The sequence below is a fragment of the Hipposideros armiger genome, unplaced genomic scaffold, assembly GCF_001890085.2.
Source record: "Hipposideros armiger isolate ML-2016 unplaced genomic scaffold, ASM189008v1 scaffold_28, whole genome shotgun sequence".
NCBI classification, from domain to species: domain Eukaryota; kingdom Metazoa; phylum Chordata; class Mammalia; order Chiroptera; family Hipposideridae; genus Hipposideros; species Hipposideros armiger.
The window spans coordinates 4,182,798-4,249,172 of NW_017731378.1; the positions used below are offsets into that span (position 1 = coordinate 4,182,798).

At 53.0% G+C, this 66,375-nt stretch overlaps 6 protein-coding genes across 20 annotated transcripts in view; 3 read left to right on the plus strand and 3 right to left on the minus strand.

Moving 5' to 3' along the window:
- Window positions 1-6,670: 6,670 nt before the first annotated feature.
- Window positions 6,671-14,450, plus strand: NFKB2 (nuclear factor kappa B subunit 2). 3 transcript variants are annotated; one of them, XM_019636245.1, is made up of 23 exons: window positions 6,671-6,759; window positions 8,082-8,170; window positions 8,451-8,532; window positions 8,650-8,690; window positions 8,944-9,042; window positions 9,122-9,273; window positions 9,529-9,635; window positions 9,726-9,884; window positions 10,173-10,277; window positions 10,406-10,491; window positions 10,572-10,710; window positions 10,935-11,063; window positions 11,192-11,401; window positions 11,482-11,623; window positions 12,048-12,162; window positions 12,255-12,468; window positions 12,622-12,791; window positions 12,896-12,998; window positions 13,112-13,263; window positions 13,394-13,463; window positions 13,657-13,829; window positions 13,967-14,078; window positions 14,180-14,450. In XM_019636245.1, exons 2-23 carry the CDS (start codon window positions 8,150-8,152, stop codon window positions 14,302-14,304), a joined length of 2,706 nt encoding a protein of 901 aa, XP_019491790.1. In that variant the 5' UTR covers window positions 6,671-6,759; window positions 8,082-8,149; the 3' UTR covers window positions 14,305-14,450. The 3 variants fall into 3 exon arrangements, with proteins under 3 accessions (XP_019491790.1, XP_019491789.1, XP_019491791.1); XM_019636244.1 differs by lacking the exon at window positions 6,671-6,759 and having other exon boundaries at window positions 7,813-8,170; XM_019636246.1 differs by lacking the exon at window positions 6,671-6,759 and having other exon boundaries at window positions 7,813-8,170; window positions 14,183-14,450.
- An 82-nt stretch (window positions 14,451-14,532) lies between these two features.
- PSD (pleckstrin and Sec7 domain containing) lies at window positions 14,533-30,365 on the minus strand. Of its 9 annotated transcripts, none has more exons than XM_019636471.1 (18): window positions 30,277-30,362; window positions 29,296-30,016; window positions 27,332-28,062; window positions 26,948-27,050; window positions 26,097-26,457; window positions 24,930-25,370; window positions 23,581-23,775; window positions 23,336-23,416; window positions 23,023-23,135; window positions 22,353-22,411; window positions 22,153-22,242; window positions 18,521-18,564; window positions 16,957-17,147; window positions 16,800-16,870; window positions 16,538-16,695; window positions 16,247-16,391; window positions 15,834-15,977; window positions 14,533-15,351 (listed from the first exon to the last, which is right to left on the minus strand). In XM_019636471.1, exons 3-18 carry the CDS (start codon window positions 27,977-27,979, stop codon window positions 15,124-15,126), a joined length of 3,072 nt encoding a protein of 1,023 aa, XP_019492016.1. In that variant the 5' UTR covers window positions 27,980-28,062; window positions 29,296-30,016; window positions 30,277-30,362; the 3' UTR covers window positions 14,533-15,123. The 9 variants fall into 9 exon arrangements, with proteins under 9 accessions (XP_019492016.1, XP_019492018.1, XP_019492014.1 ...); XM_019636473.1 differs by having other exon boundaries at window positions 24,930-25,070; window positions 27,332-28,326; XM_019636469.1 differs by having other exon boundaries at window positions 27,332-28,326.
- A 472-nt stretch (window positions 30,366-30,837) lies between these two features.
- FBXL15 (F-box and leucine rich repeat protein 15) lies at window positions 30,838-33,711 on the plus strand. Of its 2 annotated transcripts, none has more exons than XM_019636479.1 (5): window positions 30,838-30,903; window positions 31,576-31,778; window positions 31,949-32,102; window positions 32,401-32,906; window positions 33,376-33,711. In XM_019636479.1, exons 2-5 carry the CDS (start codon window positions 31,726-31,728, stop codon window positions 33,563-33,565), a joined length of 903 nt encoding a protein of 300 aa, XP_019492024.1. In that variant the 5' UTR covers window positions 30,838-30,903; window positions 31,576-31,725; the 3' UTR covers window positions 33,566-33,711. The 2 variants fall into 2 exon arrangements, with proteins under 2 accessions (XP_019492024.1, XP_019492025.1); XM_019636480.1 differs by lacking the exon at window positions 30,838-30,903 and adding an exon at window positions 31,451-31,552 and having other exon boundaries at window positions 31,648-31,778.
- A 107-nt stretch (window positions 33,712-33,818) lies between these two features.
- Window positions 33,819-41,272, minus strand: CUEDC2 (CUE domain containing 2). 3 transcript variants are annotated; one of them, XM_019636236.1, is made up of 9 exons: window positions 41,135-41,272; window positions 35,704-35,790; window positions 35,206-35,349; window positions 35,044-35,105; window positions 34,832-34,956; window positions 34,564-34,746; window positions 34,363-34,424; window positions 34,226-34,286; window positions 33,819-34,143 (listed from the first exon to the last, which is right to left on the minus strand). In XM_019636236.1, the coding sequence occupies exons 2-9, from the start codon at window positions 35,775-35,777 to the stop codon at window positions 33,997-33,999; spliced, it is 858 nt and encodes a 285-aa protein (XP_019491781.1). In that variant the 5' UTR covers window positions 35,778-35,790; window positions 41,135-41,272; the 3' UTR covers window positions 33,819-33,996. The 3 variants fall into 3 exon arrangements, with proteins under 3 accessions (XP_019491781.1, XP_019491782.1, XP_019491784.1); XM_019636237.1 differs by having other exon boundaries at window positions 35,704-35,787; window positions 41,135-41,260; XM_019636239.1 differs by lacking the exon at window positions 41,135-41,272 and adding an exon at window positions 41,048-41,067.
- An 8,773-nt stretch (window positions 41,273-50,045) lies between these two features.
- On the minus strand, window positions 50,046-61,470 carry LOC109379612 (uncharacterized protein C10orf95). The gene is made up of 6 exons (XM_019636283.1): window positions 61,362-61,470; window positions 55,445-55,466; window positions 54,851-54,920; window positions 54,659-54,783; window positions 51,486-51,593; window positions 50,046-50,934 (listed from the first exon to the last, which is right to left on the minus strand). Exons 1-6 carry the CDS (start codon window positions 61,468-61,470, stop codon window positions 50,046-50,048), a joined length of 1,323 nt encoding a protein of 440 aa, XP_019491828.1.
- The window catches only part of SLC68A1 (solute carrier family 68 member 1), a 12,541-nt gene continuing 960 nt past the window's right edge, over window positions 54,795-66,375 (plus strand). Inside the window, exons 1-8 of one of the 2 annotated variants that reach the window (XM_019636402.1) lie at window positions 54,795-54,895; window positions 61,426-61,667; window positions 62,101-62,183; window positions 62,763-63,215; window positions 63,353-63,476; window positions 64,087-64,183; window positions 64,820-64,991; window positions 65,069-65,262. In XM_019636402.1, coding sequence (XP_019491947.1) covers window positions 61,500-61,667; window positions 62,101-62,183; window positions 62,763-63,215; window positions 63,353-63,476; window positions 64,087-64,183; window positions 64,820-64,991; window positions 65,069-65,262 — 1,291 coding nt within the window. In that variant the 5' untranslated portion in view covers window positions 54,795-54,895; window positions 61,426-61,499. Of the gene's footprint in view, window positions 54,896-61,425; window positions 61,668-62,100; window positions 62,184-62,762; window positions 63,216-63,352; window positions 63,477-64,086; window positions 64,184-64,761; window positions 64,992-65,068; window positions 65,263-66,375 lie in introns of both variants that reach the window. The other variant, XM_019636403.1, reaches the window with a different exon arrangement.

The window sequence follows — 66,375 nt, forward strand, 5'->3', positions numbered from 1 at the left end:
AGAGCCAGAAGTCGCACGGTGTCAGATCCGGTGAATAAGATGGATGAGGACACACCATAATGTTTTTATTTGACAGAAATTGCCATATACCAGAAATGATGTGTGACACTGAGCGTTGTCATAATGGAGGATGATTTATGGCACACTTTTTTTTTTTAAGATTTTATTGGGGAATTGGGGGAGGGGAACAGACAAGTTGCTGTCATTTTGTTCTTCAGTCTAGTTGTGGAGGATGTTGCTTCACTAGCCCATGTTGGTATTATCATTGCACTCTTCCCGGGTGAGGCAGATCGTCGCGGGCCATTGGATGGCCGCTCACGGCGGCTGCCAGCCACTCACACTGGCTGCCAGCCACACACGGTAGCTTATGGCAGCCCACTGCAGCAGGGGCAGCAACCTACACCGTCGCCAGCGACTCACGGCAGTACGGCACACTTTAAAGCACACCTCCTCTCAACCGTAGCTCACACCTGACTGACTGCACCAAACAAGTTGAAACTTGTTACACACTGTTACTAAAGTTTGACATGCCGCTTCCCGTATCCCTGCCTTTTCATTGGATGACACTCGGCAGCAGCATTCACCATATTTTCTGATCACAATGGAAAGGCTCCATGTCACACATCGCTTCAAGTATGGCAATTTCTGTCAAATAAAAACATTACGGTGTGTCCTCATCTACCTTATTCACCGGATCTGGCACTGTGCAACTTCTGGCTCTTCCCCAAAGTCAAAATGATTCAGGACATTGAGATAGCCATGATGGTGCAACTAAAAACACTCATGAAAGACGGCTTCCAGAACTGCTTCAGAAAGTGGCAAGAATGATAGGATAAGTGAATTGGAAGGGAGGGGGAGTATTTTGAGGGGAATTAATGGCAATGTGTCTTTTACTATAATACATTTTTTTAAAATTTAAACATACACCATATTTATTGATCACACCTTGAACATGACTTGTGTTGACAATGTTGTCTCTAAGCAGGTAAAGGAAACTACAAGAGAAACTAATATTCAGGCCTTTAATTCTGACCAACAAGGAAGAATGTCTTGGTGATGTTGAAGTGACATAATTGTGGGAAAGTAATAGAGTAATCCAGAGGGAAATGCTGGCCTTAATGATGTCTCCTATAAGAATGCCAGGATAGCAGATTTCAACAAGTTCAGAGGAAAGCTACAGACCTAAGACCCTACCTTGGAGAAGTGACTTTATTGGAGCACCTACACCTATATGTGTCAGTATTAAGTGTGTTGCTCATGTAACCTTGTAGATGTATTTACTATTATGGATGAGGCAATAACTTCAGAGAGGCCAAGTCCCTGGGAAGTTAGGGAGTTGGGACTCAACCCCAGGTCTGTCTCACTGTAAACCTCAGGGTCTTTCCTGTGACAATTTCTCAGTTTGAAAGTAATGGTGATGTAGAAACCCTCCAAAGCTACAGATGCTCCTTGGCTTACAATGGGGATATGTCCCAATAAACCCATCATAAGTGGAAAATATCGTAAATTGAAAATGCATCTAGCCTACCAAATATCATAGTTTAGCCTAGCCTACCTTAAATATGCTCAGAATACTTACATTAGCCTACAGTTGGACAAAATCATCTAACAATGAATACAATGTAGAGTGTTGGTTGTTTACCCTTATGATTGCGTGGCTGACAGAGCTACAGCTCGCTGCTGCTGTCCAGAATCACAAGAGACATACAGCAAGCATATTGCTAGCCTGGGAAAAGATCAACATTCAAAGCACAATTTCTACTGAATGTGTATTGCTTTCACATCATCGTAAAGTTGAAAAATCTTAAGTCAAACTATTATAAATCAGAGACTGTACATATTTTCTGTAGCTTCTCATGAGAAATAAAAGGTTAAACATCTGAAGAAACAGGCTATTACCTAGTAAGCTTAGAATTCACTAGAAAACTGGAAAGAGATACACACAACCAAGAATAAATGTGAATTTTCTAAGCACATAACAATGATATTGGGAAGAATTAATTACTAGTTAAGTTTTGGGGAAGTTGAAAGTTATACGTGGATTTTCAACTGTGGGGGCAACAGTGCCTCTAATCAATCCCTGCATTGTTCAAAGGTCAACTGTATAAAATTAGCTACAATGGACAGAATTGCTAAGAACAACAAAAAACTGTGGCTATTACAGCTCTCAGTATTTACCTTTGCTTACGGCTCACTGCTTAGAAGACAAATGGTCTTGAGGAAGCAGAACCCCTCAGCTCCTGGGCTTCAGTTGAGAAGGAACTTTTTAGTTGAGGTAAAACAGTTTATCAGCCCCTCTTTGAAATATTCTTCACTGCGTTTCTGAGCTACTGGTTTTTCTTGGTTCTCCCCTACCTGACTGGCCATGCCTTTTCAATTTCCTTTGTTTGCTCTTCCTCCTCTCCACAGCCTCTGGACATTAGAATGCCCCAGGGCTCAGCTCCTGTCCTCAAGTCCTTTCTCTACTCAGTTGCTGGGTAATGTTGTCCACTGTCAAGACTTTAAATACCATCCATTGCACTGACTTTATGTCCAACTACCCACATCTCCACTTGCATGTCTCCTAGAGTCTCAAACATAACAAACTTCAAAGGAAAAATTCTTGATAACACCCCTTACAAATCTGCTCTTCCCCCAGTCTGCCCCATATCACTAAAGGACAACTCAGCCCCCTGTTTTCTCATATCCTACTTCCAATTCCTCAGCAAGTCCTTTTGCTTCTCTTTTTCAAATCTATCTAGAATGTGACTACTTCTCACCATCCTCACCTACTACTACCCAAGTCTAAGCCACTACTGGTCTACTGGTCTTCCTCCTACATTCTAGTCCCATGATCTCTATACTCTCCACATGGCAGCCAAAATGGATCTTTTTAAAACATGTCATGTCATTTTCACCTCATTGCTCAAGTGGCTTTCCATCTCATTCAGAATAAAATCCAAAGTTCCTACTTTATCCCACCTATCTAACCTTCTTGCTGTTCTTCAAATATGCCAAACACATTCGTATCAGACCTTTACACTGTTAGTCCCTCCACGGGGAATGCTCTTCCTCCAGATATCCATACAACTCACTCCCTCACTTTTTTCAAGTCGCTGTTCAAATGTTATCAGAGAAGTCTCCCCTGTCTGCTACATATAAAACCCTTATCACTCTTTACTCCCTCCCCTTGCCTACTTTTTCTCCATTGTACTGATCACCAACTGACATATTATACATCCATTGGATTTTTATCTGCAAACAATGACATTGATTTCTAGAGTAGGCCCTCACTATTCGTTGGTGAATGAATAGGGTGATTTTATGGTGTCTCTGCTTTGAGCCAGGAGCAGTGCTAGCACAAGGTAGAGAAACAGAGAAAATCATTAGGTTGAAAATTAGTGAACAAGCAATGAAAAGGTTTTCTAAGCCCAGATAGATGAGGCTATAGCAACTGACTATAAACTTTGAGTCAGTTAAAATTTCCAGGTCAACAGTGAGAATTGTTGGAGCTGATTGATGAGTACATGGGGGTTCATTATACTGTTCCCTCCACTCTTTATATGTTTGAAATTTTCTATAATAAAGGTTTTTCTGTTTTAAAATCTTCAGATAAATCAATTACAGTTCAGAATCGTATAACTAAAGTAGCTCAACCCTAGGGGTGCTTTTAGAGACATGTGGAGACTGGAAAAATTCATGCCAATTTCAGCTGGCAGTTTATGAGCACTTTAAAAGGACAGTCGTGATCAATGGTGACCAGCACAGGTTTACTAAGAATATACCAAACTAACCTCCTTCCGTTTTATTATTTTTTTCAATTACACTTTACATTCAACATTATATTAGTTTCATATGTACAGCATAGTGGTTAGACATTTATATAATTTACAAAGTGATCCCCCTGATTAGTCTAGTACCCACCTGACACCATATGTAGTTATTACAATATTATTGACTATATTGCCTATGCTGTACTTTACATCCCCATGACTATTTTGTAACTACCAATTTGTACTTCTTAATCCCTTCACCTTTTTCACCCACACCCCAACCCCTCTCCCATCTGACAGCCATCAGTTTGTTCTCTGTATCTATGAATCTGTCTCTGTTTTGTTTTATCATTTATTTTGTTCTTTAGATTCCACATATGTATAAGTGAGATCATATGGTATTTGTCTTTCTCTGTCTGACTTATTTCACTAAGCATAATACCCTCTAGATCCATCCATGTTATCACAAATGGTAATATTTCATTTTTTATGGTGAGTAATATTCCATTATACAAATATTTACCACATCTTTATCCAATCATCTATTGATGGGCACTTAGGTTGCTTCCATATCTTGGCTATTGTAAGTAGCACTGCAGTGAACATAGGAGATGCATATATCTTTTCAAATTAGTGTTTTGGATTTCTTCAGATAAATGAAATTGCTGGATCATAAGGTAATTTTATTTTTAATTTTTTGAGGAACATCCACACTGTTTCCCATAATGGCTGCACTAATTTGCAATCCCACCAGCAGTGTACAAGGGTTCCCTTTTCTCCGCATCCTCACCAACACTTGTTTGCTGATTCATTAATGATGGCCATTCTGACAGGTGTGAGGTGATAGCTCATTGTGGTTTTAAATTGCATTCCTCTGATGATTAGTGACATTGAGGATCTTTTCATATGTCTATTGGCCACCTGTACTCATATGTCCCTTTTGGAGAAATGTCTGTTCAGGTCCTCTGCCACTTTAATATTTAACCTCCAGGGCCGGCCGAGTGGCTCAGTTGGTTAAGCCCTGGCTTGGGACGCCAGAGGGCCCCGGTTCGGATCCCACATATCAGAGCCAGTGACACTGCCCTCTACAGCTAAGATGCTGAACAACAGCTCAACCTGGAGCTGGGCTGAAGTGAGTCGCCGGGGGTGGTGTAGGCTGCAGCCCCTGTGGCAGTGGGTTGCCATGGGCTACCGTGTGTAGCCTGCAGCCAGCGTGAGTGGCCAGCATCTGCCTTGCCCGGAAAGAGCGCGATGATGGTGCCAACTTGGGCCAGTGAAGCAACATCCTCCACAACTAGACTGAAGAACAAAAGGACAGCACTTGTCTGTTCCCCTTCCCCCAATTCCCCAGCACTGTTCCCATCCCCCAATTCCCCAATAAAAATCTTTAATAAATAAATAAATAAATAAAATAAAATTTAACCTCCTTCCATTTTAATTTAAGGGTTAAGAAACTGATTTACCAGGGGAATGTAGTAGACAATCTCCTTGGATTTTAGCAAATTGTTTGATGGTATGATATTCACTTGAGAGGCCCACAGTTGGGTCAAAAGGCCTACTTTATTTTATACGAATTTCTGGGGAAAGCTTCATCCTAGAGCCAACAGACTGGGTTTGAATTCTCGCTCCGTCCCTCTCTAGCTGTGTTACTTCACCTCTCTGAGGTTTAATTGCTTTATCAGTAAAGAAAGGTAATATTTCTCTTCTAGCCTAGTGGAGGAAGAACAAGAACTTATACCGAAGTACCTTAACATAGTACCTGGTACATTCATTTGTGGGCAAGATGAAGAGGAAGGGGAAGTAACAGGAAATAGAGAGCCCAAATCAAGGGCCATAATAGTCTCCCTTTACGCAAAGCTGGAGCAGGTCTATAATCCCATTATTTAGAAGGCCAGGGGCAAGTTGCAGAAAAGAGCTGAAACAGCAAACAGCCTGTGTTCCACTGTGAGCCCTATGTAGGACGACTCCAGGAATGGAGGTTACTCATGGCACCTCCTAAAGAGAAATTCTACCAGAATTGTCCATCTCTACCAGAGATGTCCAGCCTCAGAGGCAGTGCTTCGTGAAACTGACCTTGCTGCCACTAGAAGTGTGCCAGCGTACTTTGGGATCTATATAAAAGGCAATTTCCTACATCAGAGGAAATTTGAACTATTAAGATTGTGGATGCCTTTTTAACTCTAATATTCCAAATCTCCGTGATGGATGAGCAAAACCTGAGTCTCCCAGATAAACACCTTATTTCCCTTTCCCGGCAGAGCTCCTGAGCTCAGGTCTTGAAATCTGGCCTGCTGTGAACCTGCCGTTTATAGAGTAAGTTTAGGTCCAGATGGTCTTTTCCAGGGAGAATAAATTAGAGACTGAGAAAGAGAGGATTACGGGGTCTCCTTGAGGCTCCAGAGTGGGGCCGCCAGATGGCACCCTGGGACCGGCTAAAAGATCAACTTCCTTTCTCTTCCCCTAACTTCCCGGCAACGGGGCCCAGCTCTGGACGGGGAACCGGAGGACTTGGGCCGGTCAGCTTCCCCCTGGGGTTCCCCGGTTCCAGAGGTGGCCAAGCGTTAGGCGCAGCATAAGCCGAGTAGCAATGGGGCCGCCAGCCTTCTGAGGCAGGCCTGAGTGGGTGAGGAGACCGGAGTCGGGGCCCTCGATCCGGGCATGGTGCTCGGTCAGCGGATCCCGCCCCGGGCTGGTCCCCTCGCCAGAGCCCACGCCTGGCTGACCGTCATCCCCACTCCCCATTCCCCATTCCCCGCGCTGCGCGAATATTTGCCCCCTAAGGGGCGCGCCTGAGTCGCTTTGGATTGGTTGTGAGCATCCGGAGTTAAACTTTCAGCCAATGAAAAAGGGCATAGGGCGTGACGCACGGAAACGTCACGGGAATTCCCCCCTCTCGGGGGCGGTAAAGGGGCTTTCCCCACTGGAGCCCTGGTGGCTGGAGAGGTGTCGCGACCCGTCCCAGGTGGGTCGGGCCGGGAGAGAAGCCGGAACCGGAGCCGCCGCCGCGGTGAGTGGCTGGGTTCAGACCCCTGGGTGACCAGGACACGGGGCAGGGCGGGAGGAGTGTGTCCTTAACTGATGGAGACTCAGGGCTGGAGAAGGGCATATGCACACACGGAGAGAGTAAGCACACCAACAAGACACCCGGATACACATCGACATCCTTGTACAAAGACACGCGGATCTGTACGTAAGCCGGCGAGTGAACAGCATCGTCCATGCACTCAAACTGGCACACACATGCACACTCAAACAGGCTCACCCGTGCACAGGTGAGCCTGGACGCATACCCGTCACGCACAAACTCAAATATATGTTCACCTGTGCCTTTTCATAGCAAGACATGTTTAGACGTGTGTCCACACTGAGACGTTTAAGGACGCTCACCTGTACACAGACATGCTCAGTTGCACACGCATGTTGACGCCATGCACACACAACACGCACGCAAGCACATGAGCTGAAACACACTTGTATACCTGTGATGGAGACACACAAGTAATACAAACGGCTGTGGGACTGGGGCAGGGGCGTGGGCACCAAAAACTGATGTGTGGGAATCAACGGCTGTCGCGGTGTTTCGAGGAGAGGTAATAGAGGAGCCCATCCCAAGGAGAAGACACCTGTCCTCCCCTAGCTCCCCGGCCCCACAGACCAGACCGGTTCTCGGGGCAGAACCCCGGGGCCCCCCACTGGGAACAACCCCCGCCTACAGGCCTTCGGGGAGGAAGCTTTCCTACAGCAGGAATGTCCCCCCAAAAGCCCCTGGGGTGAATCAGCCGTGGCCTCCCTCAGGGTAGAAAATCCCAAGGCTGTTCCAGGATGGGGGAGGGGAAGGGGGCAGGAGGCAGGACTGGCCCGGGGCTTGGAGCCTATCCCAGCCGTGAAAGACCCTCTGGTCGCCGGCCCCTGCTCTGGAGGGAGGAGAGGGGCCCAACCCTCACGGGGGCTTCCCTGGGTCTGGTTGCCCCTCTTTCCACATACAAGCGGCGGGCGTCCACAGGCCAGCGCCGCCGACCTGGCGCCCCTCCCGCCGCGGGGGCGTGGCCAGTGGCGTCATTTCCAGGCCCGCCCCCTCCGGCCCCGCCTCCCCCCTGGTATTTTCGGGACTTTCCTAAGCTGTTCTAACTTTCCTGCCCCTTCCCCGGCCGGGCCCAGCCCAGCCGGAGATCTCACCCTCCACCAGATCTCGTCCGCCACACCCGGACGGGTGGCTGGAGGAGATCCGACCCTCCCCCAAACTAAGCCCCCCTCTTCTCTCTACTCCTGTCCTGATCTGTCTCTCCCGCCCCGCTGCCACTTCCCTCCACCCCCCAACCCCGACCCAAGGCGGGCGCCTGAAACTCGAAAAGAGAACCCGGCCGGAGTCACCATACAGCCGGGCCTAGCCCAGAGACATGGAGAGTTGCTACGACCCAGTGAGTCACTCCGCCTGGCCCCAAATCCCACTGGCTGCCCCCCTGTGTTTGTCTGCTTGTCTGCGGGTCTGTCGGAGTCCCCTCTGCTCCCCTACACCTGTAATACCCTCAGTTTTTCTCAGCCTGCCTGTTAGTCTGTCTGCAAACTGCTTCCAATGGGAACTCTCTTATGGGCCTGGGGAGGAGAGGGAGTGATTACTGAGCGCCTAGAGAGCTGGGAGGTGGAAGGCCCTAGGGGTGGCTCAGAATCAGCTGCCGCCCCATTCTGTCTCCAAACCAGGATCTGGATGGCATGATTGAATATGATGATTTCAAATTCAACCCATCCATTGTGGAGCCCAAGGAGCCAGCCCCAGACACAGGTTAATGAGTCCTCTAACCTCCCCTTGTGCTAGAGGGAGTGGGAGCGGGGAGCATGTGCCCTCTGCCTTGGGGATGGGCTCAGAGAACCGGGATCAGCAAGTCCTCTCTATCCCCAGCTGATGGACCATACCTGGTGATTGTGGAACAGCCTAAGCAGGTGAGTGAGTGGAAGGGATGGTGTGGGATGGCTTCAGCTTTGAGGGGAAATGGGGTAGTCGTAGCTGGGTGGCCATGGGGAGGGTCACTGACCACAGAGGCCACTTTGGGTTGGAGAGGCTGCCGCTGATCAGTGGTGTGGTTGTGGTTCAGGACAGACACTACCAGTCATTATGGTCACTGCTGGCAGGGGGTGTGGCTGGCTGGGGGTGGTCTCTCCTTGTCACAATGTCACTCTGACCTGGGACCTTCAGCGAGGCTTCCGATTTCGATATGGCTGTGAAGGCCCCTCCCATGGAGGACTGCCAGGTGCCTCTAGCGAGAAGGGCCGGAAGACTTATCCCACTGTCAAGGTGAGCAAGGATGGTGCTTAAGGGTGGGCTAGTGGACAGTGTGTCCAGGGGCATTACTGACAACGCTCGTCCCTCCCAGATCTGTAACTACGAGGGACCAGCCAAGATCGAGGTGGATCTGGTAACGCACAGTGACCCACCTCGTGCTCACGCCCACAGCCTGGTGGGCAAGCAATGCTCGGAACTGGGGGTCTGCGCCGTGTCTGTGGGGCCCAAGGACATGACTGCCCAGTAGGTGTCCCCTACCCCTGCCCCCAGTGGCATGCCCCCTCATTGCCTGCCAGTCCTAGGCTCTAGCCCACCTCTATGAACTTAGCATCTGACCAAGGGGAAAGACTTAGGTTGGCCCCAGAACCCAAGGCCCCAAGTAAAAACCAGAAAAGCTTCCTAGAGGAAGTAGGGCTGTGCTGAGCCCTGGCAGTGGGGTGGGTGTCTCAGGAAGAAAGAGCTGCCTGCAAGATCTCTGACTACCCATCTCCCACCCAGATTTAACAACCTGGGCGTCCTGCATGTGACCAAGAAGAACATGATGGAGATTATGATTCAAAAACTTCAGAGGCAGCGACTCCGCTCCAGGCCTCAGGGCCTTACAGGTATGGGGGGAAGGGAGGGAGTCATGGGAGGTGGTCACAGAAGGAATAGAGGAGGAGGTGTCCAAGGGTCACGTTGTGTCCACCACCCAGAGGCTGAACGTCGGGAGCTGGAGCAGGAGGCCAAGGAGCTGAAGAAGGTGATGGATCTGAGCATTGTGCGACTGCGCTTTTCTGCCTTCCTTCGAGCCAGCGATGGCTCCTTCTCCCTGCCCCTGAAGCCTGTTATCTCCCAGCCCATCCACGACAGCAGTGAGTATCCTGACTACCTGGGATGCAAGGCCTGGGTGTCAGAAAGAGCATGGGAGGCAACCTCAAGCTGTGGAGTCAGATAGGCCTGAGTTTGAACTTGGCCCTGCCATGTATGAGCATAATGATCTTGAGCAAGTCATTTCCCCTCTCTGAATATGGCTTCCGTCTTGGGTAAATGAAGATAACAATCCCTTGGTACTGTTCAGATAATGACACAAAGCACCTGGTTCCACAAATAGGGCCTTCACTCTTACATCCTCTCAAGTAATTGATATCCCACCCCCATAGAGTCTCCTGGGGCCTCAAACTTGAAGATTTCCCGAATGGACAAGACAGCCGGCTCTGTGCGGGGTGGAGACGAGGTTTATCTACTTTGTGACAAAGTGCAGAAAGGTGAGGCTGAAGCCCATGGTGGGAGCTAGGGACACTTGAGTGTGAAGACTGGGGGCCAGGGAAACTTCGGACAAATGGTCCTGGAGATTCCATTAGGAGCTGTGGCCAAGTTTCAATTTTCCCTGTAGATGACATTGAGGTCCGGTTCTATGAGGATGATGAGAATGGATGGCAGGCCTTTGGGGACTTCTCTCCCACAGATGTTCATAAACAGGTACCCTAGGGCTGGGGCCAGGCCTGGGGGTCCATCTAGGCCAAGGCCTCAGTGACACTTTACATCTTCCTTCCACCCAGTATGCCATTGTATTCCGGACACCTCCCTATCACAAGATGAAGATTGAGCGTCCTGTAACCGTTTTTCTGCAACTGAAACGCAAGCGTGGAGGGGATGTCTCTGATTCCAAACAGTTCACCTATTACCCTCTGGTGGAAGGTGGAGCTGGGCTGAAGATCCCAGGGTGGCTGGAGGGTGGGGATTGGGCTCGAGGGTCCCAAGAATTAGATCAGGGGACCTATTAGTCAAGTTAGGAGTGGGGAAGGTCTCAGGAACCAGCCTGAGGGCTTTGGGAGAAAGGGCCATTACCAACCTTGGGACAGGGCTCTTAAGGAGTGGCCCATGAGTTGGGGTTCTAACATCTCATTTCCCTCTGCCCCCAGACAAGGAGGAGGTGCAGCGGAAGCGGAGGAAAGCCTTGCCCACCTTCTCCCAGCCTTTCGGGGGTGGCTCCCACATGGGTGGAGGCTCTGGGGGCTCCGCTGGGGGTTATGCAGGAGCTGGAGGAGGAGGTGAGGGGGTGCTTGTGGAGTGAAGGGCAGTGGAGGAGTGGTGGGGAGTGGGAAGAGAAGTTGTGGGGGAAGAAATCTGGGCGAGTCCTGGCTGTTGTCCCTCCCCACAGCCCAGTCTGTCTCCACAGGTGGCAGCCTTGGCTTTTTCCCCTCCTCCTTGGCCTACAGCCCCTACCCGTCCGGCGCGGCCCCAATGGGCTGTTACCCAGGAGGCGGGGGCGGGGCGCAGATGGCTGCTGGGGCGCCTGGCAGGGATGCTGGGGAAGCAGCAGCAGAACGGAGCCCGTCCCCCGAGGCCCCCCAGCCTGAACCTCAAGACCCGGAGCTGCTGCAGCGAGGTATGGCCCCCGGAATCCGGGCGATCGAGACGCTGGGGGTGGGAGACCTAGCCCGCGCCCACGCTCCCTGTCACCCCCAGCCCGGGAGTACAACGCGCGCCTGTTCGGCCTGGCGCAGCGCAGCGCCCGAGCCCTGCTGGACTACGGCGTCACGGCGGACGCGCGCGCGCTGCTGGCAGGACAGCGCCACCTGCTGACTGCGCAGGACGAGAACGGAGACACGTAGGTGGGCAGGTGGGCGGGAGTGGTGGGAGCCTGGGGCACGCAGTCTGGGGGTCCGGGACTCGGCGCCCGGTGGAAGGTCGTGGGGTGCGGGTCGGGAAACAGACCTGCAAAGAGCCAGGGCTCTGGAGTTGGACAGACCTGCTTTCAAGTCTGACCTCGTTATGTACTAGTTCTGTTCAAGGTACTTAGTCTCTCCAGACCAGTTTTGTGGACCGTTAGAGGGGCACGATAATATAGTACTTGTCTACCTCAAACAGTGCTCAGAAAGGATTAAGTTCAGGTGCTGTGTTGCCCTTGGAGACATCTGGGTTCAACAAGGCCTTAGGGAGGGACACTATGGAGGCAGTGAGGGTTTTTAAGGGTAAAGGATGCTCTGAGTGGCTGGGCCTGCTAAGCCACAGTCTCACTCCCCAACCCCCAGACCCCTGCACCTAGCCATCATTCACGGGCAGACGAGTGTCATCGAGCAGATAGCCCATGTCATCTTTCATGCCCGGCACCTGGGTGTTGTCAACCTCACCAACCACCTGCACCAGGTGAGGGGCACCTATTGGTGAGAGGGCAGGGGTTGGAAGGCAGATGGGTCTAGGCCAGGGGCAGGCCTGGCTCACTCTGCCTGTGTACCCAGACACCCCTGCACCTGGCGGTGATCACTGGGCAGACCAGCGTGGTGAGCTTCCTGCTGCAGGTAGGCGCAGACCCAGCACTACTGGATCGGCATGGAGACTCAGTGGTGCACCTGGCACTGCGGGCAGGTGCCAGTGCCCCCGACCTGCTTCGTGCACTGCTGCAGAGTGGGGTTCCCACCATGCCCCAACTGTTGCACATGCCAGACTTCGAAGGTGAGTTCTTCTCATCTGGACCAGGGGCAAGGGTGGGGACTAGGGAGGGAGGGTAACTGGTGAGTGCCTAGAGTGAACATGAGATGTAGAGGTCTGCTCGTTAGGGGGCCACATTGGAGTCACAGCTGCAGGCTAAGTATCCTGTGTCCCTAGGGCTGTACCCAGTACACCTGGCGGTCCGTGCCCGAAGCCCTGAGTGCCTGGATCTGCTGGTGGACAACGGTGCTGAAGTGGAGGCTGCAGAGCGGCAAGGGGGCCGAACAGCTCTGCATCTAGCCACAGAGATGGAGGAGCTGGGGTTGGTTACCCATCTGGTCACCAAGGTGGGAATGAGAACTATGGAGGGACCAAGGATGGTGAAGATATGGGAGGGGCAGGGCAGCCTGTCGGCCGGGGCTGTGATTAACCACTCCCTTGCACCCCACAGCTCCGTGCCAATGTGAATGCTCGAACCTTTGCGGGAAACACACCCTTACACCTGGCAGCTGGACTGGGATCCCCAACACTCACCCGCCTCCTTTTAAAGGCTGGTCAGTCTCACCACGGGCATATGAACAGGGCTGGGAAGAGGAAAAGGGATGGCTCCCATTCCCCCTCCCCTGCAGTCCTTAATATGGACGCCCACTGTACCTCCCTCCCCCAGGTGCTGACATCCACGCAGAGAACGAGGAGCCCCTGTGCCCACTGCCTTCGCCCCCCACCTCTGGTAGTGACTCAGATTCTGAGGAGCCCGAGAGGGACACCCAAAGCAACTTCCGGGGCCACACACCTGTTGACCTCACTCGCAGCACCAAGGTGAGGCCAGCCTAGGACCAGAAGTACCAGGGAACAGGGTGTCTGGGATTAGGGATAGGGGTCCAGAGTATCGGGTACCTGGGCTTTAGGACTGGGGTGGGAGTAGTCAAGACTGAGGCTGTCTCCCCAGGTGAAGACCTTGCTGCTAAATGCTGCTCAGGACACCATGGCGCTCCCCCTGACTCCTCCCAGCCCTGCAGGTGAGAGCTCTTGACCCATCACCAGCCGCCAGCCCCCAACCCCCTTGCTCACAGAGGTCTTGTCTCCTTCAGGACCTCTGAAGAGGTCTGCCTCATCTGTCAGATTGCCATGAAAGAAAGGTGGTTTCCAGGTGTCTGTGCCTGTACCCATCTCTGGAGGTAATTAACACGTCTATGTGTGTGTCCCCCTCAGGGCCAGAGCTGCCACTTGAGGATACAGTCCTACAGAACCTGGAGCATCTGCTAGATGGGCCAGGAGCTCAGGGCAGCTGGGCAGAACTGGCAGAACGGCTGGGGCTGCGCAGCCTGGTGGACACTTACCGAAAGACAGCCTCACCCAGCGGCAGCCTCCTGCGCAGTTACAAGGTCAGTCAGCCCGATATACTGCTCTGTGACTGGCATCCTTTCCCCAGTCTCAGATCCCAAGTGCTGCCTTGGTCCCAGGGCTCCTGACGACACACCCTAACTGTAACTTACGTTCTCATACCTCTTCCTCTCTCCAGCTGGCTGGTGGGGACTTGGCAGGCCTGCTGGAAGCTCTGTCTGACATGGGCCTAGAGGAGGGAGTGAGGCTGCTGAGGGGTCCCGAGGCCCGCGACAAGCTGCCCAGTACAGGTAAAAAAGGGTCCTACCTGGAAGATGGATCTGGGTCTGGAGGGTGGGAGGCCTAAGGCCTTGACTATTCCCTATCCCCTCCCCTGTGTCAACTCCCCCAGCAGACGTGAAGGAAGACAGTGCATACGGGAGCCAGTCGGTGGAACAGGAGACCGAGAACCTGGGCCTGCCCCCTGAGCCACCAGGAGGGCTCTGCCACGGGCACCCCCAACCTCAAGTGCACTGAGCTGCCATCCACACACCAGCCCGCTTTCTGGGCCCCTCTGTACAGCATCCCCACCTACTCCAGTTCTTATTTAATACCCCATGCCCACCCCTCAGTTGGGGTAAATAAAGGATTATCATGGGAAAGGGAGTGGGCCTGGCCCCCTCTCCAACTTATGGCAGCCCCTGAGTGACTCTTGTCCTACCCTGGCCCCAAGCTAGGCACTAGAGAGAGAAGGAGGTCCAGCCAGCAAGTCCAGAGCAGTTTTAATGGGGGTGGAGGCTGTACAAAGGGCAGGGCCCACTGAAGGAGGGAAAGCAAGGCCATGCAGCCCCAGCCTGTGTATGGGGGCCTGGGCATGGACACCCTTCCTCCACCTCTGGAAAGAGAGAAGGTGAGCCCTCAGGGAGGAAGGAGGAAAAACCAGCTCAGCTCCAACTCCTGGCCTCTGTCTGAGCCAGGCCCCAGAATGGAGAGGGATTGCTGGTGTTGGGTGGGAGTGGTCTCAGCAGAAAGCAGAAACGTTGTCAGGCCTCCCCCACAAAAAAAAAGCATCAAAAGTCCAGGGGCCCTGGCCCCACCCCCCAACCCCCCCGTACGAAAAAGTGCAAAACATTATCACAAAAAGGGGGTCTCAGAGGGGCCCTTAGCCTAGGCTCCCAAGGCCAGTACCCTAGCCCTGCCCTGCCCTGCCCTGCCCCGGACACCGCGTCCGGCGCGGTTGGGCCCTGGGCCAAGGAGCCCTCAGGGGTGGCCCGAGGCCAGCCCGGGCTTAGGCAGGGCCATGTCATGCAGGTGCCCAACGGGCACCCCCCCCCCACTCACACTCCCACCCCCAACTCAGGGCTTCCGCCGCCCACTGCCTGCCCCTGCCCTTGGCTCTGAGCCATGACACTGAGCCCGGGGCTGGCCGGAGGTGTTGGGCTGCAGGGAGGGACTGGAGTGAAGTGGGGGGACTCCATCCTCTGTCCTGGCCTGGGCCAGTGCTGCCTCTACCACATCCAGCTCTTCACTGCCTGCCTTCAGCTTGACCCGAAGCAGCGTCACATATGTGCCATAGCGGGATTTCTGAGGCAGAGGGGCAGGGGCTGTGAGCACACTCTCCACCCCCTGCCCATCCCACCCCGTCTCTATCCCATCTGGACCAGGGAGGGATGCTGAAGAAGGCTAGGAGATGGCAAGTTCTTGCTCCTCTCTAAAGCCCCCAAGGACTGACATAACCCCCTGGTAGGTTGGTGACTCTCTCTCTGGGCTTTCTCAAGACTGCTGATTGTAATAGTCAATGTTTCTTGAGCCTTTACCAGAGTTCGGAAAACTGAGCACATGACAGCCATCTCACTTCATTATCCTAGTGGAATAGAATGTTCTTCCGTTTCCACAGTAGAGGAAATTGAAGCTGAGAGGGATTAAACAACCTGCCCAAGGTCACCCAACTGGTCCTACTCTTTAAGAGTCCATTCCCTTAACCATTAGTCTGAGCCTGTACTTGGGGACAGAGGTCCTGCTAATAGACAAAGGTGTCACAGAGGTGCCCAGGCTGGGAGGCTCACTTCAAACTCCAGGTAGGCCTCCTTCTGCCGCTGCTCCTCGGCCTCCTTGCTCCGGGTCTTCTTGCCCAGTTGGGCAGCTCGGTGCTCCCGCAATTCATTTGCCATGGCCTTCAGCTTGGCCTCATGGGTCCGCACCTGCTCCTCCTAGAGGCCAAAGGGAACACAATCAGGGTCACTCTAGCATGTGCAGTACCTTTGTGCAAGTTTATTTGAAAGGTGCCCCTTTAGCTGAACAAAGTACTATGTCTGGGTTCACAGCATGACAACTGGAGTGGAGGCTGAAACCCAGTTCCCCATGGCCAGTGTCTTGGTACATTGGACATCTACATAATCATACACGGTAGCCCTGAGTGTAGTCGGCTTGGGCCTGCCCCGCTCCATCCCACTGGCCAGGTGGACAGAGCTGGGAGTACCTGAGAGAGGCGGGTGGCAGCGCTGGGCAGCAGAGGGCGGCTGAACTTCTTCTGGGAACTAACAGCAGCTGGGAAGGGGGGTGCAGAGAACATGGCGGCCACCACATTGATGCGAGTGATCCAGGACTGCATCTGCTCCAAGCTCCTGAGGAGATAGCACAGCCACTTGTGACCTGAGCCCTGGGTTCCTGTCTAGGGATGCCGGTCCTGGTTCAGAATGTGGCCCGAGAAGGAAAGAGACAACCCAGGGACAAGGAAGGGGTCTGGGATGGACAGGAGGAAGGCACTCACGGGGCCTGGAAGAGGAAGACCCGCCAATCAGCTGTGCGCAGATAGAAGACATGCGGCCTCTTGCTGTAGTCACTGGCACGCGTAGCCAGTGCATGATGGATGCTGATGGCATTCTTAAGCTCTGCCTCCGACAGGGCCTTCCCAGGCTGGTACTCCTCCTGCAGGGGCGTACATCTTGTCCTGGCCACAGTCCCAGCCTAGCCCAGCCCAGCCAAACATCCCTAAGCCAGCTCAGCCCCCACCCCTTGGGCTGGCCCCGTACCTTCTGCAGGTAGAGGATCATGCCCTTGAGAATCCCATGGAAACTCTTCCAGCCCCGCTTGCCCCGAGGTGCTAGGCGAAAGGAAGACAGGTCACGGGGGTCCTGGGACAGACCCACTCCCATCCATCCCCCCAGACCCTCCCACCAGGCCACGTACTCTTCCTGCAGTCAGGGTCTGCATGCACCTTTCGCACCAGGGCCCCGTGCTTGTAGACAGCAGCCCCAGGCTCGGGAGTCAGGTCCAGGAAAGGGCTGGAGCCGCTGCCACTGCCCCCGCTGACCCTCTTGATGACCTTGGGGTTGGGGTCGGCCAACTCAGACAGAGAGCGTCTCAGCTCCTCCTCGTCTCTGCAGGTGTGATTACCTCAGAAGGGGCTGGCCATAGAACCACCACTCACCCCCCTTCAATCCTGGCCTCTGCCCACCCAGGAAAGCTCCTCCAGTGTTTGTGGAGATGGGCGTAGGGGAACTGCTGCTCTCAGACCAGGTCTTCTCCGCTGAGTCTCCCCACTCAGATCAGGGCTTCTCAAGGCAGCATGGCTCCTCTCAGATTAAAGCTCCCAAGGGTAGGGCTATGTCTGTCCCTTCCTCCCCTCACATGTAATAGCCCCGTCCTCTCCATTTCTATACACACACCACCAAACCTCACACCCTTCTCCAACAGGACAGACACATGTCTGACTCAGCTGTCTCAACCACACCCAGCACCAACTCAGCTTGTTGGCTAAATGGCGGCAGAAGTAGCTACTTCCTAGTGGTCCCCTAGTACATCCTGGTCTGTCAGATATAAAATGTCTGACTCTGTCTGGCCACTCCCTTGCTCAAGAACCTGCAAGCTCCCTATTTCCTCCCACTTGGAGCCTATAATACATCCCCGCCAACAATGTCTTTCTCCTTCCACTCTCCATTCCAACCAGGCCTGCCTTTTGGTCTCCCCATGCCACACTCATTTCAGCCACCACATTATTTGCCTCCTAAATATCAACTTCCCCCTTTCACCCCCCAAACAAATGCTTCCAAGTCCCAATCCTCCAAGAAGCTTTCCCTGATCTTCCCCTCTACCCCAGTCCTGAGCTCTGCCTTCTCTGAAGTCTTCTCTCCTGCCTACTGGGAGCTCCCAGCTAAACTGAGCAGTGACTGAACTCTCAGCAGGTACCAGCAATTATCAGTGATCTGTTGACTGTTTAGATGAGGGCTCTACCCTCAGACTGGGGTACGCAAGGCTAAAACTGGACCTCATCTCTCAGACTGCACTCTTCTAAGACTTAACTCTGAGTCTCTCTGTTTCCACTGGGGCTGCCAAGAGTCACCAATGTGGTCCCTTGTTCTGTGACATTCTGGGCTCCCTAGGACCTGAGAGGGAGCTCATGCTATTGGTCAAGGCCCTACCTCCAGAGACTTCTGCTTTCCCACTAGGGTTGCCAAGGGACCTCCCCTTTTTGTTTCAGCACCCCTCTTCCTAGGCCAGCTGACAGTGGCCACCCCCCTCCCCCACGCAGCTTGTCATAACAACCCAGCTAGAGACAAGACACAGAACCCCAAGTCCAGACAGGCATCTCCAAAGAAGGAAGTGAGGCCACCTCACTGCCTCTCATGGCCTCACCCGCCTCCCCTGCCCCACAGCCCTAGGACTCATAGGGCCCACCTCAGCTCTTGGCCTCTCTAGGCCAACCCTCCCCCATGCCTCATCCCCACCCCCAACACACAGCCCCAGGACTCACATGGCCCACTGCAATTTTTCATTCTTGATGGAGCTGTACAAGGCCTGAGAAGGGAAGAACAAATCAGGGTGGTGGGGGGGGGGTGCACCATGTACCCCAATGTCAGAGCTCAGAGTACTACCTCCCAACCTGAGGGAGGAGACAGAATTGGGCAAGGGGGCAGCCGGGCGTAATGACCAAGAATACGAGCACTGGGACAGTGTACAGAGAACCCAGGCCCACCTCTGCCACTTTAGCTTTGAGCTAGTAGTATTCACTGGGAAGAACAAACGTAGTAACACATGTTTAATGAAGGACAAGCAATTAGCACAGGGCATCCTGGCGTATGGTTAATGCACAATAAATGGCAGCTGCTATTATTATCTTTACTGTTGTTATTGTTAAGGGGTCATCCTGCTCAGATCCTGGGAGGGAATGGAAAAATGCAGCCAAAGAAGTTCTCCTTTTCCCAACATTGTGCTTTGAACCTGTTTCCACAGGATAAACCTATACAGAGCACACGAGGAAACTGAGGCCCAGGAAAAGGGACTCACCTTTTTCTTTGGCTAACAGAGAACACTCTCATGGCTCCCAATCCCATGACAAGCTGAGACCTTCCCCCAACCCAGACTGACCCGCCAAGCCAAATGCCAGGGTGGTCCAGCCCCCTGCTACTCGCACACTTCATTTTTTGTTACTGGGGAGTGAACACTAGTCTAAAAGGCAATAGTTCTGGCTTCTAAACATTGTACACCCCAAACTCCCTGTGAGCTCCTGAATCAGTCACGTCCCCTCTGTACAGTTGGTCTGGGGGACCTGTGGGGGCCTTGGGATAGTCAGAGGAGAGACTGGGGTCCAGGAGTAGCATAGGGGACCCTTCTTCTTGGGAGTAGCCTGAAACATGGGTTCACACTAGTGCCTCCCACTGTGGGGGCGCTTCCAACAGCCTGTCTGTGAGTGGGTGTGTCCCCAGCATGTGCGTGTTGGGCTAAGCGTGTGGCGTGTGATGCTGTCTGCGTGTGAGCTGGGTGCAGTGGTGACGTCGGTACCTTCTCCGTGAGGGGACACAGCCCCCACCCCAACACACCAGTCTCTGACTCTCACTGCCCACTGCCATGCCACGCAGCCTACATGTGCATATCCTGTCAAGGGCTGAGTACATCCCACAGCCTCCACCCTACACACAGCACAACCCAAGATTATGTACACATATCCTCCCAGCACACACCCAGCCCAAACCCAGCATAGCTCTGACCCAAAACCTTTACTCCAACTCTCTAGCCAGGAAGCTGAAGTGGACACTGACAACCAACCTGCAATCCTTGTCTCCAGCCTTCCAGTTCATCCCCTGCCCCTTTGGCCCCCAACCATATCTCCCTTCCAAAGTCCTAAACCCCATCCACAAGACCCACGTCATGCTCCCATCTAGAAGACCCAAAGACCCTTTAGTTTGAGATGCTCAGCTTGATCCAAGGGTCGGTGCCCTTCCCCCTCTAGCCCATGCCCACCCCCTGGCTACCCATGGGCTTCGTCCCCGCTGTGCTTCCCCCTAGCCCCACCGATGCCCGCCTCGGTTCCTGCCACCTTCGCTGCCTCCCTCCAGCCGCCCCCCTCAGCCTCACCTCCCTCGGCAACCCCCCTCGGTCGCCCCCTAGCCTGGCGTGGGCCGCCGCCCCAACGCCCTCACCGCCTTTTTCTTCTTGCGGCTCTGCAGGCGGCTGACCACCAGGTCAGTGTAGAGCACCGGCTTGAGACTACGCGAGCGCTGCGGCCAGCCGTAGCACAGGGTCTCGGCGCCACGGTGGGTGCGCCCGTAGCGCACGGAGCACAGCGAGCGCGAGCGCAGCCGCCCAGCGCTGCTGTGGATGCTGTTGACGCCGATCATGCTGGCCAGGCCGGCGCGCCGCGGACCCCGGCCATGCCCCCGCCCGCCCTCGGCCCCTGACAGCCCAGACGGCCGGCGGACGGCTCCCTCGACAGCGGGCGCGAGCAGCCCGGCCCGGCCCGAGCCCGGCCGGCTTCCACCGACACAGGAGCGCGCAGTGTCGGCGGCGGCGCTGTCGGCTCTGCAGTTTGGCAGCGGGAGGGGGGCGCCGACAGGGAGGGGAGGGCGAGGGTTGGGGCGGGGACGGCGCAAAATGGAGGCTTTAGACTAAGAGGGGGGCCCCCCGCGGTGCGCAGCCACAAGGGAGGGGCCTGGCAAGGCCATGCGGGGAGCACCTGCGTGGTGGCAGGCTGCTCTGGGGATGCTGGGGGCTGGCGCTGGGAGCCCCTAGGCCCGAGGCTGTGAAGGTGGGCGGACCCTGTAGGGTCTAGAGCTCTCTCCTGGCACGTCAGAGTTGGGGGTGGGGAGTGAGTGAAGAGGTCGGAACGCCTCCCTGTGGCCCTTTTCCCCAGCCTGGAGGGGCCACAGCGGCGCAGGATGGAGGCAGCCTTGGAATCCCATGGTCCTCATCGAAATCACCAAGACGCATATCCCAACTCATGCACACACACCCCAGTTTACAGGCATACACCCCAACTGACCAGATGCACCAGTTCACATTTACCCCAACTCACGGACACTACAAATTCAGATGCACACGTCAAAATTTAGTCTTTAACCCACGAACACACCTTCTACACACAGGCACATGTCATAAATCAGACAGCCAATTCAGATGTACACCCCAACAAAACTAAACACCCAACCTACACCCCAATTCAAACACACACTCTAAATCATAAGCCCTAAAGCACAAAACACCCCAAGTCAGACAAACCCCCTTGTTTCACCAGTACCCTAAATCATATAGATACAACTCAACTCAAGCATACCCCAGCTCTAAATGGACATCCCCACTTACATTCTCAAACTCAGAAACCCTACACAGCCTAAGCTCACAGACAATCCCAAGGACACTCCTATGCAGTTACACTTATGTGGTGGCCCAGAGACCCTTTTGCCAACCCTGGTGGTTTCAAGTGAGTCCAGGTCTCCCAGGATGAAACACCACGCATCAGGGAGAGGAGTGAACCCACCGGACCAGGATGCCCCCTCCTCCTCCTGTCCATACCAGCTCCTGGGTAACCAACCCCCAAGTGGCGCCAGGGCATGGGAGCCAGAAACGAAGTATCTAGTCCCAGTTTGGCACTAACTAGTTAACCAGACCTTGGAAAAGCCTTTGTCCCTCTCAGGCCCCTCTCAGGCCCCTCTACCTCCCGGTGCCTCCAGCGCAGTGATATCAGGATGGTCTTTGTGACTGTATGCCCTGGGGCAGGGGGATGTAGGGGTAGAAGGGAAGCGATATCTGTGTGACACCCCCACCCCCACCCCATGCCGGGACCGGCCCCTCCCATCTTCAGTGAACACTGGAGGAGGAGCAAGGGTGAAGGCAAATACGGGGTCCAGGGCCGCCTGGTCACGTGTTTTCGAGAGCCGCCTCCCCCCACCACCACCACCACAGCGAGCTGCCACGATTGCACGCTAGTGCGCATGTACGGGAGAGCCCGAGTGTGGGGCTGGAGGGAGGGGGCGGTCCCCAGGCTGAGTCACGAGAGTCCAGGCTCCCGTGGCGGAGGCCGGTAGGCCCCTCACCTCCCGTCCCTCTGAAGCTGCTAACAGGTCCCCTATCCCTCCCTTCCAGCAACCTGTACCTGCCCCGCCCCCCCACCTTGAGCAGCTCCCTGGGGAAGTCGCCGCCTTCGTTGAGGCCCTCCAAGTTCCCGATGAAGTCTCCGCAGGTCATGCGCTTCCCAATGTTCTAAGGGAGGGTCCAGAGGCCGGTGAACTTGGGCGTCCTGTAGTCTCCCAGGGCTTAAAATCTCTGGATAGGGTCTGTCTCCGGGTCCCCTCCCACCAGACCCCACTCACGTGGCCATGGAGATCGGTGTTGAGTAGCATGAGGGCGCAGGTCAGCGTGTGCGCACCATCTAGGGGAGAGTTGATATTCAGCCTCAGCCACCTCCCAGGTACTCTTCCTACAGCTATCTTCCTCAGCCTTCCAGCTCATCCCCTGCCCACTTTCAGGACCCTCTTTGGGCCCACAACCACTCTTTTGTAAGTCCGGAACCTCATTAGCGGAAACCCCCCCTCAGGAAAAACTCTCTCTTCCAGCGGATCCCTCAGAACGGACCACACCCTCTTCTCAGCTCACCCTCCCCAGCTCTCTAAGGTGACAGAGGCTGCTTGCTCCCCTGTGTCTCCTCTGTGTCTCTGCACTAAACACAAGTGGACCTTACACAACTATGCAGATCAGTGCAGCCACTCAAGCCAAGCACTGTCTTGTACTTATATGTGAACAATGGCATGCAAATACACCTGCCTCTTCACAACACACACTAGACTAACAATATGCCTGCCCATATGCACAGTTCCACATCCATGCAGCCATATGAATACTGCCTGCACACATGCATGCTGACATGCCTACAAGCTTGTGCATTGGTTCACTCCTGCACACACACTCATGCTCCTATGCACACTCTCAGTGCCCATCTGCCTTAGTGACCAGCCAGGAAAGCCCTGTTCCTGGACTCCTCACCCTCTGAGGACAGGGCTCCGGGATTGCACTGGAAGTATCTCTGGGAGAAGTGGGCCAGCACACGCTCCCGTTCCTGGGTCTCACCCATTAAAGCCAGCTCTTTCAGAAACACCCTGGCGAGGAGGAAAGAGGGAACATGTCACCCTTACCCAAGTTTCCCTGCCAGGCAGCCCTGGTTCTTGGCCATGCCCAGCCAGCTTGAGAAGGGTGATGTCAGGGCAGCTTAGGGGAGGCACAGACTGAAGGGGCATAGCTGATGCCCTGCACACTAGGCCTGGAGAATGGGGCTGCCCTCAGAGGGCTTAACACCCACCTGAGAGCTTGGTCCAGAGTCATGCCCGTGAAGACAAAGAACTTGAGGTACTCGCCAGCCACGAGTTTGCTGAAGTCATTGCTGTGGGCAGGGCAGAGAGACAGGTGGAGTCTCAAGGGGAAGTGTCAAGGGGCCAGGTGGGGGTTACCTAGAGACCTGGGGGCATTAGATAGAGGGGATGTAGTAGTGTTGCCCACAGGATGTATTCCCCTACCCCCTTCTCAATCCCAGCCCAGTGGCTTTACTTCTTGCCCAGGTGCCGGGCCACATCAGCCTTCCTGAAGCCGTCTAGCCGGTACAGCCTCTTAGCTAGGCGCTGCGCAGCTTCCAGGTCTGCTTTCTGCCCATTGGACAAGGTGTCCGTGCTTCCCAGAGCCAGCCGCTCTGTGCTGTCCAGCTCTGAGTCTGAATCGGACACCAGCTGGCTCAGGGGTGGTTCACTGCCAGGAGAGAACACCAGCTCAGAGGTGGGGCAGGCTCTCAGGGGCCATCCAGTTCCTTCCTCTGCCTCCAGACACGGAAGGCAGAAAAGGGGTGACTGGCACATGGGGAAGGCATTTTCTTTTCTCCAGAGATTGTACAGGTTCCCTCCATCACCCTACTCTGTGGAAGTCCTGCCTCAAGTCTAACCCACATCCATCTTACTGCTGTGGGAGTTCTGGCTGCTTCCCCAAAGCTCCCTAACTTCACTATTAGACATAGATTCCCCATCCCCACCTGGCCCTACTCAGAACATAGTCTTCTATCTCTGAGAATATGGGCAAATGTGGCACAGATAGGCTGTTAGGGAGGAACAGTAGATGGTCAAAGAATTGAGGGCAGCAAGGAAACCTTCTTGCTTCTATGTCTTTCCTCCTCACCACATCTTTTAGAGAGAGGAGCCTCCTCCTTGATCTTTCTCTTTCACCCACAAAGAAGCAGGCTCTAGGGTAGAGGGGACTGGGGTCAGAGTGCAACCCCATTATCCCCTATCTCCTCCTCTCCTTCCCTTCCCACCCCAGCTGCTCTACTCGCAAAGCCACCTGTCACCCAGAGACAGAGGCCGGAAACTCCTGGTTGCTAGGCAACCATCTCCCTGGCCACCCCCTCATGTTGCCATGGCTTCCATGACTGAGAGGGTAGCTGGCAGAGGGGAGAGCAGAAAGGTTAGACTGGTGAATGGACTTCCTGGAGAAGGGTGAGAGACTCCTGATTGGAGAGGGGAGGCAATGGAGGGAGGCGATGGGAGAGGCTGGTGGCTGCATCTTTGGGAATAGCCTTCAGGCTGGGTGGGGGTAAGGTCACAAGAATTCTAAGCAGTTTAGAGGCTCTGTCCGGGGAGGGAAAGGCCCTCCTGGAGAGAGGGGAGCGTGTTCTCCGGGCACCCTTCAATCCTGAGTCATGGTTTTTCAAGTCACTGGATCTAAGACCAAGGAGGTTGGCTGTGAAGGGGAGTAGTCCTCCAAATGGGAAAATAGGCATCTGTATTCCCTAACCACCCCTATCAGGGGTCAGGAATATAAACTACATCTTCACACTCAGGCTCTGTCCCTTGGAACAGGTGTCCCTAGGACCCTGGGGAGCTTGGATCTGAGAAACCAAAGGAATTACTCACCTGCCCAGGGGTGCTGCCCCCAGCCCAAAGCTGTCCTCTGAGCGGCAGGGACTAGGGGGCTCCCTCCCTGGGGCTTGCTTGGCTGCAGTCTCTGCCTCCTCTTCCTCCCTTCTCTGTGTCCAAGGCCCATCAGCAGCAGAGCTGGTACCAGAATCAGGTTCAAGAGGGGCAAGTGGGGCAGGATCAGGTGGGTCAGGTCGGGGGGCGGGGGGTTGGGGAGGCAGTTCAAAGGTGAAGAAGGGGCTCTGGGTTGGGCCTGGTGAGGCCAGGGCCTCCAGTGAGGCAAGGCTGGTGTAAGAGGTGCCCTTGGCCCGGTGTGACTCCAAGATGGCTTCAAACACACAACTGAAAGAGTCAGGCCCATCAGCTGATGGGCTGGTCCCAGGTAGAAAGGGCACAGGTGACTTGAGAGGCCCAGAGTGAGGCATCCGGGTGCCTGGCCTGCAGGGGCAGGGAGAATCTCTGATCAGGGGCCCAGAGGACAGCTCTCAGGTTGCATTTTACTGAGCTTTCATACAGAGTCTGCAAAGGGGATTATCATGTCCTTTTCACAGGCTCCTAACCCCCTTAAAAAAGCCATCTGGGTAGGGGGTCCCTACCATAGGTTCTCTATGCTACTTAGTGCCCCTGGGGCACCCCATCCCTACCGGTCCCCAGCACCAATGCCCTTCCTCTCTCCCTCCCTGCTAATCTCCCTTTCTCCCCCTCCTCCCTGATCCTCTCCCCTCCTGCCATCCCATTTCTATTTCTGGCAACATCTTAGGAGAAGAAGATGAGGCTCCAAGCTGCAGTGGGGTGTGAGACAGAAAGTCCCCACACTCCTCACTTCCCGCCAAGAGCCAGGATCCGGATTGATGCTCCCACACCCCCAGGCTTGATTCCAGTCTCTGGCCTCTCACTCTGACCTGTTCTTCAATAGAACCCCTTTCCTCCTCTATTCTGGCTGCTCCCTACCTTCCTGGCTTCTTGCTGATATCCCCCACATCCCCAGTTTTCTGCCAGGCCTCTGTCCAGAATCTCCTGCCAAACTGCCCTGTTGATACCACCAGCTTGGTTCTGACCCTCCCAGCCCCACCCTCATCTCTGTTCCAGTCCCTTTGATCCCAGCTCTGCCTCTGGGCCAGTGGGAAGAAGCAAGCCACTTTTCTCTCCCACTACCCCACTCACCGGGCCCCCTCTGAGGCCTCAAACACCTCGTCGTCCACATCTTCTTCCCCACCTGCCTCATCCTCATCCTCATCGCCACTGCCCAGGCTGGAAGGAGGGCCAAGGCATGGGCTGGGACGTGGGGCAGGTGGGCGGGCATTGCCAGGCAGGCCCTCAGAGCTGGGCTGACTCTCGATGGCCGAGTCAGCCTCTTCCCGCTCAGCCAGCACTTCATCGATGTCAGTTTCGCGGTAGCACCTCAGGGGCACTGTGTCCAGGTCTGTCTCGGAGTACTTGGCTGCTGGCCCCACAGCTACCCCAGAGCCCTGCCCTGACCCCACCCCGGGTGGAGATGGGCGGGCCTGCTCTGGGGGTTTAGCACCTGCAGTGTGCATAGGCATCCCAGTCAGGAGGTAATCCAGGCCAGCTTCCTGTCCTGACTCTGTTCTAGGAAGGAACTCCCCCACTGCCTCATATTGTCAGGGAAGTTCTTTCACTGTCTAACCACCCTTCTTCCTGCTACAAACTCAGCTTGTTCCTGGTGCCAGTGGAGCTCATTTCAAATCAAGTTTTTGTCAAATAATTTTGAGGGGCCTGACGGAATCAGCCTCTTTTCTATTCCAAGGACTGACCCTTGATATCCTACCATCCCCTCCCTCTACTACCCAGGTTCCTGCAGGTACCCAACCCCGCCACCATCTCCCAAGCCCCCATTCTAACACAGGTGGAAAGACTGAGGCCTGGAGAGGCATTTGCTGACTTAGGAGTCCAGGAAAGGATTGGGGGAGGTTTAAAGGAAGGCTCCCTACCATATCTCAGCTACGGTGGAGAAGGACCTGTCCTGTTCTCCTGGCCGCAGCCCCAGGCCTTACCTGAGCTGGGGGGGTCCAAGGAGCCATAGAAGAATTCCCATTTGGCTCGAGCGATTCTCTGGGCATGAGAGGAGACTTCCCGGGGCGAGGACCAGGTGTTCCCCTAAGCCAAGGAGGGAGAGATAGACACAGGCACCGAGAGATAAAGCCAGACGTACAAAGGCACAAGAATATGGGACAGAAACACAGAAAGAAAAACACACAGGGACAGAGATGGAGGTGCAGAGACACAGAGACAAGCACAGAGGGCAAGAAAGAGACAGGTTTAGGATAGACTGAAGGATTCATAGTGAATAGTTCACAGGCCCAAACCGCCAAGAGGCCAAGTCTTGCCCCTTTACTGGGACTCTGGGGTTCCAGGGAGCCCAAGGAGAGGTCGCATACCTGGTTTAGGAGTCCAGGGTCAGTAGGTCCTCGGAATAGTGTGGCCAGGTGCTCAGAGGTACCCCCCAGCCCATTGGGGAGAGAGGAGTAAAGGCCATCTGCCCCAACCTGAGGTTGGGCTGGTGGCCCATGTAAAAGGCCTTGGCTGCCAGGCAGAGCTGAGCCTCCTCCTGCTGGGAGTGGGTCTGAAGTAGATGCCTCCAGCCGCAACTTTCTGTTGGACCCAGTCCCAAGGGCTGGGGTGGGCCTGGGAGAAGAGACCCGACCCAGGTCCCAGCTCCGACTCAAGCCTCCGGGAGCAGGTAGCCCATTCAGTGGCCTTACTCTGGCCTTCTCCACAAAGCGGAATATGACCACGGAGCTCTGGGCTCCTGGAGGGGGCTGCCCAGTGGGTGAAGAGGGTGCCCAGGGTGAGGGAGCAACACGGGGTGAGGGGGGGGCACGCAAGGGTGTACAGGGTGCTGTCACACGTCCCAGTTCCCGGCCTCGGGGACCTGCCACCCGTCGTAGCAGGGAGCCTGTGCTGCCATACATGCTGGCTGGGGGGCTCTGGGGCACGGGGCCTTCGGGGAGCCATCGGCGCGGGCATCGTGGCGGGGAGATGGCACAGTCGCCTTCCGAGCAGAAGCGCATGGCACCCTGGGCCATGCTGGGGCCGGGGGTCAGGCTGGGGGGGCAGGGATGGCGAGGCCAGGCGGGGAGTGAGGGGGCAGCATGCTCTTCAGACAGGTCTGCAAGAGAGGAAGGGGAGCAGGGGGTGAACTGCTGGGGAGTTGGATGGGCAGGAGAGCAGAGACAGAGGGGAAAACTGGCTGGGGCTGTTGAGCACCAGAGGCCTAGCCAACTCTGAGAATATGGCATCATTGATCTCACCCCTGGGGGTGATCAGGCCTCCTGCTTTGGCTACTTCCATCGAGGCCTGAGGAGAAAAGAACTGTCCCCCCCTAACAGGCCCCTGGATGCCCTCCTTCTGCCTGGGGACCCTGAGCATCACCCTGGGAGGAGAGAGGAAGCTATTTCAGAAGTTGAGTGAGCCCAGAGTCCCTGTGGCATTTTGGAGTTACTTTTGGTGGATAAGGGGGAAGGCTAGTATCCCACCCTGTGGGCCAAGAGTGTCAGCCAGCCATCACTATCATACAGCCATGAGTCCCCCACATTCCCTCTTTCGGAGACCCCAATTCAGGCCCCCTGGAAGGGGAGGGAAGAAGAATGGGGAGGGAGGGGAAGGATTATACAGGGGCCATGAGGGGCTGAGAGGCATAGGATGAAGGGGCGGGAAAAGGCCTGAACAGAGGTCACTACCCCTAATACATACATACTGAGTAGGAAAGGGGCATTCTTGTTCCCCACACAAGTACACACAATCATGCACACACACATACTTAAGGACAAATATGTCAGTACACAGTTAAACATATTCATAGGCTACACCTTCCAGCACACACAGACACAGGCACACACACACATTGCTCAAAGACACACCCTCATACACTCTCACAGTCATAACAAATATGCCTGTAATGGAAAGGCACATGCTTGTTTTACACACACACTGTCATCAAACAGGAACACACAAAGAGATACCCAAACATACACACAGGCCTTCATTCTCCAATGCACACAGACACACAGGCATATCAGATACAGAGGCCTACTGGTAACAATCTCAGATGCACATTTACACACATACTTAAGCAGGGACACACACCCTTTCCCCCAACCCCCACCAGTCACTGGTCTCTGGAGGGAGAAGCTGCACCAGGCCCCTCTCCTCCCCTCCCCCCACCCCCCAGGGGTATGACAGATCATGTCCAGCCCAGGAGGGACCATAAAAGGGGTAAAGGGGCTTCTGGTGGCAATGCAGGGTAGGGGCAGAGGTCAGGAGCAGCAACCCTGACAGGTTCCTGAAGCTTAATTGGGGCCCCGCGTATCCCCAGTGCAGCCCGGACTCAAGCCATACTCACCGCTGCTCGCCTGGAGCTGGGGCCGAGGAGAGGCAAAGGAGAGGCTGGGCCCGGCTCAGCTGTGAAGGCAGCGCGGCTCCCGCTTGCTCCCGCTTTCTCCAGGCCCGCCCGCCTCTGAGTCCCTCCTCCTTCCCCCTACGCGCGGCTCCCGCAGAGCTAATCCCACCCCACCCCCCCACCCCCGGCCTCTCCCAGGGCCCTGGGCCCTGGAGGCTGCTCCCCCTTTCGACGTTAGGTCCCCGCTGGGCTCTCGCGCCAACCTGAGACCTGCCCCTGACGAAGGGGAGGACATATGGAGCCCCTGGTTCTGTTCCCCAGATCTTCATGCGCCCCACCCCAATCGTGTCCACATCCCTTTCGCCCAGCGCCCAGTGAGCCACCCGCAGGACCCAGTTGCACACGCGTGTCCCGCTCCAGACCCCACGCGTGTCCCTAGGAGGTTGCCACATGACCTGTTACATGCCACAACGCGCTCCCGCCCCCACGAGCACGCGGCCGCGCCAAGCACACGGTATGGGTGTAGACCGGACCCATCCCCTAAATCCAGGAGACCATCAATTTATGGGAGAGAGATTTAGAGATCACTGCCTCAAACCCTCCAGGGTTCTGAGTCTTGGACCCAGGAAACAACCCTGACCACTTGCCCAGGATGCAGTAGGAGGGATGTTAGCCAGACTTCAGGAAGAACTTCCTTGCTGCCTGAGTTAGGTGTTCTGCCCGTCTGAGGGTAAGAGGTTAGACGGGATGAGACCGGGACTACAGGAAGTGGGGGACAGGCAACCCTTGTGCCCTTGGCCAAGGTAAAAGGGGGCCCAGTTATTTTAAGAAAGCGCCGCTAGAGTTACTATGGCAACTGCTCTCCTTGGGAAAGCTAGGGCAAGCAGATGGTGACCTCGGAAGGAAGAAGGGGTCTGTTCGGGCGGTCAGGGAGTGGGGGGGTGGGCACGAGGTACGTGCGAGGCGGGGGCGCGCGGGGCTCACCGCGGGGAGGGGCGGCGCGGGCTCCGCGTGGTGCTGAAGGGGACAGCGCCAGATTTGTCGCACTGCGCAGGCGCAGAGGAGTTAACAAAGCGGGGAGGGGGAGAAGGCGCGCGGCCCGAGGCGGTGCGCGCCCACGTGGCTCTTAGCAGAGGTCGGTTTTTCCAGCAATCCCTTTCCCAAGCAGGCTGAGAAAGGAGCAAGTCCCTCAACCAAGTTGATCCTCTTTGGTCCTTCCTTGCTGCTGGCTTCTTTCCTCTCGCTGCATTGGGGGATGGGGGAGTGTGGAAAGAATTCTGGGAATACCAGGATGCCTGAGTTCTCTATCCCGACTCGCTTGACCCTGGACAAGGCGCTTCTTCTGCAGGGTTTTGATTTCATCTTTAAAGCGGAGTGAAAACACAGACCTGCCCAACTTGCAGAGGTGCCCGAAGCCCTGATAATGGATGGGAAGCAGTTTTAGTTATGAAGAGGCAGGTGAAGCTGTTGCACCAAAGGAGAGCTCAACCTTGCTGGGGGGCAGCTTTCAGCGACAGCAGTAGCTCTAGGCACTCTTTACACCCTGGCCACCGACGGATAAGGAAAACACTGCTCCAGGGGCGGACCCTGGAACCAAGACGTGGGCACGCGGTGAGAGGGCGGCCCAGAGTCTGTGCTCAGAGCTTTGGGGCGTCACTGTCCCAGGGTGGCCCAGACCCAGACCCAGACCCTACAAATAAACCCCCAGGCCAACCGAGAAGCAGTACTCCCGGTGGGCTGAGCCGAGCATGCATTCTTCTTAGGACTTTAGACCACCTGGGGAAGGAAAGGGACCTGGGTGGAGATATAGTCCTTCTTGGCACTCCCAACGTTTCTCCCCCCAGCTGTAAATTCGTTCCAAATCGTTCGGGAGTGGAAGGGGCTGGATAGCTCTGTACTTCAGCTAACTAGGAATGGGAGGTTTGGGCAAGTTTGCTTGATGAAGAAAAATTCGAGCTTTGCCCATTCAATTCATTCAACTATTATCTAGCACCTACTACGTGCCAGACAGTAAGAGCCTGGATAGTTTCTTCCCATTTCTCAAAGTAAGTAAAAGCAACCAGAGGGCAGAGGGGTAGGCCCAGAACCTTGGAGTCCTGGCTCCGCCCCTTCTGCGTTTGGCCTTGTCTGCTCCTCCCATCACCAGAGGCAACCACTGGACCAAAACGAAAAAAGCCAGTCTCTGCTGCACCATCGCGTTCTCTAGCCTCGGCTCTCAAGCCCTGCAGCGGAGAAGGCGAGGTCTCATGTTACACCATAGGTCTGTTCCGCCCTCAATTTCAGGATCCATCCGGAACGCTTTCAGATAGGATCCTCAGTGAGACGGCACTCGATTAAATCGGTCTGTCACTACAGCCCAAGGAGGCGGGTTCGCGGCGGCTGCTCCTAGGCCGAAGCTAGAAGACCGTACTACGCACGCGCAATAGACAGCCGATGGAGCCACGGATGGAGCCGTCCGGAGGGGAGCAAGAACCCGGAGCCGTCAGGTACCGAGCACCGGAGGGGCCGAAAGAAGGAAAGACCTGGAAGAGGGGAACTGAACCCGGGCGGGGCATGGGGGCCGCTCTTAGCAGCCTGGGCGCAGGAGCATAACAGAGGCAGACTCGCAGGTAACAGCGGCCAGGGGACGTCGCCGCCAACGCCCTTTTACCCGCAGGCTCCTGGACCTGCCCTGGGAAGACGTGCTGCTCCCCCACGTCCTGAGCCGGGTACCGCTGTGCCAGCTGCTCCGGCTGCAGCGCGTCAGCCGGGCTTTCCGGGCCCTAGTGCAGCTGCACCTGGCGGGGCTGCGCCGTTTCGACGCCGCGCAGGTGAGCCAGGGGCCGGAGCCCCACCCCCGTCTGGGTAGCCCCCAGCCACTCTGTCTACTCTTCCGGACCCCTTCGGGTCTCCAGGAATGCCCAGGAAGCGATCCACCCAGCGGGAAGTACTCTCAGAGGGCGAGTACTGGGGATCAACTCGGAGGGCACGTGGGGTCTCTCCTGGGAGGGCAGGTGGAAAGCCCCCGAGGGTAGGCTGCTGCCAGGAACGAACTCCTCAGGGGTAGATAAGCAGCGCCCGCCCCGCCCCCGGGACCAGCTGAGAGTCGAGGTGCCTCCCCGCCCGCAGGTGGGTCCGCAGATCCCGCGGGCCGCATTGGCCTGGCTGCTGCGGGACGCGGAGGGGCTGCAGGAGCTGGCGCTGGCGCCGTGTCATGAATGGCTGTCCGACGAGGATCTGGTGCCGGTGCTGGCGCGGAATCCGCAACTGCGGAGTGTGGCGCTGGCCGGCTGCGGGCAACTGAGCCGCCGCGCGCTGGGGGCGCTGGCGGAGGGCTGCCCCCGCCTGCGGCGCCTGTCGCTCGCGCACTGTGACTGGGTAGACGGGCTGGCGCTGCGCGGTCTCGCCGATCGCTGTCCGGTCCTTGAGGAGCTGGACCTCACCGCCTGCCGTCAGCTCAAGGATGAGGCCATCGTGTACCTGGCGCAGAGGCGCGGCGCAGGCCTCCGCAGCCTCTCGCTGGCAGTCAACGCCAATGTGGGGGACACCGCCGTCCAGGAGTTGGCTCGGAACTGCCCGGAACTCGAGCACCTCGACCTAACTGGCTGCCTCCGCGTTGGAAGCGATGGCGTCAGGTGCCTGGGCCTGGGGTCCTTTGGATGGGAAGAGTGCAAGCACTTAGCCTCTGGGTGTAGGGGCGGGCAGTAGTTAGTCTAAAGGCAGAACTGCGGTTTCTGGATCTTCTTGCTACCAGGCACCCCCATTCTGAACAGGAAAGGCCTCTAGGATTGTCTAGACCAGAGAGCCCATAGTTTAAAAAACTTTTTTGAACCAGTATTTACACATTGGCAGTATTAACGTACAGTCAGATTTCTGGCTTTTCTTCAACCAGGGGAACTGCAGCTCCCCATTTAAGAGACAGTAAGTCTCCATTTCATTGAAGGCACTGAGTGACTGCCTTCTGGTATGACGCCATTCCAGCCCCCTCCCTCGTGTATGGAAGAAAAAAGTATGCCCCGAGATGGAGGGAGACGGGCTTTGCTGGCTTCCTCACCGTGGGTGTATCGGTTTCGTGCCCTTAGCCTTACCCCGCTCCTCCCCCAGGACATTGGCCGAGTACTGCCCAGCGCTGCGCTCGCTGCGGGTGCGGCACTGCCACCATGTGGCTGAGCCCAGCTTGAGCCGCTTGCGGAAGCGCGGTGTGGACATCGACGTGGAGCCGCCGCTGCATCAGGCCCTGGTGCTGCTGCAGGATATGGCGGGCTTTGCACCCTTTGTCAACCTGCAGGTCTGACCCGCCCGTGGATGGGGCACAGCTGGACTGTGTGGCGGGGCCTGACTATGAACTGCAGGGAAACTGGACTGTGGTGGCCTCTGGTGAGAGGCCAATGCCCTGCCTCACCCTGGAGCTTCAAATAAAGAGCTTTTTACCCCCTCCTGCCTGGCGCTGCTGCCCTGTTGGAGATAGAGGATGTGAGGTTGGGAGAGGTCAGACAGACACAGTCCCCCAACATCCCAGCTCTGAGGCAGAAATGACCAGAATGCACTCATCTTCCTGGGGCCACCTTTACTGTGCCCATGGGCAGCTCCAAGAGGAGGTTACACTGGGGCAAGGAGGTAAGAGAAGGAGTCAGGAGTTAGGGCGGGCCCTGTGTGGGGGTGTAGGGCTCCTGCATCCCTCTGGGATCTGAGCCTAGAAGGCTCTAGCAGAGTCCACCGAACGCCTCAGTGGAAGCGGTATTTTCTGGCCGGCTTGAGGTTGATGTATGTGGCCTTCATCTCCTCGGCCTCAGGGTTCCGCACATCTTTGAATCGCTCCCCCTTGGTGCTCACTACCTGGTTGTCAATGTATCGGATTAACTTCTTGGGAGCCTGTCAGGGAATCAGGCAGTGAGTAGCAGAAACCAGGAGATAGTCGCACCCATTCCACACCCCTGGCAACCCCAACTCTCACCTCCTTGGGAGCCATGGGCCGGTGAATCTTCTGATCCTCTGCGCTATCCACCATCATGTACCTGCCAAAAACTGGCTGCGTGAAGCTCCTGCCACCCTGGGAAAACCCTTTAAGTGCCCAGCCCAGCCCAGACTCACTTCTGCAGAATGAAGGACTTCAGCTCATCCTTTTGGGGGCCTCTGAGGCGCCTGGGCAGGTCCTGCAGAGAGGGGAAGCCTGGTCTAGACCCTAGGGCACCAGCAGGAGAGGCATATGGCAATAGGCCAGGGGAAGGGGCTTAACACTAAGGTGGAATGTGGCTGGGGCTACAGGGGTTGCAGGGCTCTAGCAGAGGATACCTGATTGGAGCCATCCCAGGCTGTAGGCCCCTCCTCCTTCCCCTCTACCAGCATCTGCACAGCTTCTTCCAAGTCCCCCCGAGCTTTGGCCAGCACCCACTGGGCCTGCTCCACCGAACAGGTAGGGAACACTTCCAAGAGTACATCCACCCCTGGCAGCAGCTCCTCCTCAGCACTAGCTGCCTGTGGGCATAAATGTTCACAAAAGTCAGTACTTCCTCCTTTCCTGCCCCCTAGCTCCCTCATCAGTCCCCTTCTGTATCAGTACCTCATCTTGGGTGTCCCCAGCAGCAGAAGCCCTGGTCTCTTCTTTGAGCTTTTCAGGCCGCTGCAGGGGTTCTGAGGAGATGGGCACCTGACCTTGGACCTCAGAGCTCTGTGGTTGCAGGTTCTCTTAAAGAGGCAGAGGGAGCACCAGGTTTGCTAAGGCTTTGGGGAGGGGGTTAATGAGTCATCCAAGTGCCCAATCCCCAGACTCACCTTTGTTCCTGGCACCACTCAACTGCCCTGAGAGTTTCTGCATCATGTCCCCTATTGTATTCCTAAAAAGACAAGGAGGGTGGTAAGAGGACAACTCCGCCCCCCCCCCCAGTCAACCAGCACCCCGCACTCCCCACCCCCTTGGCTCCAGCCAGGCCTCACCTTGGGATGTGGGCAAAGCCAGGCACATAGGCCTCCATCATCTCAGTGAAGGCCTCCATATCGAAGTTCTCCTCCGACGGGCCCGAGGGGCCCAGGTCCTCCAGGACACCGAGTACATAGGAGAAGATGACCTCATCCAAGCCACTGCAGGAAGGGGACAAGACAAGCTGTGGGTAGGACTTTGGATGCCTCCAGCACCCCCACCTAGCCTGAGGCTCTAGCCCTAGGCTTCATAGGGTCCATGACCTCAAGCCTTGAAGCCAGAGAATATCCCACCCTCCCTCAGAGCTTTGGCTTCCCATCTTTCCAAAAAGGGTGACCGGGACAGTATATGAAGTAAGGCCATACCAGTAAATCATAATCAGCCCTCCCCCACCTCAGGAATAGGGAGGGCTGACTGTTCCCACCCCAGTCTTTCCATTGGCCAGCGCCCAGAGTACTGCCCAGCAGCTCCAACCCTGGCCCTGGCAAGATCCTTCTAAGGAGAGCTGTGTCTACCTGAAGTCAGCCTCTGGGAGGTGCGTCTGGACAAAAGCAAGGAGGGCTGCACTGACAATCCTCTCCAGCTCCATGCTCTCGCCTCTTCTGAAGGGACACAAGTTGTAGGTTTATCAGGCCCTCTCCTGCCTGCCCCTACTCACTAACTCCTCCTTCCTGCCCTGTTGTGGAAACCATTTGTTGATGTTGTCCATAGCTTCGTTCTCCAGCCCTCCCCCGCTCCCTCAAGCAGAGCTACAGCCCCCCTCCCTGCCCATCTCTCCACCTCCTCCAGCCTGGGACAGGGCAGGGCACTGTCTCAGGAGAAGGCCTCCAGAGTGGCAGTTCCCCTCACTCCTCCCCCTGACCTCTTTCCATCTCTCCACTTCATTCGCAAGCAGCAGGCCCAGACTTTATGGCAAGAAGCCAGGGTCTTGGGGTCACATGCCTCCTGACTGAGGAATCCTATCATTGAGAGAGCCACTTGGCCCCCAAGTCCAACCACAAGGGGCCCATTGTCCAGACCCCCAAGGAGCAGGCCTCAGGACTGAGCACAGCCCTTCCCCCACCTAGAATGGGCCACCCACCTCTGGCACAAAGGGGCTTTTCTGGCTCTGGGGCCCAGATAGGAGGGTAACTCTTTCATGAATTCTCTCTTCCTGCCCAGTTCTTGCTCTTCCAGCAGCTTGGGACTGTCTACAAAGGACTTCCCATCCTCCTTCCCAAGCCCTATAAGGTCTGCCCTTTGTCCACTCCCGCCTCCCTCCTCACTGCACTCCCACCCTACGAGCCTCCTCATTTTCCTCAGACCTGCCCAGCTGCTTTACCTGTCTTCTCCAGCTGTCCACACACTCATTCCCTCACCTCCTCCAGGGCTCCGCTCAAATGTTGCCTCCTTAGAGAGATCTTCCCTAAGCTACCAAAATAGGTATTCCCCATACTCCCTAATCCCTTATCCTGTTTTATTTTCAATATAGCATTTATTACAGCTTAATGTTATTTTAGGTTTATTTGCCTATTGTCTGTCCTCCCCCACAGACTGTAAGCTTCAAGAAAAGGTAGGTACAGGGCCGGCCGAGTGGCGCGATGGTTAAGAACTCGCTTGGGATGCCAGAGGGCCCTGGTTCGGATCCCACATATGAGGGCCAGTGACACTGCCCTCCACAGCTAAGATGCTGAACAACAGCTCAACCTGGAGCTGGGTTGCCATGAGTCGCCGGCGACGGCGTAGGCTGCAGCCCCTGTGGCAGTGGATTGCCATGGGCTACCGTGTGTAGCCAGCAGCCAGCGTGAGCGGCCGTCCAGAAGCCGGCGACTGATCTGCCTTGCCAGGGAAGAGCGCAATGACGGTGCCAACTTGGGCCAGTGAAGCAACATCCTCCACAACTAGATTGAAGAACAAAAATGACAGCAACTTGTCTGTTCCCCTTCCCCCAATTCCCCAGCACTGTTCCCATCCCCCCAATTCCCCAATAAAAAAAATCTTAAAAAAAAAGAAAAAGAAAAGGTAGGTACAGGATGGGGAGTGGGGGGACTTTGTCTTATTCACTGGTGTAACCCTAGCACCTAGAAAAGTGCCTGCACTTGTAGGTGCTCAATAAATACTTATTGACTTATTTAATTCCCACCTCATGTGCTTGACTCCCAAGTCTGTATGGAGGAGTCAGTAACACATAGGTGGTAATAAAGGCTCCAGACCCCTAGGTCCAAATGTCAGCTCTCCATTCCACTCAGAAGATTCAGAGGTACCTCAAATTCCATCTACTCCAAATTCACTATATCCTTCCAATCTATGTACCTTTCCTCTCCAAATAGGCACCTCCTCCTGTTTTACCGGCTGACAAAACCACTCACTCACTCAGCTGCCAAACCTAAAACTTGAGGATTACCCTTGATTTCACCCTCTCTGAATCTCACCTGCTGCACTCAATCAGTCACCAAGTCCTGTTGACTCTATTCCCTCATTCGTCTCCATTCTATCTGCTTTTCCCCAACTCTAGTCCGGTTTCTCTGCCAACATCTCTACCAAAATTTCTCAGGCTAAGGTCACGAGTTACTTTTTTCAGGTTTTGCTCTAATTAGGTTAAACCCTATGAGCTTCCCAATATTGCCAATTTTTTATCTACAAAATAAAAAGAAAAAGGCAATTTCTTATGGTTTCACCTAATATTTGCCCTTTCAAGCAGCACCAATGTTGGTTTCTGAGGCTACACACTCTGTTTCTCTTCTGCCTCTGGCCATTTCTTCCCAGACACCTCTCTCTGTCCCCCTCTCCTCTGCAACCCTCCAAAGGGTGGCAGCAAAGCTCAGGCTCAAGGCTGCTCCTCCTCTCTCCACACTCTGCACCCTCTCTCTCTGGAACATCGCATCTGGGCCCACATCCCTATGTACCAACTCCATGTCACCAATTCCCAAATGTCCAATCCTCTGGTCCAGTCTCCTCTTCTGAGGTACACACCTGTACATCTACCACTCTAACACCTCCAAGTGGATGAATAGCATGTCTCAAACTGACATTCTCCCAAGTCTTTACTCCTCCCAGGCTATCCTCAGTAAATGCATGTCCATGCACCCAGCTGTTCCTGCCACAAGTCTGGGAATTAATCCTCGACACCATCCTACTTCCTGCCTTCCCACATCCTATCAGTCACTATCCCCTGACCAGTATCTCTCAACACCTCTACTTCTCTCCATCTCTACTCCCACTCTGCTTCATCTCTTCTTAACTGCAAGAGCTTCCTAATCCTTCTCCCCATGACCATCTTTCCCCAACAACCTATTCTCCACAAAGATCCCGGTTGTGTGATCTTCACCAAAAATCATGTTTTTCCTGATTAAAATCTATCAGTGACTTCCAATTTCCCTTCAGATAAGTCCAGATTCTTTTTGTGGCCTTTTAATTCAGAGCCTTATACCTGCCTACATCTCTCTAGCCTTACCATGAACCACACCCTCCCTGGATCACTCCCCGGCACCCTGGCTTTCTTTCAATTTGCCAACACTCAAGCTCTTTCATGGCAAGGGCCTCTGCACAAACGGTTTCCTCTGCCTGGGCAATCTTCCACCTCCACCCCTTCACTTGTCTAATTCTGTCAGGTCTCAGTTTATAATTCTCTTCCTTAAGGGATGCTGTCCCTGACCCTTTAGAACTCCATATTATGCCCTCATTGCAGACTGCCCTTTTCCTTAGCAGCACCTCCCCCAGCCCCCAGCTTTTTAAAATAACATTTTGAGCAATGTTTAATGTTTCTTCCAGTTGTTTTATGAGGGTAGGGCTTACATACCTGGCTTATTCATCATGTACACTCACTATCTGCCATGAAGTAGACAGACGCTCATCAAATAGTTATTACCCACTTTACAGATGAAGAAACTGAAGCTCAGTGGGTTTAATGACGTGCCCAAAGTCAGCTGGCTTGACTCTGGTAGTAAAGAGTTAAATCTAGGTTGCCTAGTTGAATGTATATTCTAGGGGCTACTCTGGGGATGGGGAATATCAAGACTTCTAAGTGGATAGGAACAGCCCTACATCTATGATCAGTTTCCTGGTCACCTCGGTGTAACATACAGTTGCTGTGACAGCACAAGCGTACCTTTGGACAGCAGGACTGAGAAGCCCTAGCCTACCAGGGGAATGCCTACCTCTTGCTCCACACCCTAGTGTGGGCCCTGATGAGAAGAACTGCTCAGACCAGGCATACCAGATCCCATTATGCAGCTCCCCCAAGAGGTCAGCCCCCTATGTAGATTGACATCTACCCTGGGTTACATCAAATCCTGGCTGCTCTCAGTTGCCTGGCAACCTCTGTTGGGAGAAAGGCCCATGGATGCTGCATGAAAGCCCAGTTTCTAGGGAAGAAGCTCTCATGGATGTGTCTGATGCCTCTAGGTTTCTAACCAAGGTCTGAGGGCCAGGCAGTTGTTACTGGGAAACTCTTTACTTTGCCTGAATAAAATGTTTTGCTCCCCTGAGCTTTTGCTCCAGCATGTCTCCCAAAGGAACATCCTCCCTCCTCCTGTTCTAGGGCTGCCCAAACTCTACCCAGCCTTCAAAGCTTGCCACTTCTTTCTTTCACCCTTCTCCATCCGCTAAGTTTCCTGCCCAGAGGCTTCTCCTCTAACACTTCTCCCTGAGTTGGGGAAGCTACAGCCTGAGCAACCAGCCTTCTCCAGGTTAACAACATGATTTCCATGAGCCTTTTCAAATTCTGGGTGTAGCCCACAGAACCCCATTACTTCCTGGGGCCTCTAAATCAGGACTCATTGGTTAGTGGAGCCCATGAAATATGACTCTCGTCCTGTCATGAGTCCTGTTTAAATACCTCTGATAATAGCATTTACTGACTGCTTACAATGCGCCAGGGATTGTTCTATGCGCTTTACATGTATAAACTTACCAAATCCTCACAACCGTATAATATAGATTATCCCATTTTACCCAAAAGGAAATAGAGGCACTGATAGGTGAAGTAACTTGCCCAAGGTCACACTAAGTTAAGGGCAGATTTACACTCAGGCAGTCTGGCTCCACAACCTTCAGTTAACCACTACACAGCATCATGGCTCACGATATAAATCCTCCTCTCCTGCTTGGCTGGCCCTCTTGCCAACCTCAGAATCTTTGTTCACACATTCTCCCCACTGAGAACATCTTTCCCTTTGCCTCTCATTCTGCAGTGCTCATTTCCTCCCTGCAGCCGAGCCTGACTGCCCCATCCTCATTGTCCCCAGCTGGCTTGAGAGCATCCCCAGAACCAGGCCTGAACTCTCCGGATGCTCCATACAAATCCTGGACAAATTTAAGTGAACCTGAGGGGAAAAGTACCATGCTGTTCCCTGAGGATGGGGAAGTGCTCAAGGTGGAGGGAGAGCAGGCCATGTGGGAGGAGGAGTCTGGGAACCAGTGTGGAAGACGGCCTGGGGCGCTCATGAGGTCTAGTACGGACGTGTTCACTGCTTCTCCCAGCCCCTATGAAGCCCGGCTCCTGAGGCCCTAGTCCCATAACGCGAGTTCCAGAGGACATCATTGTCCCCCGACCCCCAAGTCAGGTCTTAGAAGCGCCAAAGGCACTGTGGGGTACCAGAGATTCCGGCATCGAAAGTCAGGCGGGAGAACAAACGGGCGGAGCGGGGAGCACAGGAAGTGGGATCACAATGATGGCTGACTCCTGAAGCAGGAGCTCCCTAAACAAGCTAGCGGGGTACCCGCAAGGGTCCAGATAGTGGGATCGAGGGCATACGGATACGGATGCGGTTGCGGCCCTGGGTGACACAGGACGAGGGAGGCCTGAGCAAGCTGGGGTGTGCCTTGATACAGGCCACGGCGAGATTCAGAGATGGGGGTCCGGCGGTCCCCGGGGAGTACCGTGGGGGGACACACAGGGCAGGTACCCTGGGTCAACGCTCTCCGCGACTCTCCCAGCTCTGGGCCGGGGGCTGGAGGGGAAATCACCTGCTCCGTCAGGCGCCGCCGGCGACTTGTCCCGCGCGGTGCAGCTCTCATCCCCCAGCCCCACCAACGAGATCAAAGGAGGGGCCCAGAGCGGTTCTCTTCCAGAAGCACTGAAGTAGCCATTTTTGAGAAGGGCAAATGCCCATAACTGGGCGGGGCTTCTGCTCATTTTCATTTGTCTCAGGGCTTTGGACCCGCTACCGCCGTGGCCATTTTTGTTGCGGGTAGGGAGGAGTTGTACATGGAGGTCCCGCCAGTGGGTGCAGTCGCAGTAGCTGACTGTATCCCCGCCCAGTTCCTTGTCAACTGTCAGAGGCCTAGAACCTTTCCACCCCACCCAGTGCCTTCCCATCCGCCTTATTTCATTGCCCCTAAGTCTTTGTCTTCTAATCCTATAGCTTTTCCCTTATCTCCTTCCCCCCCACCCCACCCCACCCCATCCGTCTACAAACCCGTGGCTCCCTGGTTGGATCTGGTGTTCCTTCCTAAATCCAAGTGTCTCTCCTGCTTTGTGTCCAGTCCAGGTTCAAGCCCTATAGTCACCTAATCAACCCCTAGGTGCTAAGTTCCCCACCATATCTGTTCCCTTTTGATTCCCTTAACAGAGATATCTCCCCAGGTTTAGGGTGGGTTACAGGGTCTGGGGCTTGGGACTGTGGAGCCTGGTTGGGAAGAAGGAAGCAGATGCTCTGGGTGAGGATTGACTTGAGCCCAGGACCAGGATGGCCTGCAGGCCATGCTTACTGCCAATGCCTTCAAGCCCATGTAGGCAGAGCTTCTCATTTAAGACAGGACAGCTGAACTCCAGCACCGGCAAGTCCTCAGCTTCCTCTTTCTGTTCCTGCTGCCTCCGCTTCTAGGCATTACCCTGTGGGGAAGTCCACTGCCATCTCTTCCCAGGAACCCTGCAATGGGTCATGAGGGAAAGAGTTCCCTTCAAGAACTCTTTCCCTTCAAGAAAGAGTTCCCTGGATGAGCTCACCCATCCCCAGGATGAGCCCCTTTTCAGGGCTAGTCTCTTTGTAGGGTGCTGGGGATCAGAGACTGTCCATGCCTTCAATAGCTCACAGTCCAAGGGTAGAAAGCCCCATCTTTTCCTTTCCCCTAAGGACTTGAGGCAGTGCCAAAATATGGAGAAAAGGGGGATCACTGCTCTCTCTTCCAGCTTTGTCCCTCACTGCAGGCTCCCACCATCCCACCAGCATCCCCTGGCCTCAAAGAGAGCAAGATGTTAGCTCTGGGGAGAGGGAGCACATTTGGCATTATGTCTCCCATAAACACTGTCGCTGCCAGCCTGGTGCTGCTGGGGTTATGAGGGGTGGGGGTGACAGCCATTTTGAACTCTGGCCAGACAAGCCTCTGGGAAGGTGATGATGGGTAGCTCCATCAGCCCCAGGCCTCTGCTAGCCCTCTAAAAACTGGCCTTCTCACCACTCCCATTCCTCCCCTCCCCCGCCCTTCCTCAGCCATTGCACAATACTGATCATGACTCTTGTCTCCCTACCACCCCCATTACAGGAACTTTCAGGTTTCCTTAGTAGAGCTGTCCCTAGTTCCAGCCCCAAACCCTTACAGCCATTCCTGACACTGTGCCTTCCCCCTCCCCCACTGCCTGTTTCTTGGATGGCAGTGGATGTAGTTAGATATCATCATCAGAAAGAACTTCTTGAGCTTTTGGGGAAGGATAATGGGAAAGACCTCTTAGGGGGAGCCCCTCAATTCCTAGCTCAAACTCTGGAGGATGACAATTCTGTAGCAGCGTTCAGGTTCTGGGGTCAGAGAACAGAGGGTGGGCTAAGGAGAAGGACCACAGACACTAAGACACACACAAACTGTAAGGTAGGAGCTTCAGGGAACACTTGTCCTGCTGGGTATTCCATAGCTGGCCAGAACTTAAGCTCAGCTCTCAGTCCCTCCCTCCTCAAGATGGGAACAGACTCTGCCTGCCCTTTGGGTGCTGCTTGAAGCCACATGGGGTGAAGGGGGGTAAAGTGATGCCTCCTCTCTCCCCATTTCCTCAAATGAATTTTGCAGCTGGTGTTTGGGCACCTGGGCCTCCTTAGCTGATGGGAAAAGCTAGAAGCCTATGCTTGAGGAATTGGGCATAAAGGGAAATTTCCCAGACATTAAGAGCAGAGAAAGAACACAGCTGGCTGGTCTCAAGGGGTGAGAGAGACTCAGTCAAAGACTGAGGTGAGGAAGGAGACACTTGGAAGGATGGGGGGAGGGTCCCCACTCTTGCTTGAGGTCAGAAAGGTCTCTCTGGGCAGTGTGCCCGGCCCTCCCACACCTTCCTCCTTTCTCAGAACAGCCAGGATGGGGCGGGGGCGGGAGTTGGCTGGGGCTGGGTTGGGGCCCTATTTAAGGAGCACTCTTGGAGAGCATCACTGCAGATCCAGCCCCAGAAACCAGAGAGGAGGCCTCATGGGTAAGTATGGGTCCTTTTATCTCAACTCAAGCAGGGTGAGGGTAGGATGGTTCCTGAGCCTGCTAGCTTGCCTTTCCCTCTCCAGGGATAGGCTGCAGCTCTGCCTTGTGAATTGGAATAGCACTCAGTCCTCAGTGTAACTCTCTAGAACATGTAAGTGTGTTTCAGGGAAATATTCCTCTTCTACTCCTCTGTCTTTTGGGTACTTCAGATCTTCACTTCAGGTGGGGAGACTTTCAGGGAGCTGGGACTCCTGGGCCTCTCTCTTGGGGATTCACATTTAAGGGGTCCCCTTTGGCTCAGGAAGCTCTGCAGTCTCTAGAAAGATACCCTTCTCAGTGTACATGATCTGGCTCTTCTCCCAGCTCCTGACCCCTCCAGCTTCACAGCTGGCTTCACCAGGAGCACATCTGGGCAGGAGACACTGGGACTGACTTGGCAGTACCCACAGAATCCCTGCCATGGCCCTGGGCCTCCTCCCCTCATATCCTACATCAGTTTGTTTTGGAATTTAAAGAACCTTTGCCCCTTTTCCTAGCAATGGGCCCCTATTTTCAGCTTCAAGCTCAAACCCTCCCTGGAATAGGAGGAATCTTGATATCCCAGGTTCCTTATCTGATCAATCCTGGGAATGGGGGAAAATTCACAGAAGAAAGCATGGGAGGACAGCATCAAGGCTGAGAGAACTTTGGCCACCTGGCTCTGAGAACTGAATTCCATAGGCTGTGAGCTCTAGCAAATGCCCTAGGGACTCAGTTCTGGTGCCCGGCTGTGCTATACCATCAATGCTGAGGCCATGGGGAAGCTGCAGCTCAGGCTCACAGCATCCCAGCCAGGTGCTCCTCCAGGCACACATCTGACCACTGGCCATGTCTGTTAATGACTTCAACTTGTGCTCCTTTTCTGCTCAAAGATTTCAGTGGCTCCCCAAAACTCCTTACCGTGCCGTTAAAGTCTTTCATAGTATGGCCTCTGCTTAGCTTTCAAGCCTGATCTTCCAATGAAACCCTGCCCTCCAATGAAACCCTGCTGCTTCCTGCTTCTGCTGCCATGCTTTTACTCGTGCTGATCGCTTCCCTGTGCTTCCTGGGACAACTCCTTCCCATCACTATCTGTTGGAATCCTATACATCCTTCAAAGCCTCTTTCAGATGCCTCTTCCAAGAAGCCTCTCTCAACTCCCCAGTGGTGCATATGATCTCCTGCAAATCCTCCACACTCCCCTCCATCAGGCTTGATTCATTATTCCCATAGTGTGTAGTTCAGTGTTTTGCACATAGTAGCCTTTCGATAAATGTTCCTTTAATTTTGCTGAGTGTGTCTCATGTGTGGAGGCAATTTGGCCTAGAGGTCAGATTTCCCAGGTGCATTCTCCATGTATGACCTTGGGTTAGTTGTTAAACTTCGGTAGGCCTCAGTTTCCTCATCTGGAAGTGGGAATAATAATTATATCCACATCAAGGTTTTGTGAAAATTAAATTGAGTTGATAGTTTCTATTCAGAGCTTTAGCACGGAGCTTGCACATAGTAAATTCTGTTATGTTTGTGAGGTTATGATTCGTACTGTACTCCCTTGAGTAGAATGTGAGCTACCCAGTTGAGAGGTAGGATAGGGCTTAAAATTGGTCAGCCAGGGTTCATTTAATGAAAGGCCCCAGACCAGGTGCTAGAGTTGGGTAAGGCTGAGGCAAGGCCAGGAGGAGGAGGCCATCAGGATCAGGGTTTGGTGTTCCAAGACCTGCTGAGATCTAGGACCTCTGGATTCCCACCTACTGTTTGACCTGGGATGAGTCACTCTCTCTTTCCGGCCTCAGTTTCCCAGCATAACATAAATTGAGAGGGTTGGACCAGGTGACCAGCAAGGTCTTTGGCAGCCCAGATGTTTTATGAGTTATAAGCTTGTAATGTTAAGTTGAAAGAGAAGATCAAAGAAGGAAGCATCTAGGCTGCCTGCAGGGCTGCCTTACATCCACAGGGCCTGGAGCTGCCCTGGGGTTTGGAAGTACAGGGTATGCTGGACTGAGCTGATTGGCAGCACCCCCTTCAAAAGCCTGTAATCAGAGGATAGGAGTAAACTTGTGTGCAGCTTATGGGATTTCCAGGGCATAAGTGAAAGCCTTAGGAGGGATGACTGTGAGCAGTGTGAATCCTCAGAGATGGGAGAAGTTGAGAGATTTCAAGGGTCTGGGCTCGAAAAAATGGAGAGGGAAGGGGAGACAGAGCACACCTTATTTGGTGTGAGATTCATGAACCTGCTTTGTTTCAAAAAAAGATTTGAGGGGGCTTACAAGCATGAAGACAATTCTTAAAGATTAAAACATAACATCTGTGCCATAGATATGTAGTACATTTTAAATGTGTACCCTTTTTGACCCAGAGATTCAATTTAGGTATTACTTTTTTATTTTTAGTTAGAAATCATTTCAAACTTATAGAAAAGTTGCCAGAATAGTGCAAAGAACTCTTGCTTACCCTTCTACCAGATTTAACAACTGTTACACTTTAGCCATGTTGCTTACTCTAATCTATCATCCTTATTCAAATCTTGCTACTTGTCCCAATAATGTCCTTCACAACAATTTTCATTCTGGTCTGACATACAGGATCATGCATTTCATTGTTTTCATGTCTCTTCAGTCTCCTTTGACCTGACACAGTTTCTCAGTCTTCCTTTGTCTCGAATGTTCCATTGACATTTTTGAACAATAAAGACCAGTGGGGTTGTGTCTCAATATAGGTTTATCTGATGTTTCCTCATCACTATGCATTACTGCTGAATTGATATTGTGTTTGCTCAGTTCAATACAGAAAGCACATGATACTGATTTGTCTCTGGTAAAGAATAAAATTTTGGGCCGGCCGAGTGGCGCGTTGGTTACGAGCTGGCTTGGGACACCAGCTCTGAGCAGCAGGGCCCCGGTTCGGATGCCACATGAGGGCCAGTGACACTGCCCTCCACAGCTAAGATGGTGAACAACAGCTCAACCTGGAGCTGGGCTGCCGTGAGTCACTGGCGACAGCGTAGGCTGCAGCCCCTCCTGCAGTGGGCTGCCATAAGCTACCGTGTGTGGCTGGCAGCCAGCGTGAGCGGCCGGCAGCTGGTGTGAGCTGCCAAGAGCCACTGTGAGCACCCATCCAAAGGCAGGCGACCGATCTGCCTTATCCGGGAAGGGCGCAATGATAATACCAACATGGGCCAGTGAAGCGACGTCCTCCACAACTAGACTGAAGAACAAAAGGACAGCAACTTGTCTGTTCCCCTTCCCCTGAAGAACAAAAGGACAGCAACTTGTCTGTTCCCCTTCCCCCGGTTCCCCAGCGCTGTTACCCTCCCCCAAGCCCCCAATAAAATCTTAAAAAAAAGAGAGAATAAATTTTCAAGACCCTCATTAAAGACAGTTAAGAAAGACTTTATTCAAGGAGTTACTGCAATGGGCTTAAAGTGTTATCCACCAGTTTTCCCTACTACTCTACTAGGTTACTATTTTTTACTTATAATTCATAAATACTTTATTGGAACATACTGTAAACTGTATAATATTCTGTTTCTCATCAAACTTTCATCCATTAGTTTTAGTATCCATAAATAATTCTCATCTAAATCAATTACTGTGATGGTTGGGAATGGTGATTTTCTAATTTCATTATTCCTTCTACTGCAAGGAAGAGCTTTCCTTTCATATTAGTTATTTAAATAATGTTAGTATGGACTTATGGATCCTTATTTTATTCAGTAGGTTATAATCTGTTACTGTGATTATTTGTTTTGATGCTTAAATTGTCCCTGATTTGGCCAGTGGAAATCCCTTCAAGCTGGCTCCTTTGTTCTTTTGAATTTTTGAGTAGTCCTTTATTTTCTGACACAAGTCGTTCCAGGCTCTTCTTGTACCTTCCCTGCCACAGCCTTGGAATCAGACATTTTCCCAAGGGGCCTGGTTCATTATAGTGGAGAATGGAGTTTAGAACCAGACTTCTGGACACTGGCTGTGCTTGTTGCTACTAGGTTATCATTGTTCAGTGATTCAATTTCTAATTTTAAGACTTTAGATTCTACAATTTAACACTTGTATTTGTGGACAAAGCTACATACATACTCAAGGACATTTGCTTTCTGATCATCCTCACTACTTCCAAATAAGACAAAGCCATCATCTTATTTTGCCTGTATTACTTCAAAAGCCCCCTAACTAGTCTCCTTATTTCTACAATGACCCCTTTACAGCATCCAGAATAATTTTTTTAAAAGTCTGTTCACATTCTCCCCTGCTCATAACCCTCTACCCCTAAGAATAAAATCCAAAATTCTCAATATGGCTTCAAGGCACCTCAGGATCTGGTTTTCTTTCTAACCTCATTAACCACCACTTTTTCGCTTGCTCACAGGACGATATTCCAGTCGGAGTTGTTGTATCTGCTTTTCTCCCCCAGATACTCAAATGGCTTGTGAAGGTCTTTATTAGTCTCCACTCGAGTCACCTCTTCCCTAATGATCCTACTAAACAGCACCCCATCACTTATTACTATCTGACATTACATCATATATTCCCCCATTTTCTTGTTATCAGTCTCTATTTCTCTACATTGCACCTCTAAAGTAAGCTCCATGAGGGCAAGGGCTGGTTTGGTTTTCTCCTGAGCCCCAGTGTCTTGAATACTGGGGGCTGGTATATTGTGGGCTCTCAAATGTCTGTTGAGTGAATGAAGATAACTTTCACTCCTTGGGGCTTTGGCACCCACCATACCCTCTGCCTGGCTCCCCCCTGACCCATCTCTTTGCATGGCTAGCTTCACATCCTTCACAGCTTAATGTCACCTCCTCAGAGAAGCCTTCCCTGATTACCTTATTCTAAGTTTCACTACCTCACTCACATTTTCTATTTCAGCCTCTTATTCCTGCTGTAGTACTTATAACAACTTCCCTTTAATCTGTTTGCCAGTTGTAGCATTCCCATGTCTACTAAAATGCAAACTCTGTAAGCATAGAGGCTGCCACGGCTGTCTCATTCACTACTGGAGTCCCAGGGCCTAGAACAGGTGTGGCAAATAATAGGTACTCAAGAAATTTGTTGGATAGACTTGTAATGGCTAAGAGCTGGAAGGAATCCAAAAGCTATGGAATATTGGATGGCTGTTAAAGAATGAGGTAGCTCCATGTGCATGGGAATGGCATGATGTCCAAGGTATACTTAATGTAAAATACAGCAGGTAAAATAGTGGGATTCCTTTCATGTAATTCATACTAAGTGCACAGAAACAAATAGGAAAAAAAAATAGATTGGCCCCCAGTGGTCATTTGGGGTTGAGGGATATTAGAAAATATTTTAACTTCCTATTTCCTATATTTCTGTATTGCAAACTATAAAAAAAAATCACTAGTATTTGAGAACTTAGTAAATGCCAGAAACTGTGGTAAACATTTTAAGTGCAGGGTTTCATGACATTGTCTCAAAAAACCTTATGAGATGGGTCCTAATACCATCATCCCAATTTGCAATGAGGAAATTGGTTCAGGTACACTAAGTAATTTACCTCAGGTCACACATCACACTACACCACCTCCCTTTGTTTTTATAATTAAAAAATAAAAATAAAAAGGAAAGGAAAATAAGATAAAACTAGGGGTAACAGTTTAGGATCCAGGCTTTACACAAAAGATGCTAATTTGGCTCTGAGCTCCTTAGAAATCAGGGCAAAGAGAAACATATGATCAGTTATGAGATCTTTGGTGCTTCAAAGATAAAGCAAACCAATCACCAGGAGAAACACCTTTCCTGAGTGCTGAGGTTTGAGAGAACTTCTCCATGAAGCTCATAAACACAGCATGTTCATTCAAGCATCTACAGCTTCAATAACATACCTGTATACCCAAGTAGTGGTTGGCCAGCTACAAATGGAAGTTCTGTAAAAGCAACTCTACAGGAAGCCAAATTTATACAGCCTGGGTATCAGATCTGGTGGCCTGGCTAGACCCATAGTTAAAATTGGATGGGTCTCCAGCAAACTCCCGCAATATTGCAAATTCAACCTATTAAAGACTATTAGCAAGAATTAGGAGACTAGAAGTGACATTCGTCTTAACTTTCAACCCTAGTGAATTTTCCAGGTAGGCTGGGTTATTTTTAATGCTTCCTTTACACATGAAGAAACTAAGGCTCAGAGAGTCTAGTTACATGATAGAAAAATGTCAGCGTCTGCTCTAAATCTATGCCTTAAGTATCTCTTCCTCAGCCATGCCTGCCACCCACACAACTAAAGAGCTCATACCCTCAGAATCCTGTGGGTGTAGGATGGGTGTCATCCTGCACACTGGAGGAGAGTAGTGAAGAGGCTAGGCCCAGTAAGGAGGCACACTTTTTCCAGAGGTCCACTCTAATCCCCCGCAACTCCTTGTGCCCCAGGCAGGGGAGTAAGGCTCACATTACATAGATGAGGAAACACCCCCACCTTCCAAACATAAAAATGATCTCACAGCATACACTTGACTTCACTCATTTATTTTCATTACAAGCTGGGGACAGGTGGGCCCTTGGCGTGGGGAGTTTGGGAAGCTTTGCTTGAGCGAGAAGAGAAAAAAAGGAAAGTGGGGGCTTACTGCAGGGCAGGCTTCTAAGGGGAAGATAGGGAGGAGGAGGGAGCGACGAGTGAAAGGGTTCAGGCCCCTCTTCCACCCACACCCAGTCTTCCCAAGCCCAAGCAGAAGGAAAGAGTAACAGGACACACACCCAGAGATGTCCTTGAGCCCTTTTTGCCCTTCCCCCACCTCCAGCAATAACATAAGAGAAATCAAGAAAGTGCATGAGGCGGGCTGCAATATCTTGGTAAAAAAGCAAAAAGACAGGTGACAGGTGTTTCCAAGTACGACGCACAGCAGTCTCTCCCTCCTCGCCTGGGAGGATAGCTGTGCGCGTGCTCCCCCGAGCCGGTCGCCAGGCCCTGCGGCGCCCTCAGCCCAGGCCTTTCCTCTTTTTCGGGCCGCCGCGCTCTGCCGCTTTCCCCGCTGGGCTGCTGCGGCCGCTGCTGCTGCTGCTGGCGGGCGCGCGCAGCAATCGCCTCTGCACTCGGTACTCGGGCTCACCGATGCGCGGCGCGCCCTGCACCAGGAACTCACCTCCGCGGAAAGTGACGCGCAAGTCAGTGCGCGGGTACGTGCCGTACACGCGCCGCAGCTCCCGGCGCACGAAGTCCGGCAGTTCCAGGCGCGGGCCCGTGGCGCGCTCCACGCGTCCCCAGCGCAGCTCCACCTGTAGGCTGCTGCCTTCTGGCCACGACGACCAGCTTTCGGCCACTGCGGCCCCTCTTGCCGTGGGTGACTGCAGCGACGGCCCCTGGTAGCCGGGCGCGGGGAACGGCGGGCGCAGGGCCGCGGCGTAGGCCTGCGGGAAGGCCCACCAAGGCGTCATGGCCCCCAGGGGCGCGCCTGGGACGTGGAAGCAGTGGTATTCCCGCTCGGCTGTCCAGTCGCCCGCATACAGGGCTGGGAGGCGGCTGCAGAAGTTGTGGGCCTGGATAGGGGGCAGTAGCAGGGGTCTCGACAGGTAGGTGTAGGTGAGGGGCTGCAGTGGAGGCCAAACGCCTTTCCCAGGCGCCAGGCAGCTGTATGAGTACATCATGGTGGGAAGCTCAGGCAGCGGGCATTTTTACTGGGTCATGGTCCTGGTCCAAACCTGTGGTGGGGGTGTGTGTGGATTCACTTTGTTCTTATGGACGCACACACACCCTATTCCTGGGGTATCATAATCCAGGGCTCTGGTTCATAGCATAGCCCTTGCATGCGTGCTTCCTGGCTTTGGGGAACTCTGCCTAAGGTGTTCAGCTCCCACCTCCCCTCTTGTCCCAGGGCTAGGCCCAAACCCTAGGCTCCCAGCAGACAATAAGGACCCAAAGCCTTTTCAAGCCCTCAGCCCTGAAACGCTCTTCCACTCACTTATTTCCTTCAGCCGGGAGGAGTTGGTCCTCAGCATGTGGGGAAGCCGAAGGTCCAGAGCAGGGCTCCTTTCCACCACTTTTTAGTTGAGCTTCTCCCCTCCATGCCCTGCCTCAGCCACACCTCCTGGTTTCTAGGCAAAGGGAAACACCTTTCGCTGGCCAGGAGCCAGCCAGCCAGTGTCGACACTGGATGAGCCTACTGGCTGTACTAGTGATAAACTAGATGCTTATCCTTGTGCTCAGTTATGCCCTCACCACAACTTGCTCAAACTCACACAGTCAGACAGTTATCGTAAGGGAAAACTGAACCCCATGTCTGTCTCAAGACATTAGCCTTATCAACAATCTATGCTGGGGCTTCTTTCAGGCTATCGCACAATCTTCCTGCTCTAGAATGTTACATGAGAACTTCTAGTTCTGAATAACCATGTGAAGAAAGTGATATCATTCTCATTTAATAGATAAGGAACCAGAGACTCAGAGAAGTTAAGCCACATTCCCAAGGTCACACAGTCTGTAAGTAGCACAGAGGGATTTGAATGCAGTCCCACCTGATTCTAAAACCCAGAAGTGAGTTGGGGGGGGGGGAGCTAGAAAGATTGCTTCATCTACATGGGGTGAGCCCTGTCTGCGCTTTAGTACCCTCTTGCTGCAGGTCACAGCGCTCCACCTCTCTCTTCCCCAGTGGGACGGGTGGTCTTTGCTGGATGATTAAAACTGATGCCCTCTCCCAGCTGCTGGGCTGCCAGGCCATCATACTTTCCTTCCCCCTTCCTTTGACTCAAGCAGCATTACCAGTACTCCCCATAGGTTCTCCTAGGTTCTTAGCATTCATCAAAGCCCCGCTACCCTCTGGGAAGGTCTCCTACACTCATCCTCACCCTCCTACTCCCAAGATGCTCATGGCCTAATCCCTGGGAACCTGGGAATATGTTACATGGCAACGGGGGAGTAAGGTTGCAGTGGTATTAAGGTTGTTAAGTAGCTGAACTTAAAATTAGATCACCATTGATTATCCGTGTGAACCCAATGTAATCACAAGGGTTTTTAAACATGGAGGCAGAAGAGTTGGAGTGATGTAATATGAAAGTTGGCCAGCCAGTCCTGGCTTTGAAGATCTGGAGGGGGATCACAAGCCAAGGAATGCAGGCAACCTCTAGAAGCTGGAAAATACAAGAAAATGGATTCTCATTTCTTTCCTCCAGAAAGGAATGCAGCCCTGCCAACACCTTGATTTTAGTCAATGAGACCCATCTCAGACTTCTGATCTCCAGAACTGGAAGATAATAAATTTGTATTATTTTAAGCCATTAAGTTTGTGATAATTTGTTACAGCACCAATAGGAAATTAATACACCTCTCTACTCCTGTGTATGATTTTGCCCCTCCCTCCAAATCCCAGCACCTGAGGAATGCCCAAGACTACCTGTAGACTGGCATCACCCCAGCATGGAGCTCAATGAAGGACCCTGTGGGACTAGCCAATTTCTCTACCTGCTCCCACGCACCCAGGGAGATCTGGTCATAACTAGGTGGGTGGTAGGGAGACTGTGAGACCATGCTCAAGTTGGATCCTGGGAGGGTGAGGAGGCTGCATTTTAATATGGTCCCAAAATGCTTTCTGAAGACCTGCTGGTCTGGGAAGGGAGTTTTCAGGCAAAATGAGAAAAATGAGGACCAAGCTGTGAGTTTCTCAACATTCATTCACCTTGCTTTCAGTAACAGCCCCCAGATTTTTGGGGTGCCACACTTTAATCTCAGTAAAGTGGTTCTGGGGGTGTTTGCTCTATTCCATCCTTAAGTTAGGGCGATTTAGGGCTAAATTAATCAGCACTGTCATTCCTCTGGCCATAGTGATTTTTTTTTAAGGGTAGCCATGTGACTCAATTCGGGCCAATGGGAACCAATCCCAGAACTTTGTTCTCTTGTTGTGCAGAGGGACGTGCCCTCTTCCTCTGGACAGAAATGTGAAAGAATGCAATCTGGGTGGAGAGGTGAAGGCCTGTCTGAGCATGAAGTCACAGAAGTGGAGTCAAGAGACAGAGAAATTGGGTCCTGATGACATTGTTTGACTCCTGGACTTCAAAGTTACACAAGCCAATACAATTTTTTGTTCTCCTTTAGTTTTCCTGAGATATCACTGATACACATGGCTGTATAAGTTTAAGGGGTACAGCATAATGACTTGACTTACATGTATTCTGAAATGATTAACACAAGTTTAGCTAATGTCTATCTCATAGAAATACAAAAAGGAAAAGGAAAAAAAATGTGTGTGATGAGAGTTCTTAGGATCTACTCTCTAACAACTTTCAAATATACCATACAGCAGTGTTAACTATAGTCATCATTTTGTACATTACATCCCTAGTACTTATGTATCTTATAACTGGAAGTTTGTACTTTCCTCCAACTTCCCCCTCCCCCCACTTTCCAATAAATACCTTTCTTGCTTAATCTAGGTCTGCCCACTATTGAGGGGCTCACAAGCAAGCATATGGAGTTGTTCCACTGCCATCTCTTTATCTGCCTCAGCTGTGCATCCAGTCAGACAACACCTTGTAGGAAGGTAATGAGCTCTCTTCATTCCCTGAATTAATACTAAGGAAAGATGTAGGAGAAGGGAGGGGATGCTCAGAAAAACTTGGTTGATTTGAATTTGTCAAGTGAGTATAAATGAATCAGGAGGCTTTGGCTAGAAATAATGATAAAGATTTGTTCAAGGGTCTTGGAATTTGCAAATGGGAAATACAACTAGGCAATACCCAGAGTGTTCCAAAGAAGAAAGAAAAGTTGAAAGTTTTTATGGTAAAAAATACTTTCTCTTGAGAAGAATCAGTTCTGCACCCTTAGCCTCTGGTCCGAGATGGTAATCTCCCAGATGTTAGGTGGTAGACACTGACTATTCTTTCCTAAGATCTTCAGGGGGTTATCTATAGGATTTACATACATATTTGCAGGCATTGACGCACAACTGAAAAAGTTTAAGTTCCCAGGCTAGTTAAAGCAAGCATAGACTCTTTTCCTTATGCCTCAGCCTACTTGTTTTTAGTAATTTAGCAGCTTGACTATGTGACTCCATTTTATTTCTTCACCTTTTCCTCAAACTGAAATGACATTAAGCCATCCAGGAGGGAATAAGCGGGTCAGGAATCCAGGCAACCTGCCCACTTCTTGCTAGCATCCACGTCCTTTTTGGTCCCTAAGGGCAATCGCCCGTGACAAATATGGCGGCGGCAGCCTCGGGCGGGGGCACCTGCCAGGCGGTTGTCCCCGGAGCCGCGCGGAGCCAATCGCTGGGCGGGGGCGGAGGGAAAGGCCGGGGAAGCAGCCCCAGGCGCGCACAGGAACACTGGCTCGCACCTGGCTCTGGGCAGCCGGGATTAGGCTTCGGCTGCCACTGTTGCGGTGAGGGGCTGGCGGCGGAGGGGCTCTGGGGCAGGAGCGGGCCGGACTGGGGGCCAATCAGACGCAAAGGACAGACCGATGGGGACGGGAATGCCGTCCGCTCTGGGAGTCCTGGGTGTCTGCGGGGGTCCCTGCGGTGATCAGGTTGTGGGTTGGAAGAGCACTTGGGTCAGGGTGGGAGAGGCTTGGGCTCAAGGGGGTGAGGGTGGAATCCTCGCAGAAGGGCTCTCTGGGGCTGGGATCGCGGCATGCATCAGGTCCGGATCCATTTCATTAGCATAATGGCCTTTAGCCCCGGTGACGTAGTAGAGCCACTTGGGGAGCTTTAAAAGAACATTCTGCTGAGCCCCATCCCTAGAAATCCTAATTTAATTGGTCAGGGCTAAGGCCTGGGCCTGAGTGTTATTGAGCAGGTGATTTTAACGTGCAGATGCGTTGGAGAACCACCACGTGTTTCAACGCCAGCTCTTGAGTAAAGAGCTCCTGGGTTGATCTCAGACTCCTCAGTGGCTTGGGAGGGGCGGGTGGCCCTAGGGTGAAGTTGCTGACCCCCCAGTGCTGCTGTAGTAGCCTGCAGGAGAGGGAGAGGGAGAAGGTTCCACCAGTGTGGGGCACGCCCAACAACTCTGCCAGGGCTGGACCTTGCTGTGGGTAGACTGGGCAGGGAGAAAGGGCTCCGGGGTGTGAAGCAAGAAACACAGCAGACAATTCGGAGGTCAGCAGCTTGTTGAGAAAAAGGACGCACCTAATATTTGTGTAGGGCATTATGCTTTTCAATTTCATTTGATACCCCTGAGGACTGGCAGGGAATGGATTTGTTTCTCCTGTTTCACAGAGGTAGGAATAAACTCAGATAGCTAGTTAGTGATAACATTTGGACTGGACCCAGGGGTCCCAACTCCAAATTTTGCTTAATACTAGCTTTTCTCCTCTTCACTAACTGCTTTTCATACAGTCTCTAGTCCTGCAGGGAATCAGAAGTAAACACCCACTTCCTTCTGATGTCCCTTATTCACTCCAGGGGCCCAGTCTGGCATCCATCAGCACCCCCTACCCAACGAAGGAGATGCTACTATTTCCATCCTTTTCTAGTTCTTTTATCTCCCAGAAGCCTGATGGGGTGAAGAAGGGAGAGTTTTTACATAATGTTGGGTCTCCTTCCAAACAGATCTGTTCCTGTCACCTTGTCACTTCCAGTGTCCGTCCCCCCATCCCATTGTCCTCAGGATAGAATCTTCTGTGTGGTTTATAAAACTCTTCCCGATCTGGTGTCTTTCTACCTCCCTGCTCTGAACGATCTTCCCATATTCTTTTTGTATTTCTTAGCACAGTGCTGGGCACATGGTAAAAGCTTAATAAATGTTGGTTCTTGTTATTATCGCTGGTCCTCTGTGCACCTGTTGCCTTGCTGTACATGTTTTACTCAGCAGGGCACATCAGCATCATCTTGACAGATTCCCCAGGTTGCCAATTTCTGACTCCCTCAGCCAAGCAGAAGGAAGAGCTGAGAGGCACAGGAGGATCTGGGAGTGACACTCCTCCTGTGGCCGCTGCTCTTCCCTGGGGCCAGGGAAGTACATACTGGCCTTTTAGGGACAAGTCGACCCCATGGGTATTAGTTGAGCACCTACTGTGGTGAAGGAGCCTGGAGTCAGGGAGAGCGGATCCGACCTGGCCCTGCTCTTAAGGAGCTTGGGGGCTAGAAGAGGATAAGGGAGGCACTTGGATCCTGATACGGGAGCCCAGGGATCTGAAAAGGGGTGAGAACTCCTGACTAGGTGTACACCGGGAGACTGGTGCCACTGACCTGCACCTTGAATTAGCAGGATTTGATAAGATGGTGTTGGGGGTAGGCATAGTGATGTGAGAAATGCTGAGATTTTTTAGTCAAAAACACCTGTTTTGAATCTTGGCTCTAGCACCTAATACCTCTGTGATTTTAGGCCAGTTATTTAACCTTAAGAGCCTTGGTTTCTTCATTTATAAAATGAGGATGGAAATAGTAACAAGAGTTATAAGGATTCATAATAATGGATGTAAAAGCCAGGCATATCCTATATGCCTGAGACATGGTTTAAAGTTACCCTAGTTGTAACTTTATTGAAGAAAGGTGTGGAGGCGGCATTTAAAAAAGAACTTGAGGGATGGCAGGATATACCCAGCAGTGAGAGGCATCAATGTTGGGTGCTGGAAAGACAGCTTCCATCATGGATTTGGCAGAAGGGACACAGACTTAAACCCTTTAAAGATCACGTAACCAAACGTCAAAAGACATGAAAAAAAGTAAAATAGCTACTGTTTATTGAGGGTCTTCTATGTGCCAGGCACTATGCTTGGTGCTTTAAACATCTTTTGCATTTCAGCCCATAGCAATCTAAGAGGTTTGCGTTATCACTCCCACTTGATAGATGAGACTGAGGCCCAGGGAGACGGAGTGGCTGGCTCAAGGCCACACACTTGAACCACATCAGCAGGGGTGCGGCCTAGGCTGGGGAGGGAGAAGGAAGGTGGCTCCAGCAGGCTGCCCCACAAGGTGCAAAGGTGGGGGTGGAGTTGGTTGCAGATTACAGGATATTTCACCCAGGTTATGCAACTAGGCTGGTGTGGGCCCCTGCAGTTCCTCCCTGGAGAAGCAGGGCTGTTGTTCTCTGCTGGGGTGGTTTGAGGGTGACGAGAGCTAGTAGGGGAAGGCGTTTCATGATGGAGGAACAGAATCTGAAAGAGAAACCACTTTGGTGACCCTGCAGTCTCCCCGCTCCACTCCCTCTCCTGGGCAGCAGCTTGCCTAGGCTGAGCGGCTTTGCCTGCAGCTCTGCCTGTGGTAAGGGTTTGTCTCTGGCACTCCCAAATATCTATGTGTTCCCGCTTCTTGCAGGGCCTCCTCTTCGGACTTTCCCGGATCTCTTGAACTCCTTTACTACTGGAAAGGGCCTGATTACCAGGATATTACCTTGCTGCTACCCTAATCTGTTATAAGTGAGCCCAAGAAAAGGCCAGTTTCTGAGCATCTTCTTTGTGATTGGCCTGGTGCTTGGGGCTTCCTGACATTAGTTGAATCCTCTCTGCACTCCTATAAAGATAGGCATTATTATCCCATTTTATAGGTAGAAAACCAAGGCTCAGAAGGGTTAGGTGACTTGCCTGAGGTTACACTCTTAGTAGCAAGTGCAGTTGGCATTAAACTCGGGCCCTTCTGATGGCACAGACATACCCTTTCCATCTCACTTCCTTAGAGGCTTTCTTCTACGGGTGCTGGGAGCCGGCTGGTGGAGATTTGGGACCTTGCCTGCAGGGTTCACCTTCTCTAGCAACTGGGAACAGATCACTGGACATTGAGGTGGAGAGGGGGAACTTCACTCCCTGGGCCAAAGGCTTTGGAGGTGAGGTAGGGGAGTTCTAAAGGGCCATGGGGAATCAGAGAAAGTGCTTTATAGCCCCAGTGCACCTTTAGATCAATTCCCCACCCCATCCTTGTGTGGTGTGTGGGGAAGGCCTGAGAGGTTCAATAGGAATAATCTTTTAAAGCCCTCACCACATTTGTCATGCTAAGTGCTTTAGGGTATTTTCTCATTGACTGCCAGCATCAGCCTTAGGAAGGTAGGCCCCATACTGCAGATCAAGAACAAGCATAGAGAGGTTAAGCAGATGGCTCCATGTCACACAGGTAGTAAATGGTGGAGTCAGGACTTCGGAGACTTCCAGTGTGTCTTTCAGCTCTGTTACTTAGAAAGTGTTGAGGAAGCTTGCAGGGTGATGGCTGTGTTCATGATCTCAATTGTAGTGATGGTTTCACAGGTGCATACATGTTACAACTGGTCTGAGTAAGTGCAGATTATTGTATGTCAATGACACTTTAATAAAGCTGTGGGGGGAAAAAAGAAAAGCATTTCCTACCACCCATTCCTTCAAGGGCTCAAGGACTCCAGGGAGAGGCCGCCTGGCCATCCTCCTGCTTTGGGGCAAGGTAGGATCGCTGGCTTGGGAGAGATTCTCACAGACTTAGCAGCTGGTTTCAAGTAGACTGGGCTGCTGCTTCTCTCATTCCCCACCACTAGGCATAGACTGGCATGGGGTTGAGAGTGAGGGTGCATACAGAGCTCTTGAGTGATTGCCACTTGGCTTCCAGTGAGCCTGAGAGCAATCCCAGTGAGATTCTCTTCTATTCTCTCATCAGAGCCTCTTTCTCTACCAGTCAGTCACTCCCACAGTTGAGAGTGATCGATCGAGTCCAGCCCTTTCTCTTGGAGAGTGAGATAGAGGGAGAAGACACAGGCCCTGCCCACGAAACGCCCAGTCAGGCTGGAGTGGGGGCAGGCAAGAGAGTGTGCTATGCAGGGGCAGGAGGCATCAGTGAGTACCCCAGGAGTTGGAGAAGGTCTCCTGGACACGTGCTGGCTAATGAAGGATAGGTGAGTTGGAGATGAGGAGATAGGGAGTGTGCTTCTGGTGGGAGACACCAATAAGAACAAAGGCTTGGCCAGAGGAGAAGGTGGCTTGAAGATCCAAGGCAGGCCGGGCTAGAGAGGCCAGACAGCAGAGACCCTTGAAGGTTTGGCGGGGGTGGGGGGAGCCATGGTGGGTCATGAGGCAAGGACAGGTCCTGTGGGGTAATTTCTGTTGGACTGGGGCTGAAGTCGGCTTTGCATGGCCTCCCTAATGGGAAACAGAAGTTTTAGTTTTGTGCGTGTGTGTGCCGGGACATGTAAATGAGTCCCGTGGGAAGGCTTGAGTCACAAGGACTCACAGAGGATCAGCCTCTGAGGGTGGGTATGTCTCCTGGGGCTGTGCTAACAAATTACCACAAACTGGATGGCTTAAAACAACCAAAATTTATTCTCTCATAGTTCAAAATCAAGGTGTCAGCAGGGTTATGCTCCTGGAAGGAGTCTCTAGAGAAGAATCCTTCCTTGCCTCTTCCAGCTTCTGGTGGTTGCCCCCAATCCTTGACTTGGCGGCTGCATCACTCCAATTTCTGCCTTTGTCATCACCTAGCATCTTCCCTGTGTGTGTGTGTGTGTGTGTGTGTGTGTGTGTGTGTGTCTGTCTGTCTCTGTGTCCAAATTTCCGTCTCCTTAGAAGGATACCAATCATGCAATCAGGGCCCACTCTGATTTGGTCTGATCTTATTTTAACTTGGTTACATCGGCAACCAAATAAGGTCACTCACAGGTACTGGGGCTTAGGACTTGAATATATCTTTTTGGGGGATGCAATTTAACTCACAACAGGGAGTCAGAGAAGGAAGACCTCATAGCTTCCGGCTAGGGGTCAGACAAGCACACATGGGATTCTTTTTCTGTAAAGAGAACAGAAGCTTTGAACCTAAAAAAAGATACAGACTTAATGCTTCGCTGCTTAAAGTATGGTTAGGACCAGCAACACGGTGTCACCTGGAAGCCTGTTAGAAATGTAGATCTCAGGTTCCTCTTGAGACCCAAGTCAAAATCTACATTTTAGTACAGTCCCTAGGTGACTTGAAAACACATTACAGTGTGAGAAATGGTGCTCTAATAAAAATCTGACTTTTATTTCCTTTCCCACCCATGGTCTGCCAGTTTCTGTGCATGAGTCGGCATGGTTGGAAGCCAGGCACCCTTTGTTCTCTGTTTTCATGTAACATGTTTTTGAGTTTCTCTCCCACATGTCGAGGTTGCCCATGTACTTCCTCTTTGTTGCGTTCTCAGGCTTTGTCCAACTTTTTGCTGTTTATAAATGTTGCTGCCATGAACATCTCTATACACGTTCCTTGGGGTTAGTTCCTTGAGGTGGAATTTCTGGACTCAAAGTGCACGAGCAGTTGTGGACTCTTAGCATATCTCACCACAGCAGGTTTCTCTGTTCTACTCAATAGTGCATAGGAACCTGATTTGGCAGAAAAGGCTTTGGAGCCAGACAGGCCAAGGTTCAAATCTGCTACATTTTTGCTGTGTGACATTGGGCAAATTATTTAACATCTCTGAGCTTGCGGTTGCTTTATAACATTGCAGTAGTGCTATACACTTTGTAGGGATTTTATAAAGATAATAATGACAACCTCAACATCCATTTATTGAGCACTTTTTGTGAGTTACCTCATTGAATCCTTACATTTCTCTGCAGAGTAGGCATGATCATCCCCTTTTCCCTTTTACAGAAGAGGAAACTAAGGCTTGAGTTATTAGCTTGCCTGAGGTTTTACTGTAGTTACATCGTGCACCCAAGCCCAGGGTTGTCACGTTTAGACCGTTAAGGTCGGATAATGCAGATGAAAGAAGATACGGAGCACACAGCCTGAGCACAGTTGGACCTGACTCAGTACTTGTTGGACGCCTGCCTTTGCTTCGCACGCCTGTATCAGTTTCCTCGAGTTACTCCTGGGTATGGTATCTGGTCCAGCATTGTTTCAGCTGTATGTCATTAACAATTCCCAGCTTTATTTTACGTGAAAACTTTCTCCCAGTTGGAAATGAGTTTTTAAATGACTCACAGGTCTGGGGTTTCGAGCAAAGCTGGCTCTGATCCTTGCGGCTAATTGGCTCCTTCTCCCCCAGGGACGAGGATGGCCAGCCTGCCCGTGGCTGTGAGTACTTCTCCATGCTCTTAGGCTGAGGCTGGGCTGGCAGCCATGCGGCTGGGCAGGCCTTGGGCCTGGCTGTTGGGCCTGCCCACGGCTGTGGTCTATGGCTCCCTGGCCCTCTTCATCTCCATCCTGCACAATGTGTTCCTGCTTTACTATGTGGACACCTTTGTCTCAGTGTACAAGATCAGCAAAACTGCCTTCTGGGTCGGAGAGGTAGGCCAATACTTGGGTGGCCAGCCCGGGATGGGAGCCAGGCAGATTGCAGTGCTGGGTCCCACCCACACAGGAGCATGGGGCAGTCCAGGTTGCCCACCAAGACTCAGCAAGAAAAGCTGGAGCCCTGATGACTCCTCAGTGGGGATTATACCAGCTCTCCTGGTCACTGTCCTAGGAGCCCGGGACTATCTTATGTATTCACATATATTAATCAGCTGAATACATTTACCAGCAGGGCCCTGAATGGGTGGGAATTTGATGGGAACAGTGGCTGCTAGAGTGGATGTTAGCAGAGGGACTGCCCCGAGCAAAGGTTTGCAGGTGGGAAAGCTGGTGTCATCTTGGACGGGTGGTAAGCAGGCTGGGCAGGGAACGCTCTGGAGAAGAGGCTGCCTGGAGCCCACCCGCGCCATCTTTCCTCTGCCTGCAGACGGTGTTTCTCCTCTGGAACAGCCTCAACGACCCCCTCTTCGGCTGGTTGAGTGACCGTCAGTTCCTCAGCTCCCAGCCCCGGTTTGTGTCTTGGGGACTGCTCATAACCAGTCCTATTCCCACCCCACCCTTCTTCCCCAGGGCTGGAGGACCTCCACCTGTGTTTGGGGTGGGGCAAGAAAGGAAGATCATTTTCAGCTGTTGTCCAGGTTGCCTCTCTTCCCGAGGTCAGGGCAGGCTCTGTCCAGGTGGGAGAAGTAGCCTTGATGAATTGTTAGCCTTAATCACCTGGGGGAGAGATTGACCCCAGCTCAGCTCGCCAGGCCCTCAGGGCGGAGTGCTGTACCCCAAACACTGCTGCTTCTGGCAGATTCCTTTCCCCCATCCCTGCTTGGGCCCATCATTTCCCCCAACCCTGAAAAATGGGAATCATACCACCCTTTGGCCCTCAGCCCTGGCAGGCTGACAAAGGAGCAAAGGAGAGAGTACCCACTGGTGAGTTGTGCTTCCTAAATCGGAGGCTGAGGACTTGGGCTCAGTGGGACCATCTGGTGTTGAGTCCCACACTCTGGGCCTCTGTCCATCTTCTGGGCCTGGGCAAGGGGAACTGGGGTCCAAGCCTACAAGGCTATCTCCCAACAGCCCTCATCTCCCCGGCAGGTCGGGCGCCGGGCTCTCCTCGAGGGCTGTGGTGCTGGCACGGGTGCGGGCCCTGGGCTGGCATGGGCCATTGCTGGCGCTGTCGTTCCTGGCATTCTGGGTCCCATGGGCCCCAGCTGGCCTGCAGTTCTTGCTGTGCCTGTGCCTCTATGATGGCTTCCTGACGCTGGTGGACCTGCACCATCACGCCTTGCTGGCTGACCTGGCTCTCTCAGCCCATGACCGCACCCACCTCAACTTCTACTGCTCCCTCTTCAGTGCGGCCGGCTCCCTCTCTGTCTTTGCCTCCTATGCCTTCTGGAACAAGGAGGACTTCTCTTCCTTCCGCGCCTTCTGTGTGGCACTAGCCGCTGGCTCTGGGCTAGGTTTTGTGGGGGCCACACGGCTGTTGAGGCGGCGGGTTGAAATGACCGGCAGGGAGCCAGGCTGCCCAGATCTGGCTTTGGATAGCGGGTAAGTGGTCAGCTCCAGCTCTCCAGGTTCCCACCAACACTGTTTCAAGTCTGATTTCAACCCTGGGTGGCTGTCCCGGGGTGAGGGGTGGCTCTGGCCCAGCCCTAGGCCATTCTTGACTCCCCTCTGCCTCGCAGCCTGTGTGGAGAGGAGCTGCCTGTGGGCAGTGAGGAGGTGGGCCGCGTCACCTTGGGCCAGTACCTCCGGCAGCTAGCACATCACCGGAACTTCCTGTGGTTCGTGGGCATGGACCTGGTGCAGGTATGGGAGCAGTCCCTACACCCAGTGTGACTAGGGTATGTCTCTCTCAAGGGAACAGACTCCTCAAAAGCTAGGAAATCAGTTCTGGGCTTCGTCTGAGGACTGGTGGATGATTTGAGGACAGGACCAAAGTTTGGGTAGTTAGGAGACCTGGATTCTAGCACCATGTGAGCTCCTAACTCCCTGTGTGATTTTAGGCAAGTCTCAGGCTCTTGGGACAGCCACGTCCTCACCTGCAAAGTGAGGATATGAAAAGAGGTGCCCTTTTGGGGACTCTGACAACCTTTTTAAAACACCAAGTGCCACACTTAAAACACATGTAGTATATAAGCTAGCCAAATTTAGAAATAGATTGTTTTTATGTCCTCAAGCTTATTTTACTAGGGTGTATTCAATTAAAAAGAAAAACTTAATTGTTGTAATGACAATTTTGTCATTCCTTCTAACTTTTAGCAAAATTAGATAAGCAACAGGAATTGGTTTTAGGTTTTGTTCTGGAATATTCCATGTTGAGGGACATGGGGATGAAGGCTGCTCTCGTTTGCTTTCGCCCTGTCCCCGGCTCCCCTCCCGCCCCGGCAGCCTCCTCACTGGCCCTGTTGGGTTGCAGGTCTTTCACTGCCATTTCAACAGCAACTTCTTCCCCCTCTTCCTGGAGCATCTGTTGTCAGACCACATCTCCCTCTCCACAGGCTCCTTCCTGTTGGGTGAGTGGGTGCCTTGGGCAGGCTGGAAGGACAGAGGCTTGCACCCCAGAACCCGTAGCCCAGCTGCAGGCACAGCCACTTCCCCAGCTGGGGCCCAGGGGGCAGAGGGCACAATCTGCTGTGGGGTTGCACCTCCAGCCCCCAGCTCTGTTTTCCTTAGGAAGGGGCAGGGCTGTGGGTGTGAGGGGCCAGGGCTGTGATGGTGGTCCTCTTGGTGATGGTGCCACCCAGAGGCGATGTGGCACAGTGGCTGGTGTACAGGGAGGACTAGTGTGACAGGCCAGGGTGTGCGTCCTGACTCTGCTTATTTATTGTATTGGGTTGTCGGAAAAATCATGACGCATTTTTGCAACAAAAAACTTAAAATATGTCATGCCTTTTCCGACAACCCAATATATTTACTATGTGGCATTGGGCGTATGTCATTGAATCTCTTTAGGCCTCCATTTCTCATCCATAAAGTAGGGATAATGACAGTACTTAAAGGGCTGTGAGGTTAACTATGAGGATGCGAGTTAGCTCTTAGCACAGCGCCTGGCAGCTCACTATGCAAACTTTGATTCTGATTGTTAAAATAGGGAGAATCGTGGAAGCTGTGGCAGTGCCCCCTGACAAGGCTGCACCCCTTCTCCCCAGGCATCTCCTATGTCGCTCCCCATCTCAACAACCTCTACTTCCTGCCCCTGTGCCAGCGCTGGGGTGTCTACACCGTGGTGCGGGGGCTCTTCCTGCTTAAGCTGGGCCTGAGCCTGCTCATGCTTGTGGCTGGCCCCGACCGCCCCGGCCTGCTCTGCCTCTTCATTGCCAGGTATGCCCTGCCCTCCCTCACCCCCGCACCTCCGTCCCACCCCTTCACTCTTGCCTGCTCTCTCTCTCTGCTGGCAGCAACCGTGTCTTTACTGAGGGCACCTGTAAGCTGTTGACCTTGGTAGTCACTGACCTGGTGGATGAGGACCTGGTACTGAACCACCGCAAGCAGGCGGCCTCGGCACTCCTCTTTGGCATGGTGGCCCTGGTGACCAAGCCAGGCCAGACCTTCGCCCCACTGCTGGGCACCTGGCTGCTGTGCTTCTACACAGGTGAGGGCCCAGGGGACACAGCTTACCTGGCACACCAGCTGACAAGCCTGGCTCTAGGTCCAGTGAGGGCGAGAGAATGGCATCTGGCCGACACAGGCTGGGTCTGGGCCACCCCGGGCTGCCACACCTCCTCTGTCTCTCCCCATATATGTAGAGGACTGGGTCTCTGATTCTTCTGTTCTTTCAATAGTTCATTCATCGATTCAATAAATGTGTATAGAATACCATCTCTGCCAGGTGCTGCTCTGGGTGCTAGGGGGATAAACAATGAATAAGACAGACAAGGTCCTGGACACCATGGAGCTCATATTCTAGTCAGGGAGGAGGGGTGCTGGTGATAAGCAGCCAAACAAGAAAATAACAGGTAGTGATAAGTGCGATGGGAAAAAGACAGCAGGTCCTCAAATGTTTTATTCAACGTTGTTTTGTTATAGAACATTGATGAGATGCCGTAGGAACTTAACTCTTGTTCATATCAGTTAGCCTATGGTAAAACTGGTTTGTTATATATCATTTTGCTTAGGGTTGCAGAACCTACCGATGGCATTGAGGACTTACTGTGGTGCGACTGAGAAGCTACTTAGTATAGTCTGGGATGGTCTCTCTGAGGTGATACTCAGGATGTGAACTAAATGGGAAGGATTTGGTCTATAAAGAGCCCAGTGAATCCCAGACACAAGGAGTGTCAAATGCAAAGGCCCGAGGTTTCAGGGGTGGTTAGGAGATGAGGCTGGAAAAGCGGTGAGGGCTCTGGAGAGCAGGTCAGGGTTTGGATTTTATTCTCGGTCCAAAGAGAAGCTATTGTAAGCCGAGTAACATGGTCTGATTTACATTTTTAAGAACTGGTTCTGGCTGCTGCATGGAGAATGGATTGTGCAGAGGCTGTGGCAGAGGCAATGGAGGCTTGGACCTGGGAGGTGCTTGAGGGCTGGAAAGAAGTGTTTGGGTTTGGGATGCTTTTAGAGTTGAGGGGAGATGGATTGGCTGTTGGGGCGCACTGAAGTTAAACAAGAAATCTAGGGAGACTTTAGGGTTTTTGGCCCCAGTTGTTGGGTGGATGGTGGTGCTATTTACCGAGAAGGGAGAGACGGGAAGAACGGGAGAAGCAGGGTT

Coding starts and splice junctions, on each gene's coding strand:
- NFKB2 (XM_019636245.1), top strand. CDS start 8,150: ATGGAGAGTTGCTACGACCCA. Junction 8,533..8,649: donor GGAGCCAGCCCCAGACACAG/GTTAATGAGTCC, acceptor CTCTATCCCCAG/CTGATGGACCATACCTGGTG. Junction 8,691..8,943: donor TTGTGGAACAGCCTAAGCAG/GTGAGTGAGTGG, acceptor TGGGACCTTCAG/CGAGGCTTCCGATTTCGATA.
- FBXL15 (XM_019636479.1), top strand. CDS start 31,726: ATGGAGCCACGGATGGAGCCGTCCGGAGGGGAGCAAGAACCCGGAGCC. Junction 31,779..31,948: donor CAAGAACCCGGAGCCGTCAG/GTACCGAGCACC, acceptor TTTTACCCGCAG/GCTCCTGGACCTGCCCTGGG. Junction 32,103..32,400: donor GCCGTTTCGACGCCGCGCAG/GTGAGCCAGGGG, acceptor CCCCGCCCGCAG/GTGGGTCCGCAGATCCCGCG.
- PSD (XM_019636469.1), bottom strand. CDS start 28,195: ATGATGCCATATTCTCAGAGTTGGCTAGGCCTCTGGTGCTCAACAGCC. Junction 23,776..24,929: donor GGGGCAGCACCCCTGGGCAG/GTGAGTAATTCC, acceptor CTCTCCTGGCAG/TGAACCACCCCTGAGCCAGC. Junction 16,696..16,799: donor TGATCCTCTACCTGCAGAAG/GTACGGGGCCAG, acceptor ACGCCCCTGCAG/GAGGAGTACCAGCCTGGGAA.
- LOC109379612 (XM_019636283.1), bottom strand. CDS start 61,470: ATGGAGAAGTACTCACAGCCACGGGCAGGCTGGCCATCCTCGTCCCTG. Junction 54,784..54,850: donor TCCCGGCTGCCCAGAGCCAG/GTGCGAGCCAGT, acceptor GCCCCCGCCCAG/CGATTGGCTCCGCGCGGCTC. Junction 51,594..54,658: donor GACGTGGATGCTAGCAAGAA/GTGGGCAGGTTG, acceptor TGGCTGAGGCAG/GGCATGGAGGGGAGAAGCTC.
- CUEDC2 (XM_019636236.1), bottom strand. CDS start 35,777: ATGGAGCTGGAGAGGATTGTCAGTGCAGCCCTCCTTGCTTTTGTCCAG. Junction 34,957..35,043: donor GAGTGGTGCCAGGAACAAAG/GTGAGTCTGGGG, acceptor TGCCTCTTTAAG/AGAACCTGCAACCACAGAGC. Junction 34,425..34,563: donor CCTGGGATGGCTCCAATCAG/GTATCCTCTGCT, acceptor CCCTCTCTGCAG/GACCTGCCCAGGCGCCTCAG.